The sequence below is a fragment of the Dipodomys spectabilis genome, unplaced genomic scaffold (genome assembly GCF_019054845.1).
Source record: "Dipodomys spectabilis isolate Male_0828 unplaced genomic scaffold, ASM1905484v1 ptg000586l, whole genome shotgun sequence".
NCBI lineage: Eukaryota > Metazoa > Chordata > Mammalia > Rodentia > Heteromyidae > Dipodomys > Dipodomys spectabilis.
Window position 1 is genome coordinate 148,890 of NW_024871263.1, and position 72,089 is coordinate 220,978.

At 38.9% G+C, this 72,089-nt stretch overlaps 1 protein-coding gene, 1 long non-coding RNA gene and 1 other non-coding gene across 4 annotated transcripts; 1 reads left to right on the forward strand and 2 right to left on the reverse strand.

Annotated features, from left to right (window-relative positions):
* The first annotated feature begins 17,140 nt into the window (after positions 1-17,140).
* LOC122100583 lies at positions 17,141-22,508 on the forward strand. Its single transcript, XR_006146206.1, has 3 exons — positions 17,141-17,262; positions 17,651-17,892; positions 20,493-22,508. It is a non-coding gene; the product is annotated as an uncharacterized LOC122100583 (long non-coding RNA).
* Positions 22,509-23,692: 1,184 nt separating this feature from the next.
* On the reverse strand, positions 23,693-49,370 carry Vsig4 (V-set and immunoglobulin domain containing 4). Of its 2 annotated transcripts, XM_042670907.1 has the most exons (8): positions 49,214-49,370; positions 41,555-41,911; positions 40,057-40,338; positions 30,178-30,240; positions 29,588-29,680; positions 26,701-26,805; positions 24,755-24,776; positions 23,693-24,401 (listed from the first exon to the last, which is right to left on the reverse strand). In XM_042670907.1, the coding sequence occupies exons 1-8, from the start codon at positions 49,266-49,268 to the stop codon at positions 24,164-24,166; spliced, it is 1,215 nt and encodes a 404-aa protein (XP_042526841.1). In that variant the 5' UTR covers positions 49,269-49,370; the 3' UTR covers positions 23,693-24,163. The 2 variants fall into 2 exon arrangements, with proteins under 2 accessions (XP_042526841.1, XP_042526842.1); XM_042670908.1 differs by lacking the exon at positions 40,057-40,338.
* LOC122100587 lies at positions 25,730-25,836 on the reverse strand. The gene has a single exon (XR_006146207.1). It is a non-coding gene; the product is annotated as a U6 spliceosomal RNA (small nuclear RNA).
* Positions 49,371-72,089: the final 22,719 nt, after the last annotated feature.

The following is a 72,089-nucleotide window of genomic DNA, read 5'->3' on the forward strand; positions in this document are numbered from 1 at the left end:
TGACATGACATTTTGTACTTCTCATTGTTGCAACAGGTCCACCTGAATCCTTAAACGACTTGTTTGTCCCCATCTCCTCCACATGTTATACTGACAATTTGACACCTTTTCTAGATTTGAACTAGAACGGTAAAAGCTGACTGCATGGCTCAAGTTCTCCTGCTCCTGAAGTTACTTGGTCACAGTGGTTAAAGAGGAGGCAAAACACCCCTGTAGAGAACAAAGAAGGCTTCACTTTGTCAAGGATTCATGCTGCACTGACAGAGGCATCATTAGATAATAAACAAAAATTGTCTCTGCCCATGTCAACTTGCTTGGGCAGCTATGACAAAATGCCACAGACAGAGTGTCTTAAATAACAGAAATTTATTTTCTCACAGTTCTGGAAGCTAGAGGCCCAAGAATAAAATATCAGCAGGTTTGCTTTTTCCTGAGGCCTCTCTCCTTCACCTGAAGATGGTCAACATCCCACTGGATCCTCACATCCTCTCCCCTGGTGTCTTTTTGTGTCTAAATTTCTTTTATTATAAAGACACTAGTCAGATTAGATTAGGACCCTCCTAACAGCTTTGTTTTAATTTAAGCACTCTAAAGGTTATGTTTCTAAATGTCTTTACTAGAACTCAAGGCTTCAACATGTGAACTGAGGGGAAGCAGTTAAACCTGTAATATTCCCCTTTGTTCCTCAGGGTAAAATGATTCCTCTTTTAAATAAATAGAAGCTGGATAAAGAGACATATGAATAATGTTGAGATAAACCTTGTGGGATGGAAAGGGTCAAGATATTAATTTCTGCTTAGTACCTACACCTGTTTATTTGCATATTCCAGTTCCTTCACCACAAGTAAGTCTAGAGTTTCTGGTCACTGTATATCTACTTGCTTACAGAACCTTGTTTGTTCTTTTATTTTTGTTATTATTATTTTTGGTCAATATCTGATCCATTGAGAAAATCTGGGGCACTTTCCTCTCTAGAGGCAAGTGAGGAAAATAAAAAAAATCTGTCTATATCTCCAGATCTTTGATCTAGAAACATAACTTTGCCTTTTAAGAAAAACAATTTTAAATATGGTGGAGATACTTCAGATTCACTATGGCATAGCTGTGCATCCAAGATTTTGGTCCTAGTGTTCCTGTGACTATATATGCATTTTCAGATGGGTTTGTCTAATGTACCTCCAGAAAATATACCTTGGGAATATGCTACATGGATTTTAGTATGCTCTGTATACATTCCATTGTTTGAGGGAAAATTCTAGATTCTATATAGGGTTGAAAGTCCTTTGTAATGCAGACCAATACATCTACTCATCTTCATCTTTTGCTGCATTTTATTTTAGTGTGTGTGTGTGTGTGTGTGTGTGTGTTTGCTGATGCTGGGCTTGAACTCAGGGCCATATGCTCTCACTTGGCTTTTTCTCTCAAGGCTGATCCTTTGCCACTTGAGCCATACCTCTATTTCTGTTCTTTTGTTCATTGGTTAATTGAAGATAAGAATTTCATGGACTTAATTGCTTGGACTGACTTTGAATCAAGGTCCTCAGATCTCAGCCTCTTGAGTAGCTAGAATTATAGGCATGAGCCACCAACACTCAGTTCTTGCCATTCTTATACTCCAATCATACAGGATCTTATCCACAAAAACTTGCCTGTATGTTCCATGTATCTATATCTTTTCAAGTGTTCTTTTACAACACCCATCTAGAATGCCAGTGATGCCCTACTTCCCATGCTGTAATCTGCCTGCTAAGATTATTTAACCTTCAAGTCTCAGTTCAATCCCATGATGAAACTTTCAACCCTCCCAAGAAAGATAATCACTCCTTTAGTTTTCTGTGGCTTATATATACTATCCTTTGTACTGTACTTGAACATATTTTGATGATCAACGTATTGGACTAATTGGAATATTTTGTTTATTTTGCTATCTTGCCCACTAGACAGGGATCTGGCTCGAAGTAAATACTCATGTGTTTCCTAAATGAACAAAAAGAAGAATGGGAAACAGACAATGTAAGGATTGCTGTCTGACTCTTCCCTTCTCTACAGTACTCACACAACTTTTGTGATGAAGATGGCTAGGTGGAAGAGAGATAGGGCAAGTATTTGGTTCGTATAGGTTGGCCTATGACATTTAGATTGTTTATTACTTGTGAGAACAAATCTAATCTTAGCCAAATTTCCAATTCTGGGTTCTTAAGAGGACTAATTTCAGTCATCAGATTACTATAAAAGCTCAAAATATAGGCAGTTTAGGAGAGGGTACAGTGGCCTGACAGACATGTTTCTGGATAGACTAGATGTTATGTTGAGGGGCCCATCACCACCTTTAGGTCCCCAAGGAGAGTCTAGGGGACCAGAACATTGCCACATTGATGAGGAAATTCCAGCCCAAAAATTGCTACATAAAGACTCTGGAGGGGTGATATAGAGGTGGGGTGGAAGGGCAGAATGGTACATAGGCACTGATGTAAAAACCAACTGTCATTCTTGAGCAACTGAGAGGTATGGGCTACAAGTCCAGACTGTTGGTGCTGGGACTTCCCTTCATCAATGACTCTGCAGTCTAGAGTCTGGGGTGGTGGTTACAGAGGCTACTTTGGGCCAAGCCTTAGCTAGGACTGGCTACAGATAAGCTACTCTCCATGAGTTCTCACTCCATACCACTCTCATCTATTCTTACATCAGATCTGACAGTAGGGGAAAACTAATAAGGAAAGCTAGTTTAGCTAGGATTCACAGTGAGACAATTCCTTGAAGATATTTTTAAAATAGTTATTGTAATGTGATGTACAGAGGGGTTACAGTTTCATCAGTGGACAGGATATTTTCAACTAAGATCTGGAGGATAAGAAGGAAGAAACTATGGGGTAAAAGAAACTTCAGTCTCTGAGGTTGAAAATAGTCAATGGTGTGCTTCATCTAGCTTACTAGACTTGACACCCATCTGTTGCGAGCTTAATATACATAAAAAGCTAGAGTAGGTGTAACTTTGTTTTTAGACCTACCCTGACTAGGGTTCTTTAAATGGGCCAAGAAGGAATTAGCATATACTAAGGCATCCTTTTTTCACACGTATTTTCTTTTAATTTTCCTGAGTCTCAGCAAGATCATCTACATAGCAGTGAGGTTAGACTATTTCATTCTTAAGGACTATTACTGCTAAAAGAAATTAGTCCACTGTATGATCCCAACCTCTATTTAGAAAGCTGAGAGATTCTAGGAGATAAAGTTCTTTTGCCTCAGGTTGTTTGATGGATGTGTACATTCTTCCTCAACTATAACTCAACCAACGAGAATAATAAAGATGGCACACTGTCATCTGAAATAAAAACTAAGTGAGCAAGCCTTATCTTTGGTACAACACAGGGAAAAATAGCGATGAAGGAGTTCAGTCTAGAATACAGGGGGAGGAGGTTATCTGGTGAGTCCTTTGACAATATGGTTGTTCCTTTGGATGCCAAAAAGGCTTTTCTTAGTAGCAGATATTTCCAGGAAGATTAGAAACTGTAGCACAGTGTTGTGGTGGATAAGGCTTATCTTGGTGCAGACAGAGACCTTGGAAAAGGGTTAGATGGAAAGTCCAAAAATTGTTGTGCCTTGTTGGGAGGAGACCTGATATTTCAAATGCATTTTCATTTGATTCCAGTAGCCATTTTTTGCTGCTACTTCTGCTTCTCCTGCTTCTGCTGCTTCTCCTCTTATGTCATCCCTTCACTGGTCCTAATATGTATACCAATCTGAAGGAGAGGATAGGAAATGGCAAAGGAGGGGGGAAAAGTAGAGAAGAATGACAAGAAGATGACAAGATAGGAGGATTAGTAGAAGAAAGAAAGAAAGAAAAAGAAAGAAAGAAAGAAAGAAAGAAAGAAAGAAAGAAAGAAAGAAAGAAAGAAAGAAAGAAAGAAAGAAAGAAAGAAAGAAAGAAAGAAAGCGAAAGAGGAGAAAAAGAGGAAGAAACAGGAAGGGAAGGGAAAGGAAGGGAAGAGAAAGGAAGGGAAGGGAAAGGAAAGCAAAGGAAAGGAAAGGAAAGGAAAGGAAAAGCTAATCTCTTTGACCAGTAAATGACCAATCTAGCTTTACTATGGGAGGAATTCCTCTAACTCTCAAGTATTCCCCATGAAATAGTGGCTGACCACCTTCATAAGAACCTAACACATTGGTTACCAAGCTCTTCAAATGAATCCCCTCAACATTTCTCTGACTGTTTATAATTCCCAAGCCTACTCCTGTTTTTCCCAGAGAAGAGGGCCCTAAGGTTAGGGGCAAAATGAGGTCCTCTTTACCCTCTCCACTCCCATCCAAAAAAAGGCTGCCTCTGAAAGCTCAACCAATAAAATCACCATAAAAGAGATTAGCCATCTGGAGAAGTATTAAGAGGACAGGAGCTCTTACTAATCAAAGAAAGAAAGAATATGGCCTTGCTGAAATCAGAAATCTAATTAAGGTAGAATCTCAAGAGTTCTGACTGAATGTTAACAAAAAGTTGTAGAAGCCCCATCAACAGGATTAACTCAGTTATACAAAAAATACAAAAACAAAACAAAACAAAACACACAGAAGAGCAGGTAGGGGTTCTTCATTAAGATAGGAGAAAAACATTTCCAACAGGTGAAAATGGCTATTGTGTCTATGGAGGAGTCTAAGAGACAGAGAAAAGAGAGCTGACCCTAATCTTTCCTTTTACCCATCTTAGCTGATGAAGTTTGGGGAAGAGAAGAATTTGTTAAACTCATCTAATCCCCTTCATCTTGTGCATGTTCTCATAAAGGAACATTCTGATTAATTTGGCTTTCAGAATAGATTTTTCCAAGCAAGAGAGAAATTGTTGTTCAGCCAACATGAGACTTTCCAGTTGTTTGGGGGAAATAAAAAAAACCCATCATCAAATACAGTGAAAACAGGGGTTATACTGTGGGGGAAGGACATAAAAAGCAACAAAAAATCACCTTATAAATACGTTAGAAACAATAGCAAGAAAGAAAAAAACCACTTGTGTCCTTATCTTGGGGTTCATTTCACCTAACGTCATCTTATCTGATCTTTTCTGCTTGTCTCAGACATATACTAGTAATTGCAAATAAGGGAAACCATGGGACCTATGTTTCTCTGGGCTTGGCTTACTTCACTTAATATAATTTTTTCCAAGTCTTTCCATTTCCTAACAAATGGGGAGGGGAAGGGAAAAAACAGGGATACAGGTGGATCCATTGCAGCAATGAGATGTACAAGATGCTATGTCAAAAAATGAACTTTACAACTTTGGCAGAGGAGTGGTGGGGAGGAGTATAGTTGTGGAGATGGGAGGGAAGGGATGGGAAGGGAAAATCAAAGGAAGAGGCAACAATGTTTGATAAGAAATTTACTCATTACCTTGCTCATGTAACTGTAACCCCTCTGTATGTTATTTTCACAATAAAAACTTATTAAAAAAACACACAAACCTCTCTGGATTATATCTGCTTCCTGTGAGTTTGCCTTACATGAGTCAGTTCATGGAGTACAGTCAGATCAACTCCAGGTATCTTCTTCAAATGGACTTTAGAGGTTGTGTGAAATGGAATCTTCTGATCTATGGTTAGGGATATCTGCTTGTGAAGTTCCAGGCTTGAGGAGTGGTATTTGTATCTCACTCTCTCTGTTACATCAAAGAAGAAAGCCTTTTACTTTACAGATGGGGATGCTGAAGTCCCAAGAGAGAAAGAAACAGGCTAACATTTCTGCAGTATATCAGTGTATGGGTCAAGATCTAGTCCGAGGCCATAGTCTTGTCCTACATAGACACATATCGTACAAACTTGTCTGGATTCTGTCTTGTCCCTAATTCAGAATCAGGGATTCTATGAACTCTGAAATGCAGTTCTTGAATGAATTGATTTTAATGTTTCTAGTAACTCTCCTAAACACTGAGGTCTATTTTCAGCTTTACTTTTGGTTTTCCATCCATCAACCTCTCTCCTTCAGCCCATCCAGCTTTGCCCTCTCTTTTTCATCCTCTTCCTAAGGTGAGAAGAATGTAACCCTAGCTGAAGTTTTATTTGTGTCTTCCCATTATGTCAATGGGAAGAAAGTAGTGGTCTCCTGTATTAGTACAACTTCATCTTCAGCCAGAACCTGACTCCAGATCTTTCACTAAACGCCTACTGTGTTTAAAGTATGGAGCTTAAGAAAATAGATAAACTGCCATATGAAGATATTGTGAACACAGTGAAATAGGAGTCAGAAATGAAAATGCATGAAAAGGATCTAGGAGCCAAGATGGAGCCAAACCATGGAGAAACACCTCAATCTTTCAATAGGTGTTATAGTTACAGAAAGCCTACCTCATATTAAAAGTTAGCTTAAGCTCTGAGAATCAAAACTTAATAAGTCAAGGTGGATACCCGATGGAACACATTTTCTAGTCATATAAACAGATAACCTAAATGCAATGTGATCAGGCTGTCCTTTTTCCATACAAAAAGTATAGGAGAAAGGAGCCAGAAGAGGTTTCCCAATAGGTAATGTTAATTGATGAGGAGATGATAATCTTGGCCTGAAGAACAAATATAAGGTCCCTGGACAGGACATGTGATGGAGCAAGGACTATTTCCAGGTTCACAGAGATATATGTTAAAATTAGAGGTATATTTGTATATAAAACATATTGTAATTGGAATATAGGATGGGTAGAGACAGAAGACATAACTTGTGGGACTGTTATGATAGGCTCTGATTGTCTGACTAACAATTATAGAATGACCACGGATACTTAAAAGCAGTGCAGCATTTACATTAACATCATATTGTTAAAAGACGCTTCTGGAAGTAAATGCTAAACCTTAAGGTCAAAGATATTACTGCCTGAAAATGAACATCATCCTCATATTTTTCTTCCATTTTCATCTTAATCATTAGGAACAATACCATCTTCTCCCTCAAAACAGGCATTCTGGGAACTGACCTCATCACCTTTCATTCAGCTAACATTTCATGAATAACCAGTCTGTACCAAACACTGGTGATGCAGAAATTATTTTAGAGATCTTTGTCCTTGAGTGAGTTTCAGGACACGAATGAAGAAAAGGCAAGAACATAAAATATCACATTATAAGCACAGAGTGTTATAATTAAAGCATTAATAAAATACATCATGATGGTCAAAGATAATTGATCATTCTAGCATGGAATACCTATATAAATTACCTTCATGGGCATAAGGAATATAAGATGATGACCTGATCTATGGGCATGTAAGGTCAAAGACATAAGGAATTAGACATTTGGAGCATATGTGCAATATTTATTTGAACCTACTGGTATGGAAGTGGGGCAGATAGAAAATGAGTAAACAAACATAATGAGCTATAAGAAACAAAAAGAGCTGGTATTAGTGGCTCAGGCGTTTAATAACAACTGATCAGGAGGCTGAATTCTGAGGGTTATGGTTTGAATCCAGAACAGAAAAGTCTATTATCTCTAATTAATTTCTGGCAAAAAGCCAGAAGTGGAAGTGTGGCTCAAGTTGTAGAACCCCAGCCTTGAGCGAAAAGAAAAAGAAAAAAGCCAAGCAAAAGCAGGAGACCCCGAGTTCAACCACCACCACCACCACCACCAACAACAACAACAAAAACCAAAGAGGAAAAAAGACAAAAGAATCCTCAGAAACACCAGAAAGTAGGGAAAGAGAGAAGCCATTAAGGAAACTAAAAAGAATGATCAGGAAGACAGGTGAATCTAAAAAGTATAGAGAAACAAATTCAGCAATTCTTACTGAGTACTACTATGTTAGGTACTAGGGATATAAATGAAAATGACAGTCCTTAAAATGACCTCAGGTCCTCTAGCATGAAGTTAATGCTTACATCTTCTCTAAACTATACTTGTTTGGCTTCTGCCAATGGATTTAAGTCTGAATAGGAAGACTATTCTCTCAACCTGTTGGTGATTTAATTGTTTAGTATTGTAAATGCATAGTAGGGTACTGTACTCCATAACCAAGTAGAAATACCATATGCCAAGTGAACAAAGTAATAAGTAATAATCGAGTCATCTGTTACAGTGACACTGAAGGCTGATATAAACATAATTGGTTTTTTGTTTATTTTGTGTTCATGATAAATTTGTTAACCTGGAAAGAAGGGTCAATACAGAAATGTGTATAGTGAAAAAATAGAAACCAAGTTATGATAGGTTAGGAGGTTGAGTGGGGAAATATATAAAACATGATTTTTTGAAAAGACTATACTGAGTGATCTCAGGAATGATGCATGACTAGAAAGAGATTTTTCAGTTGCTTGGGATGTGAATATGTTCATATGCTGAAAGATTAACAGAAGAGGGACAAAAGAACATGGTATCTGAGAAGAGGCCATTGTATTGATGGATTTTGTAAAAAGAGTCTGTGGGGTGGTACATTCTACTTCTAAGCCCCATTTTCTTGGATTAGGGGGTTCAAAGTGAGGGATTTACAAGAAGCACAAAACTCTAGAGTTTGCAATTTACAACTAAGGGAGGAGTATTTGGAGGAGAAGTAGGATTAAGAGAGAGGAAGTTGACAAACCACAGCAGGCATGGTTCAGATGAAATGTGAGGATCAACTTCCTGCCAGAGGAACATGGCCCATGACAAGAGAAGTAAGAGAATCTTATTATTTGTGATCTCCCAAAGTTTAGAAACAGTTCTGCTTTTGGGGAAGAAAAAAAATTGTAGTCGCCCATCTTGGAGGTAATAGAAGAGAATTAAATGCCATGTGGTATAGAAGACACTAAGCCTAGCTGATTACTGAATTACTCAAAATATGTCTTCATTTGGGCACTCTGAAGTTCAGCTTCCTCATTTGTGAAAAAGGCACAACACAAAGGCATTACATAAGAGAGTGTGCATCAAATATCCAGCCCAATGCCACAGAAATAGTGGTTATTCTTCTTCAAGTGTTGTCTCCCTTCCCTAACTTGATTTATTTCTCTAGTTTTATCAATACAATATCCTGAAGTCTCTAGCTATTCTTAGTCCCCCTAACACTGTTCATTTTCAGTTTTTCATCACTGATAGATAATAATTAAAAAAAACAGAAAGGCCTGTGAATGCTAAGAATCTATGCCACAGTGGTTAGAGCTTGCCATCTCTCAGGTGGAGTCATGCTTCCTAGAGATGCCTATAGAACCTCATTCTCTCCTACCGCTAATTTATTGCCAAGTCTTGCAGATGAGCCAGACAGCTTTCAAGAGATATAGTAACATCAGTGGGTCAGAGACATGGGCATAATACATGGTTAGATGTAGATTCCTTTATAAGTCTAATGGGGGTCAAATTTAGTTTCACATCTAGACACAAAGGATTGTTCATTGAGGGCCACTCATGGAGGCCCCAAATAGGTCCAGAGAAACTTTTAGCCATGTGAGAAAATTTATCCCTTTACAAAGTGTTGAAAATGTTTCATAAATTTCTTTTCACATAGTAAACAAAAAGTAAACTCCATAATGTTATAGTATGATTTTAATTTTTAACAAATAATATTCATTATTAATATGAATATAAACAAGTTATTAAATAATAGGAATGGATATATTAATTTTTATATGTATATCATGTTCCATATACAGTGCTCAGAAAGTTTTACTTAGTCTGTATCATCTTTCAAGTGGAGACCTGAAATATAATTTTATTATTATTCAGATGTTGTGCAGAGGGGTTGCCATTTCATAAGTCAGGTAATGGGTACATCTCTTTTTTGGGCAATATCACCCTTTCCTTTGCCTTCCTGCAGTTTTCTCCTTCAGTCCCTGACCACAAGTCACATAGGTCATTTTCCACATAGTATATACTGAATAGCATGACTGCCTTTGTTCACCCTTCCTCCTTACATCTTTGTACCACCCTTGCCCCCTGTAACGATACCAGATGTATCATTTAAGTATATTTTGGAGAAAGGCTTCCCTAAGTTCTCACAGTATTTTAGGTTTACTATTTTTTGTTCCCATAAACACCTAATTTATTGTACACCACACTTGCATTTTGATTGTAGGGTTGTTTGCTGACTGCCTGTTTCCCTCTTCAAAAATGAGTTCTGGGAAGATAAGATCTTGATAAGGAAGTGGTGCTATGGCTCAATGTGACAAAGCACTAGCCTTGAGCCGAAGAGCTCAGGGACAGCAGCCAAGCCCAGAGTTCAAGCCCCATGACTGACCCCCCCCCCCCAAAAGATCTTAATGACTCTTTTTAAATTGTACTATCTCTGTCACCCAAATTAATGGACAATCCATGGAAGAAGAGGGCACTTAAAGACCATTCAGAACACTCCAAACTAAATGAGGGGCTGATAACCAGAATGAAGAAGAAAATTTCCCAGTTTCATAACACGAGCCATGGCATGGTTGAGCGTGGAACTGGGGTCTCTTGATACTCTTGGCTCTGTTCTCCATGAACCTTCAAATTTGCTCCTGAGTCTCAAGTCATCAGGAACGAGGACCAAGGGAAGATCCAAGCTTTCAGTATTTGGTTATTGTTGCTTTTTCTGACCTACACAGAGGGAGGACTTCTTTCTCATAGACAAGTATTTACTGAGCACCTTGAGAAAGGAAGGACCTGGCACTAGAGATACAGTTGTGGATAAGATAAAATCACTCCCTCATGGTACTTAAATTCTGGTTGGGGACATACATAATAAACCTAAATTTAAAACTGTATAAGAGGCAAATAATAAACTGGTGAAAATATTTGTGCTTATTACATAGATAGGAATAATATTCTTCATAAAATCAACTAAGAAAAATAAATTAATAACTCAAAAACAAAACTGCATTTAATAAACATGGCTCCTGACTTCATGGAGCTTGCAAACTCCATGAATCTCAGAGATCTCCATCAATCTCCATCAATCTCATGGAAGAGCTCATTTTCTTCAAGACTAAGGCAAAAACTGCATATTCAAACTTATGTGTGGTTTCTAAAACAAACGCATGAGTTAGAGAGCAGATTCTACTAACGCTACAGAAGCTGGGGGTTGGGAAATGAGGAAATTATAATAAAAGGTTCCAAAGTCTCAGTTAGACAGAAGTAATAAGTATTCTGAATATACTGTGGTGTATTGTACATTTCAAGGTTAAAAGAGGAAATTTCAAATTACACATTCATAGAACAAAAATTTGAGGTAATAGATATGGTAATTATCTCAATTTAATTATTCTACAATGTATTCGTAAAGCATAGTATTACTTTTTGCCTTATAAATAGAGAACATTTAAATTTATTTTTTAAATCCCCAACTGAAAAAAATCCCCAGCTGATTTTATATATGTGTATGTATGTATGTATGTATGTATGTATGTATGTATATGTACACATATGTACAAAATGGATCTCTTAGTTAAGTCCAAGGTCTTTGCTTGGTTTCTCCCAGAGCATATTGGTGCATTGGATAGGCCTTAAACCATTTTTATTTTAGTACATCTCTAGGTATTAAAAAATACACTTAAAGATGACATGGCTCAAGTGATAGAGTGCCAGATATGAGCAAGAAAACCAAGAGGATTCATGAAGAGCACAAACGCCTGAGTTTAAGCTCAGTACTAGCACAAAAATTACACTTAATCCTATATTTCTTCTGTTGCATCAGTAGTCCATTTATTCACACAAGCTCACAATATTCTTTCTTTCTTCTGCTCTTTTTCCCCCTGGAGCTGAGGATTGAACCTTGTATATGCTAAACAAATGCTCTACCACTGAGCTATACTATTATTATCTTTCAAAGGTGATTTAACATGCTGTTTCTTCTGTAAAGTTTCTAATCCACCCCATTGGAATGAGCTTTTCTTTCCTCTTTTTCTCCATTACTTAAACTGCCCAAATCTTAGGGGTGGATATTAGTCTCCAAGTTCCCAGAGGCTTCCCATATATGACAAAGAAGTCCCAAATCCTTAACATAACATTAACATATCAGGTCTTCCTCAACTTGGTCCCCTGCATAAGTCTCAAATCTGCTGGCTTATTTATTTATTTATCTTGCTAGTCCTGAAGCTTGAACTCAGGGCCTGGGCAGTGTTTCTGAGGCTCTCTGTGCTCAAGACTAACACTCTACCACTTGATCCACAGCGCCACTTCTGGATTTTTCTGTGTATGTGGTACTAAGGAATTGAAGCCAGGGCTTAATGCATGCTAGGCAAGCACTCTACTGCTAAGCTATATTTCCAACACCTCCAATCTGCTGGGTTTTTTTTTTTTGTTCCCTCTTTCAGGCCATATTACCCTCCTTACTTTCTCGAAGTATGTCACATTATTTTCCATCTCAGCACCTTTACACTTTTTTTTCTTTTGCTTAGAACTGCTTTTTACCTACTATTCTCTTGGCATATTTTTCCTTATTTTGTTCTTCTTTCCTTTCTCTTTTTCTCTCTCTCCAGTCCTCTCTCTCTCTCTCTCTCTCTCTTTTTCTCTCTCTCTCTCTCTCTCTCTCTGTGCCAATACTGGAGCTTGAATTCAGGGCCTGGGTGCTGTTCCTTAGCCTTTTCGCTTAAAACTGGCACTTTAGAACTTGAACCACACCTTCACTTTTGCCTTTTTACTGGTTGAGAGCTGAGTCTCAGATTTTTCTTTGTGGGCTGTCTTCAAATTGTAATTCTCAGATCTCAGCTTCTAGAGTAGCTAGGATTACCAGTGCTAAGCACTAGCACTTAGCTTCCTTTTTAATTTTTCAACCTTGCCTGAAAAGCTACTTATTCTAGAGGAGTTTCCTTCTCTATGCAAGCCTGCTTAGTAGACTTCTTTGTTATGTTCTTCCAACTGTCTCTGAAGCCTCTTTCTTGTCACAATCATTTGTATTAATAGCTGTTTTCTACAATATTAGATTCAGGAAGGCAGATATTTTATCCATCAGGCTCAGTTCTGTAGTGTAAGTTTTTCACAACATGAGTAAAATTTAGAGCAATACTCAACATATACTTCTCAGCAAATGAATCAAATTCAGGCTTTCTTTCGAGATGGAAATATGGAGGGCCCAGAGAGGGGAGGATTTGTGCAAAGCCACACAGAGAATCAGTGCCAGAGAAAAGACTGCAATTCAAGTCTTCTGACTTTTGGTGCATTTTTTTTTCATACCTGTACTTCCACAGTGGTACTCATTCCCTACATGTGTTTGTGTGGCAGTCTGAATCCTTGAGGGCACAGCCTTATTTTATACTTACTCTGTCCAGTGTAGCAGCCAATAGCCACATATGGCAACTGAACACTAGAGACTTGGCCAGTCCAAGCTGAGATGTACTATGAATTATATTAGCCAACACTTATCTCATTTACAGGTTGAAATTACATTTTGACTCCATTGAAATAAATAAAACATTATTGAAATTAGTTTCACATACTTTTAAAACAATGTGCCTATTCAAGTATTTGTAGTTCATGTTGTATTTCTGTTAAATTATTGTATATTTCTACTCTTTGGTATATTTATTTTTCCCCTTGTGCCAAATATAAAGCTTTACAACCAATAGACACTCAACACACCTTGGTTGAATATAGTAGACCTATAGTTAAGGGGTAATATCTACCACCTAGGTTTCATGCCAATTATCACTGGTTTTCTATGGAACCTCACAGTGAAACCTCTATCCTCAGAGTCAGGTGTACAAGGAGTGCTTTAGCCCTGGTATGAGGGTGCCCTGCACATTGCATCAGCTTTGGGGTTTCCTCTCAGAGGAAGCCCGGTGCAATCCTATACACAGCAATCACCAGGGTTGAGTGGAGTATGTGGACACTGGCCTCTTGCACAGGAAGTGGTCATAGCTTTGTAACTGTCCCTGGGCTTCTTGAAAGGCTTCTGAAAGGAAGTGGTACTGAGTGAGAAGGGAGATGAACACAAAGTAAAGGGGGGCATCTTCAGCTCTTTCATGGAGATAAGATAAACTAAAGAATGTGGGCACTTTCAGCCCTGAAGTCTCTTTCCTTTGCTTATGCATGGAGTCATTCATTTGATGAATTTACAAGTCTAGGGAAATTATTGTGTTCCTTGTCTTGAGATCATAAGGGATCATAAAAATGTCTTTACTTTGAGCAGTCTTTCACCTCCTGGGAGGAACAAACACACACCCAGACACAGTGTGGAAAGTTTTTTGAGAATATAGGACAAAATAGGGTGCAAGTAATTTTGTTGATGATGTTCAGAGATTTTTCTAGAAAGTATCATTTTCCTGTACTTTATGATTTATTCTTATTCTTCTAAGAATGGTCTCATATCCATCACCTTTTCCCTCATCCTGAAAGAGAGTCTTATCTTTCTCATCTGTTCTGATGGTACCATACCTCTATCAATTCAGCTTTCCTTTGGTAAAAGTTTGTCTCTCCTTCCTCCCTAGCCTGAGAATTCTTCAATCTGATGTGATGATTCTCTCAGGCAGATGGTGCATAATTATTCAAGGTCACATAATAAATGAATTACATAGCTGGTTTTGTATCCCAGGAGCTATAACTTAGGGTCTAAGACACAAGGACTCTATGTCAGTCTTATTTCCACTCCAGTACTAAGTATGGGTTTCCAGTAGTACTAAGTACACTACCTGTCCACTCTATTTTTGCTCATCTTCCTTCCTTCTCAAGAGTGGCTGTGGCCTACAGAATCAAAAAATAGGAGGCCTCTGACTTCTAGACAACAAACTTAAAAGAAGAAACCCATGTAGCAAGGCACGTTAGGCAAAGGCAGGAAGAGCTCAAGTTTCAGCCAGGAATATAAAGCAAATCTCTATCTCAAAACTATTTTTTTTTAAAACAGGACACTTTGTGTTAATTATTGCAAATTTGGTCCTTCCCAGCATACTTTGTGTTCGTAAAGAGGAACTCAAAGGAGCCCAGTGCTCTTCACTGTAATTCAGTCACTCTTCATAGAAAACATTTGTGGATCTTTCTGACTCATGGGCCTAGCCTACTATGGGGCACACAATCAACATTACTAATTTCTCCTCTAGGTGAAGACATTGTCTGCAGAAGATTTTTGTTTATAAGCCAGTAGAAAGGAGGTGAGATATTATTCAGTAGTTGAGCTCTTGCCTAGCATGTGTGAAGCCTTACATTCAATCTTCAGTGTTGAAAGAAAAAGTCAAAAATAGCTGGTAGAGTAGCTTTAGTGATAGATAAGACAGGAATAAAGGAATGGTGGCTGAACTTAATGTCTATGGTGTAAGTAGGGAGGAGGGGGGCCCCTTCTTAGCAAAGTGCCCACAGGACCATCCTGCTTCCCCTGAAGCTTTAGTCAGAAACGAAAAAGGAACAGGAACTGAATCTTTGTAGATGCCAGATCTGGAGAAACTAGTCTCAAGGCCTAAGTAAATAACTTATTGTAGAAAGGAAGGGTTTTTTTTGTTTTTTTTTTTTTTTCAGAGTAGTGTGAAGGCAAATGAATCCCTATCTCAGGCTATCTATCCCCAAAACCTTGGCCATGAAACTACAGGTAGACCCACAGTGGTAAATAGGAGAATGGACGGACAAATTCATTAAAAAAAAACCTGGGGGAATGTTTGAATTAGAGAGGCCAATGTCATCTAGTCTAAATTGTAGTGATTAAAATGGGAAATCAAGGCTCTGGGAACGAAAAGGGTTTGAACTAGGGCCCTGGGATCCTGGCTTCTAGGATGTGATCATTTTTGTTGAGTCTAATTTTATATGATCATACATAGATTAGATAAGATTGTTCACCAGGGGTTGAGTACTCCCTAGGGCCCTGCTTCTACTGGTGTGGGCTCTAGACTGTGACATGGGCATTGTAATCATTGAATGCTTTCCCATGTATATCCTGAAAGTATAATAAGAATTGGTCCTTTCATTCTCTAAGTTATTACAATATATGATGGAGGACTCTATAGGATGGAAACCCATCATCTTTCTGGGGGACTTCTTAGGGACTGTATATATGAGGCTCTATGTCTCTTATTCAAACTGAAGGTCACAGTTCTCCTTAGGGGGTCCATTAACTATTTTTTAATTTTTTTGGGGGGTCTGGTCGTGGGGCCTGAACTCTGGCCTGGGCGCTGTCCCTCAGCTCTTCAGCTCAAGGCTAGCGCTCTACCACTTGAGCCACAGTGCCACTTCCGGCTTTTTTTTTCTTATGTGATGCTGAGGAATCGAACACAGGGCCTCAAGCATGCAAGGCAAGCGCTCTACCACTGAGCCACTTTCCCAGCCCTATTTTTTTAATTTTATAAGATCGACTACTTTTCTTTCCTGTGGCCAGTGTGGAAGAATAGAAAAAGGCTAACATTTCGAGCCAAAACTAAGTAGGAATTGTGCTTATCTATTATTTCCTAGTTCTGTTTCTTTACTTAGACAAGTCACTTTATTTCTGTGCCTCAGTCCCCTCACCTACAAGTTAAAATAGTGTTATTATATCAAAGGGTTCTTGGAAAAAATGAAATTATATAGGCAAAACACATAATAAATACTGTAGTAAGACAAGAGTGTCTTCATTTCTATAAGTCTCCTGGAGACGATAATGTGACTCATGGTCATAGCTGTGACAGCAGGGTCAGCTCCATAACCATGTGATGGGTGCAATTTCACAAAACCCCACACTTCCATGGACCCCACATTTGGTTTAAAATCCTACATTCATCATCTTGAAATTGTTAATTTTTTAAACAAAAGATGTATCATTTTCATTTTGTCCTGGGACCTGTAAATTATGCCAGTTGTATGTGCCAGGAGACAAGTCAGAGGGTCATTCCAGGACCAGAAAGCATTTGGCTAGAGTGAGAGAACACATGATTGCAATAGAAATACAATCCAATTTTAGTTTTGCCATAAACATGTTTCATGATATTGGACACCTCCTTTCATCCCTCATTGACTCCATTTATCAATTTTGACAACAGGATTTTCATTAGATAAGGAAAAGCTGACATTCCAGGATTCCCTTAGTTACAATGGGCAAAACTCCCTGCCCTACAGACAGCGTGGAGGGACAGCCAGGAGCATTCTGCTCTTCTTCTCAGCACCATGGGAGAGCTTTTGGAGGTTGGCTGGGAATGGGTGGGGGCACAGCAGTGGGGACTATTGCTGCTTTAGCAGTCCCTTTCACAACAGCCCTGTTTTGTCATTTTGCACGCAGATTTCCGTTGGCTAACCTCAACTTTATCTTCCTCATTTCTCTTTCCTCTTCAAGACACCAAGAGCCCTTCAAAACACATGACCTTCCTGCTCACAGCATAAAGACCAGCTCTCTTTCTCTCTGGACTCTACAGTTTGGCTCAGCACCAGTGAACCTGTGCTCCCTCCAAAGCTAAGGCAGCATTCGAGTTAAAGGTATAGTATCCATTTGCTCTCTTCTTGGATTGCCAAGCTGGGACAGTGTCCATAATAGTCAAGGGTGGACATTATCCTACAAAAACCTATGTTTAGGAGATAGTCATATGGAAGTAGGACTGGGTCCAGGAGTCAGCAAATCTGACTAGCAGTCCTGTTTGTTGTTTACCGGATGTATTATCTTTGGGTGTTTGAATCTCTTTTGCAAAAAAGAAGAAAAGAAGGATTAGTTGAATGCCATCTAAAGTCTTTGTTTTTCTATCTCTTATTTTGATACTTGTCACCCCTCTGTTGAGAAAAGATGGGAGTGATATTTGAATTCATATCTTTAGACAGCTCTCCTGGGGTGATCCATGCAGGCTCTCTAAGAATGCTCTTTCTTCTCTAGTTTCTTATTTGACAGGTAAAATTTGAGAATTAAAAGGATCCTTGGAGATCAAGTACATGTGGGAAAAACAGAGATTCAGAAAGAGGAAAGAAAGTACTTGCCAAAGGTCATGCAAAGAATCTGTGACTCAATGGGTCTGGATTCCAGGCCATTGTTCTTTCTGTTCTACCCAAGGAGGACCAAGACACCAAGAAGCAGGAGCTAACTTGTGACTGATCCAGTTGAGTTTTGTCATATTGGAGGTAGTGTAGATTTTTTTAAGCATGGTCTTGAGAACTTATTTTTCTCCTATCTTCTCAAACCTTTCATTCAGTCTCAATGTTTGGATATCCCCAGATACTTACTCGCATCTCCTTTTCCAGGTTTATCCCCTCTAATTCCCTTAACCAAGGCTGATCTATTATTTGTTTCAATCACAGCAGCTTTGGGGAACTCTCCAATGAAGAATTTTGTAGTTCAGATGTGTACAAATGATATTACACATAGTATAATCAAGTAACATAAGAGCTTTCTGCGTTCCTCAAGAGCCCCTCCCTGCCACACCCATTGTAGGTATCCATCACCTGGTTCTTTCTATGGGTCTGGCCAATCTTTCTCAAAAAAACTAGCTTTGCTTATATGTACTGTATTGCAGAGCACTAAAACAGCAAGGATTGACATGACACTACTCTGCTTTGAGCTTAGCTACTCATTCTTTCAGTAATGCTAAGAATGGACTGTCTTCTATGATCTTCAAAATGCAGCATACTTGAGCCAGGCGCCCGTGGCTCAAGTCTGTAATCCTAGCTACTGAGGAGGCTGAGATCTGAGGATCACGGTTCAAAGCCAGCCTGGGCAGGAAAGTCCCTGAAACTCTGATCTCCAATAAACCACTAGAAAATCGGAAATGGCGCTGTAGCTCAAGTGGTAGAGGGCTAGCCTTTAGCTGAAGAGCTGAGGGACAGCACTCAGGCCCAGAGTTCACAGCCCACAACCAACAAAAAAAATGCAGCATACTCAGAATCTTAAGGCTCTTTCATAGTTCTCTTTTGGCTTTCTGCGGTCAATGAAGTCAGAAAAGGCATTTGGGAGACTGGGAATACCTTCAGATGATCTAGGTCTTCTTCTTTAGCTGGAAGGCAATGGAGATGATGATGGAAGAAAGGCACCAGTCCATTTCTCTCTCCTCTGTCAAACCTAACCCCAACTCTTTTAATCAACTTCTTTGGCTAGCTTTCATTTACAGCTCCAGGGGCTGAGCCAAGGTCTCTTTAAGCTCCTCTAAAAGAAGCTCTGGAAAGCTTACCATTTTCCAACAACCCTGCCAGGTAAATATTCTTGTCCTCATTTCTAGAAAAGACAACTGAAGTTGAAAGACTTGCCTAAGTTATGTTGGCTAGTTGGTTGCTAAGACATAATTAGAACCCAAATTTCTCTAATTTTTTTCTACTATACTGTATATGGTCATCATAATTGCCACTTTGAGAACTACACTTCTAGGAGGCTGAGGCTGAAATAGGTGTATAGAGAGGGAAATAAAGGAGTGGCAAAGATAGTTTTGATCATTAGATTTGAAGTCATTCAAGATATTAAATTAAAGGGGCATGTTACCCCTTTATAGTCAACTCAAAGAATTGAGAAAAATACTCTTGCTGAAAGACCACATAAGAAGTTTTCTACTCCTAGTCATTTTGGGTTGTTTGCCACTTTTCATGGTAGAATTGAATATAGACCAGTTACTTTACTTTCTTATAGAACAACTGCCACAGCTGGGAAGGGTAGTCTGGAAATTTTAGTAATGGCTCCTGGCTCTTCCTAAGGGAATTCTCCAAGAAGTTGTAGGCCTAACTCTGATCCTGACAAGCTTCCTTATTGCCCTATTGGCTGTGGGTTCATGTATGCAGTATCATACTGCAAAATCCACTGCCAAGTTTTTCTCTTCATTAATGCATCTTTTCCTTTCCCCAGATGCAGATAAAAAAATAAATCTGGAGGCACAATAGTGTAATATATTGCATAACCCCTAACTATAAATGATGTATTGTATAAGCATAACAAGTTTCTTCCCTAATATGGACCTTCATTTCCTAATTTATAACCTTCAGTGGGTGGGATCAGATGATCAATAATAACATTTTTATTGTGGCCACTATTTAGTTCTTATGGGTAAGGTATTCAGGTTATATAAGAATTAGGCCTAAAATAACTCAATGTTATCATTACACTTACTCTGTTAAATCAATTATCAGTCAATCTTGCTTTATTTCTGGCAGCCTCTACTTCTGAAGTTGTTGGGATTGCAGGCATGTGCCATAATGCCCAGATACAGCCACCATTTTGAACATTCGTTATATGGAAAATACAAAAGAATTGACACTTGTTATCTCACATTATTCTCCCAATAATTTTATAAAATAGGTACTGTATATAATTACACATACTTTATGTGTAATTAAATGTAATTAGAGTTCATGAAGGTGAAATAATTTATCCAAGTCATTCAACTAGTTTAATGGCAGAGTAAGGGTTCAAGCCTGTGTTAGAATGCAGTCTAACCTTGACATTTGTAAGAAAACAACTTGAGAAAATTGGAAGATAAGAAAGTAGAGCAAGAGCTATGGGGTTGGTCCTTTCTTCAAGACAGGAAGGCAGGGTGATCACCAAATTGTCCTATTACAGGGCCCCATTGAAGATGGAGACTCATGAGATGCTATGGGTACTTATAATCTTTCCTCTGGCTGAGCTGTATGCCTTATTTTGCTTATTTGTCTATGCTGCTCTTTAGGTGGGTCCCTTCAGCCTCCAAAGGTTCTGGAGAATCTGAGTGTAATTTCATCACTACTCTCTCTCTCTCTTTTTCCAGGGCCACATCTTCCAAGACGATCTCACTGTCCCAAGGAAGCCCCTGGTCTGGCTTCCAGCAGTGCCACGCTCCGTGTATTTGACAAGCTGAGTTGGACACTCCATGTGGTAGAGTGTCAGTTTGTCAAATACCCCAAGTGCGGCACCTGCCTAGCAGCTCCAGGCCAGGGCAGATGGACACAATGAATAAATTGTCGACTACATAAAAGAATGCTTTCCAAACACCGAGCTCTCCTGTTATTTTCTATGACTTTGAGGGAACTAAAGCATTGTATCTTAGAATACGGGGGAAAAGTGACACAGCTCTGGGGGCAACTACTATGAGATATGTCTGCAAACATCATGAGAATGCTAAAGAGTACACAAGCTCTTCATGGCATAGGAGATAAAGGGAGGGAAGTGCTTGTTTACTCATTCTTTTCTTTCTTCATATCCCCCTTCTCATAGCCAGGACCCCAGGATTCTCATACAAGTATTATGACTTATGTGAGAAAGCAAGGCATACTTTCATTATTGCCTTCCTCCTTTTCCTCTTGTTTTTCTCCCTGGGTCACATTCTCTATTTTTTTGCCTGTCCAATTTGTCCCTATATGTCTAGGCCTTGTCAGTGTCCAGTCCCTCTGGGCACATTCCCAAATAAACCTATACTTTTTCCTTTATCATGTACAAAATACTATTTATCTGGGTCTTAGTATGTGCCCATATGTCTCCTACCAGTCAAAATAACCTTTTGGATTGCTAGTGAGTTTTCTCAGGGAATATTCTTGAGATCTTAACTGCATTGTGAGCTTCTAGAACACATGACTATTTCCTTGATGAATACTTCCACTACAGTTGCCTAGCATTTTAACTATGATACTCAATAAATGTTTTACTGATTGACTTCATTAGTCAATTAGTCCATTAGCATTGAGTTTAGGTACCAAATGTCACCTGGGATTTTGTGGGAGAAAAGAAATCACTCTGTGAACCTCATATAGAGTGGACAGAACATCAGCAAACATGGAGGGTTTTTGCTTCCTGAGAAATAAACCCAAGGGTTAAAAGAGGAGGCCAAAAATGAGCTCAGAGAGCAAATAAATTTTGGGATCACTTGGTCAAAGTTACACAGGTACTTTATTGCAGAATTCTTCAGAGACTTTAACATTCTAATATTATATTCCTTATCTCTAGGATGGAAGTAGAGTGAAGTAGTTTGTATACTTCTCTGACTATGGAGATTTTTCCATTGGCTATCTCAAATATTACATGGAACAAAATTTCAAAAATTGCCCTGGACCTAAAAAAATAAGTGAAGTAAGTCAGGCTAAGGGAGAAAAAGGCATGTTTTCTTTCTGTGGAAGTTGGATCTAAATTATAAGAATATATGAAAACATATACAGGGTTATATGTATGTATATATACACAAACATTTGGTATATGTACAGGAGAATTCCAATGATGTAACTCCTTTGAATAACTAATTTACAGTTTAAAAAATGAATAGCAGGAGCCTGAAACTTGTTTTGTTGAGGAGAGATCAAGGGGACCAGGGACAGAAATGGAAAGAGGAATGGTGGGTGAATATCATAATAATATTCAATATATATATATATATATGAAAATTGAACCAAGTAACTTGAGAGGATGGGTGAGGTTTGGAAAGATGGAGGAGAACAATGGATGGGTGACATTGATCAAGATGCATTGTACTCATACGCTGACATGTTGAATTGAAACCCCTTTGTACAACTAAAAGATAATAAAATTTAAAAAAAATTCCCTAGAGAAATTTCTAACTGTCCCTGTCTTCTGGAAATCCTCCCCTCTTTTCACTCCTCTACATTCCCCTGGTCAGCTAGCATCCAAAGACAGGTCCTATGGCAATATTCTCATTGATTTTATACTATCCTGGAAACTAGGTCTACTTCTGTACTCAGGAATCACTTTCTGATTTATTCTATATTGAAAACAAGTTTGGAAGCAAAGAAAATCTCCAGAAAGTTCTTGTTGTGATGAATAAATATGCCTAAAAGTTCCTAAGCCTTGTTTTTGATCTCCATTCTACCAATGACTTGAAATGTTCAGTTTTGTAAACAAGCCACTGTTTCCTCATCCATAATATGAAAGGGTTAGGATCATAAGATGAAAGATTTTGAGAAATCCCTGGGGACTCATAGTTCCTATGGATGAGGTTCTCTCAATTTTTGACTCATTTCACTAAGATTCACTGTTCAACCATAGGGATTCTTTCTTTTTTTAGGATTCTAGTAGAGAAAGATGATGAAGGTTTTCAAAGGCTGTGGGATCTAGTCACAGAGCTGTTTTATGAAGGAAGCTGAAGTTCCCACTGAGTGGGGTCCTATTTCAGAGGCTTGTAAGAACAGTGAGAAAGAAGTTGTGAATGTAGCATTCATGGATGAGGGAAAGGATGAGGTTGAGTGGTGGTAAAGTAGAGGCTACTCTGTTTACATTTGTATCCCAATAGGGATACGATAGGGAAGCATCTCCTTCCAACCTGTCACTGTACTGGGACTCAAAGTGGCAACATGACAATTCCCATGAAAAGAAAAGAAATAGATTACATGAGAGAAAGGAAGTGTGTATAAACTCATATATGAACAGATCTATTCTGGTAGCTTGTTTTAAAGGTGTATAATTGTGTACACACACACACACACACACACACACACACACACACACACACACACATTCCTAACCCTCATCTTGGCTCATCAAGGAAAAGACTGTTGCTTTTGCCCCATTCCACATTGTAAGAAGAGTCAGGGGATAAATTTACAAAGAATACAACTATCCCAAAGATTGTATGATGCAAAGAAATAGAATCCTTAGAAATGGTGCATACATACATATTGTCAAAATGGAGGAATCTCTTCTCTACATCTGAGTCCCTGAATATGGGTAGGAGGGATCCTTCTTTGTCAGACTACAAATTGTCTTGGGAAGCCATCCAGATGGAGACGACAGGATAATAGGGAAGGGAATGGAAGCTAATAAACATTTAAGCAAATATTTATTGGGTGGTATGAATTATGGGTGTCATAGGGTTTGGGAAGGAGAAAAAAACAAAACAAGACAAAACAAAAAAATGCCCCAAAGGTGCGATCCATACCTCCAGGAATCCCATCAATCTTAACTAGTCCTATTTTCAGCACTCTTGGTAGGTGCTACCAAACCCTGAGAAAAGACTAACAACTGAGGTTGCCATCATGATTAGATATTTATTGAGCACCAAAAGAATACCAGAGCAAAAGACTCATTATGTGGCAGCAAATCTGAACCCCAGCCTGTGACAACATGACATCACTTAAAAGTTGCCAGGCCCTGGAAAATGGGAAATGATGTTGATCCTTTGAGCTGGTAGAACTGAACCTTCTCTGGTCTTCTAATAGCACTGGAGGCATTCTGACCAAGCTCTAGTACCATGGGCCATTCTCTGGTGTTTGAAAAGGAGCAGTAATACATCAGGAAGTGACACAAGAAGAGTCCAGTTGGCTTGCTTGCCGTGCATACCAAAATTTCATAGGCAGAGCCAGTCCCATTCAAGGACTACAGCATCAGCAGGATAGACACTGAATGATCCAGGAAAAGAGGTAGCAGAGAGGCTATATACAGAAGGAAAGACCTGAACAGGGCAATTATGCCAGCAAATCTTGACCTTGTGGGAAATTTTTAGCAGACGTTCTTGCCTTGAGTGGCCAGCACTTCATAATCTGGTGGTACTGTGTGCAGTAGGCGGGCATAGTCACCGTTGATCTGGGCAATGATCCGGCAGTCATGGCCCAGGCAGGGATCATCAGAATACTCATTACTCAGAGCCTGGGAATATGGCTCGTTGCTGGAGCAGCCAGTTGTGTAGACGGACACTCTCATGGTTTCTTCAGGGTCACTGGCCTCCCTGGGATGCATCCTATAACCCAGAGCCCGTCATGAGAAGAGATTTGAGCCTTAGACTGTGTTTTCCCACACTTCTGCTTAAGTAAGTCCTTACCAACTAACTTTGTTGTCAGATATTCAGGGAGTAGAGGGCTGGTACCTCTAAATAATCTATTGTGCTCATTGAGCCAGGATAGAACCTCAGGAATCTCAGAGAGAGTAGAAAGCTGTACTGATCCTGAGGGTCTCTGGATTTTTAGGACTACTTTAGTTCTATGCTCTATGCTTATCCCTCCTCCCCAGTTTTTTCATGTTTCCTACCAATGATCAAGAGAATTGAGGTCAGGAAAAGGATCATAACATGGGAAAGGAGAGAGATTATCTTACCTGGTCACTTCATAGACGTGCTCTAGAAAAGAAGAAGGATTCAAGTCAGAAATTTCTATGGGCAATGAATCCTGGATACCAGTCAAAAGGGCACAGAGAGTGATGCTGAATGTTTTAGCTTTCCAATACTGGGAGATACTTGGATTTTTACAATACTTATGCGATAAGTTGGAACACTGCATATTTATCAGAGAAATGAAGAGGATCCATGCATGGTTACTCTCCTCTTTGTCATCAATGACTCAAGATATTGGATTGGAGTTGTTGATTGGTGTGGGTGAGCAGAGAACATTGGAACTGGACCTACTTTCCACCCAGGAATCTCACCCATGATCCTCAGAGAATCCCTGTAGGAAACTTGACTGTCAGGCCAATATCCAGGAAGAAAGGGCTGGATTCATCTAATGTCAAGGACCTTGGCCCATGCCACCCCCAAGTACATTCACTTCTACCCCTGAGCCAAGGAAGGTTCTGAAATAGATCATCATTGCCCCCTCGTGTCTGTGTAGGAGAAGTGTCCCAAGCTTAGGCTCAAAGATGGATATTGCTTGGTACTTTTCTCTAAGTGTTTATAATCCTTCAAAGGAGCAACTCAGAAATGTGTATATTAGTCACAAAATAAGTAAACAAGGGAAGCCACAAGACTGACAGTAGTTTCATCACCCCTACTAAAATTGGGGTAACTTTTAGTGCCTTTGCAAGGTCTACTAAAGAAAGTCTAAGTTCTTCTGGCTGTCATTAAAAGTCTTCCATAATTAGAAATGAATTTTTGTAGAGTAATAGAGGGGGTGATAGATAAAAGTAAATTATATACATATATAGAAATATCACTATGAAGTCCCTTTGAACAATAATACCTGCCAATAAGAATGTTAATCTAAAAAGGCAATAGATAATCTATTGATTATCTATATATTTTAATTGATTACTTGATACGCAATTACCTTTTATAATTTTTTTTTGCAGTGTACACTGAAAAATACAGAATGCTTCACGAATTTGCGTGTCATCCTTGCGCAGGGGCCATGCTAATCCTCTCTGTATTATTCCAATTTTAGTATATGTGCTGCTGAAGCGAGCACTACCTTTTATATTTTTATACTTTTGTTTGTCTAGTTACCCTATCTTTGAAGGCTGGCCCATCATAAATTGTTTTCATCTTTTATGGCCTGGTACCAATTTTCTATCCTGAAAGATCTTTTAATTGTGTAGTCTAATTCTCTTCTCCTTGGGCTCCCTTTAATATTGCTTGGCTCCTTCAGGTTTTGATTTTGTGGGGTTTTTGTTGTGTTTGAGATAGTAGTTTTTTACATCATAGCCCAAGCTGTCCTGAGACTCTCAATCCTCCTGAATCAGCCTTCAGAATGCTAGGATTACAGGTCTTTATCATCACTCTTAGATGAGTCCATAATATTTACTGCTTTACCCTGTTATTTATCAACTCCATGCTTTAACCTTGAACCCTCTTTATAAATGTTAAGCAACTTAAAAGGAACGTGTCGTATATCCTTTTAAGGCATTTAATTACAAGAATAGCTGTACTTAACTGGGCACCAAGGATTTTTCCATCAACTTCTTCAATTGTTTTTTTTCCTGCCAGTGCTGGGGCTTGAAATCAGAGCCTGGGCACTGTCCTTAAGATTCTTTTGTTCAAGGCTAGTACTCTATCACTTGGGCCACAGCGCCACTTCTGGCCTTTTCTGTTAATGTGGTACTAAGGAGTTGAGCCTAGAGCTTCATCCATGATAGGCAAGCATTCTACCACTAAGCTATGTTCCAAGCCCCCACTTCTCTAATTTTTTGGTAAGAATTTCTGCCTGCCTGAGCTTTAAAACTTGGCTTTGAACTTACTGATGCACGTTACACAGTGCTTCATACAGAGAGTAGGCAAATAAGCCACCAGAAAGAATATGATCAAAAGCCAACCAGCCATAGTCCTCACTCACCTTGTTGGGATGTCTTCCGGCAGAGTAAGATATAAGCCATAGTGAAAACAACCATGCAGCACAAGAGGATGATGAGGATGATGGAAAACATAGGTAGACCCCTTCCTAGGAGGCAAAGCAAGACTAAATCATATGGGTTAAAATTTGATTCTGGTGCCCTGCATCTTGTATGTACATTTTTCTAATTTGGGGAGGGGAAGGGAAATAACAAAATGCTTAAATAAGGATACAAGTTGAACCATTGTAGCAATGAGATGTACAAGACACTATGTTGAAAACGAACTTTACAACTTGGGGGGGGGAGTTGGGGAGATGGGGAGGAAAGAGATAGTAGGGGAAAAACAAAGGAGGAGGTAACAATGCTGGATAGAAAATGTACTCATTACCTTACTCGTGTAACTGTAACCTCTCTGTACAGTATTTTTCCAATAAAAAAACATAAAAAATTGAAATACAAAAAAAGATAAAGCCAGAGGAGGCATAGCTGAGTAGTGGTGCTCATGCCTGGCAAACAAGAGCCCCTGAATTCCAACTCCAGTACCAAACAAACAATCAAACAACAAATAAGCACCAGAAACTGAAGATCAGCTCACATTCGCCCAGATTTTTTTATTTTCCATTTACATTTTCTAATCTTTTCTTTAGCTATTCATAGAAACAAACAAAATGAGAGTCTTAAGAAAGGCCAGAGATTGAAAACCTTAATAAGGTCTTTTGGATCCACAGTTTGGTGATTCTTGGAATTTGCACCAGATCTCCATGGTTTTTTGGGGGGGGAGGGGACAGGAGATTTTCGTGGTTCCTTCACTTCTCAGCTTTATTGAAATGCAACCTCGTTGAATCTTTCTATTAAAATGCTCATTGACTAAATTTCAACTTGCTGATTTCTCAAAACATATTAAATAATATACATTTGGCTGAAAGAACCCACTGTCTTGAGTTTCCAGTTCTGGACTGGTTATTTTTTGTATAACTATAATAGAATAATAGAATATCTTTTAAAGATATTTCCATCCAAATTCCTAGAACCTGTGTGTCAGTTTGTATTACAAAAAGAAATTAAAGTTAATAATTAGCTCATGTTGAGATAGGGAGATTATCTTCAATTATCTGAATGAGTTCAATATACTAATAAGGATCATTTAAACGTGGAGGGAATAGATAGAAGAGAAGGTTAGAGTAGAAGATTTGAGTATTCTTACATTGTTAGTTTTAAAAATGGAAGAGAGGAGCTATGAGAAAAGGAATGTAGGTAGCATCTAGAAATTGGAAAAGATAAGAAGAGTGTTTTTGTTTTTTTGCCAGAGCATCTAGAAGGATGGTAGTCCTACTGAAAAGTTGATAATAAGTTAGTAATAACTATCAAATCTGACTTGTAATAAGTTTTTATAATAGTCATAGAAAAATTAATACAGTAAGTAGTCAAATCAATGACTGTCACTGGGTCTTAGTTCCTCATAAATTTCATGAAACATATGGATTATATCTAATGCAATTCTAGCTATAATACTCTCAATCTAAGAACTAATATCAGAGGATAGAGAATGGTAAAGCAAAAAAATTCCAGTGTCCTTTAGATTTAATGCTGCAACTTTTTATTAAAAAATAGATTTCATGATTTTCGATTCCAAAAAATTGGCTATTTGTGGTTCTCTGAACTTCTATCTGGAACTGAGAGAGCAGATAAAACAAGATTTTCCATTGACAGGAGTCAAATCATAAAACATCTGATAGAAGAAATAGGACACATATTGGGGGCGGGAGGGGAGGATGGGATGGGAAGGGGAAACAAAGGAGGAGGCTACAATGCTTGATAAGAAATGTACTCATTATCTTGCCCATGTAATTGTAACCCCTCTGTACAATATTTTCACAATAAAAAAAGAAATAGGACACATATCTAACATTTAAGAATTTATACTCTTTCCAAGGTTATCTTTTAATTTTCCCAAACTGATTTTCCTAGAGGTACATTCTAACTTCTATTCTCCCAGTGGCTATTTCCTTGAGAAAAACATGAAACTATAGAAGCCTTCAAGCAAAAAGCGACAAGGCAAAGGTTGCACAGGAAGTGGTTTGAGAACTGCTCAGAGATAGCTAAGACGCTGTACAATCAGAATGAGACAAAGGACATTAAGAAGTATCTTCAATGATACAAAGACATCATATGACCCAAAGAATGATAATCCTCTAAGTGTTTCATATCAACTAATTCAAACAGGAACTTGATGGATGTACACTTGAACTCTTAGAAGTCCCTAAAGGGACACTACAGTATTGAGAATTGATACTTTTATTATGAGACCATGAGGTAGTCTACAGAGTTCAGGCAGATGGGTTATGGTAGCCCAGGTGATAATGGAGAACTCAGAGTTTAAGAGAAGCAGGAAATTATCAACTGGTATAAAAGTAATTCATTATTTTAATAATTAATGCAGTCACGTCAGTACATACCAGTTTACTACCATTCAAGGTCTTAATTCCTGACACTCTGACTTGGAAATTCTTGAGATTTTATAGGAATCCAAAAAGTTAGTTGCAAGCTGCTGAGACTATGTTTATGTAATAAGTACTATTATTATACTTATCTGTTCCAATATCCTTTTTCCTACAACAGTTTCCTGAAGTTATGTCTTTATTTCTATTCTTATTCACAGTGCTTGGGAGCTATGTTAGTATAACAACAGAGACTATGCTAAGAACATATTTACGAAATCCTTTAACAGCACTGTAACCTTATTCATCCCTCTTCCTCTCCATTTCGACACCATCTCTACCCTAGGGCACTTGATGGTTAAGAGTCATACAATACACAGAACAGTGGGGAGTCATTGTCACAAGACTCAGATTTTAAAAGGAAGGTTAGAAATCTTGACATTAGACTTACCTAGTTCAGCAACAGTCTCCCCAAAGTGTCTATTCACTTCAGTGGTCCTGTCCAAGGATGGAGTCACTTCAGTGGCCACTTCCCAGGTTGTTGCTATGGTGACAGAGGGTTGGAGTTAGAAGCTGTTCTTCCAGCAAGGATCTGTGAGATGTTGGATGGCAACGAAGTTGGGAATCTTCTCTGGGAATATGTGCTAAGCTAAGAGTACCTCTCTATATCACTGATCATTATGCTATGATGTGGAGCATCTTACTTTCTAATTGTTAGAGATGGTCAGTGAGAAGAATGTGCATAAAGGAGAAACAATATACCCAATCACACTGCAAGGAAGACTAGGAGCAAAAGCTAAGTCACAGTGTTCTTTGGGGCTACAATTATCACAAAAAAGAGTATATATTCACTAATCTACTTCTTAACTATCCTTTATTCCTTGCTGTTTTTCTCTTGTTCTCATTCTTTTATTATTATGCTCTCTCTGAGCAATCCAATGACCTTTTATGCCTTGGGGAATAGCATTGAAATTCTTGTCTGGGTTCCTATGATGCCATTTTATACCTCTAATACTCCCACAGAACCATAGTAAAACTCACCTTCCATGGAGGATTGCGTGGTTGTAGATGTCTCAGTCTTGGTCTCGGGTAGATTTGAAGAGTCTGCAAGGAAAAGGGAGCTCAGTCAAGGGCCCTGGTACCCCTGGGTGAACAGCTGAATGCTCTAGGAAAATTAGGAAGTATGTAAAGGCCAGTCAAGTCCACAATTAAACTTCTCCACACTTCCCTTATACTGTCAAGTTCCATTGCTTGTTCACCCCTCACACACAAGTCTAGGGCAGGGCTGTTAAGTCAAGGCTCATAGATATTCAAGGAATCTGTAGCTAAAGTTCACAGGGTATGTAAACGTGGATGAGAAAGTATAGTTTAACTGAAATTTAGTGATTTATTCTCTTGAGAGGGAAGTCTTTGGAAGTCTGACAGAGAAAGTGGCAATGTGTGACATCAGTCAAAGTGGTTGAGTAATGATTTCCAAAAATTCATTCCTCCACAAAAACAATAAAGTAACTGGAAAATTTTGACATAATCAACTTCTGCCCAAATTTTAGAAAGTATCTAAAGGTTTGTAGCAACTCAGGGAAGATTTATGGAAGTAAAACATCCCAGCTTTAGTAAGAATAGCAAGTGTGGCATTTAAATTTATATCCATTATTAACCCTTCCCAGCTCAGAGGTAGTCAGAAAAGAAAATGTCATTTTAGGTGTTGGATGAGCAGAATAGACTTCATTCCAAAACAGCTATGACTATTTGAGGTGTCTGGTGTTTCTCTGAGAGATTTGATTCCAAAGGCTTGTTTTAGTTGTTACTTAATATTATTAGCCTCATTAGATTGGGACAATGTTTGTCACAGAAATGATTTAGACAATGAATAAAAGTCTATGGAAGCAAGAAACTAACCAAAACCTAAAAGGAAAAACTGGGATTTAAGATGTGCATAGGGACTGTGAGAAATTTGCATACATTCTGGGAATCTAGAAAGCTACCTGCATGCATAAGTGCTGTGCCTGCTCAGGAAGGACATGAGAAGGCCCTAAGTTCCTATCTGTGGTTATCTTTGAGTCTCTATATTAGCAGTAGGTGATCATTATGGCACAATGTAAACTATCTAGGAAAATGTTGAAGACATACCCTAACATGCAACATACTTCTCTGGTAAAGACTGGAAGATTTATTACTCCAGGAATATTTTAAGAATATCTCCATCTAATCATTAAGAATATATCGTAAGTAGACTCTTCATTGAAAAGGACTACCTAAGCCTATATTCTCTCAGGAATTTGTAGCAATCTGTGTGAACAAGTCCTAGGGGAAAGAGAATCAAAGTCACCACATTGCATTATTCTAAAACATGACACTTGCAAAGAAAATGGAGAGTATATAACATAAGTCAGGAACAATAGCAATTGTCCATGCTGAAATTGTCCATGAGGAAGCATTGAAAATTTAGACAAAACAGTTTAGGTATGTTAAAATGAAAGGAAAATAAATAAACAAATGACAATGGTCCAAACTAAATACAGAATGCTAGGAGGAGACTGATACTATTAAAAGTAATCAAATAAAATAAAAAAATAAAAAAGTAATCAAATAGAAATACAAAAGTTGAAAAGCACAATAACTGAAAGAAAAACTCAAAAGGGAGAAAAATCAACTACAGCAGATTTGAGCAGGTAGAACAAAGCACCAGTTAACTTGAAGGTATGATCATTGAACTTATCTAGTAAGCAAACAAAGAAATATGAGTGAAAAAATTGAACAAAATACCAAGGACCTGCAGGACTTTATTACCAATAATGACCAAAGAGTTGTGCTGGAGGCATGGCTCAAGTGATAGAACACCATCTATGAGCAAGAAAATAAGCTACTGTGATACCCTGAGTTCTAATCCAGATATGAGTAAGATAGCTAGCTAGCTAGATAAAAAAGAAAAATAATTAAAGTCTTTTGTGTCTAACAAGGTACAAAAAGACATTACAAAAGAAAAAGAAACAAAGTTAGCATATAGAATAGGATTTGCAAATCTTGTATTTGATAAGGCTCTTGTATTCTAAAAATATAAATAACTCTTAAGGCTCTTGTATTCTAAATATATAAATAACTCATGATTCAACTACACAAGGTCAAATAACTCAATTTAAAAATGACTAGTAAGGGGCTGGGAAGGTGGCTCAGTGGTAGAGCGCTTGCCTTGCATGCATGAGGCCCTGGGTTCGATTCCTCAGCACCACATAAGCAAAATGAAAAAAGCCGGAAGTGGCGCTATGGCTCAAGTGGTAGAGCGCTAGCCTTGAGCTGAAGAGCTGAGGGACAGTGCCCAGGCCCAGAGTTCAGGCCCTACAACCGGAACCCCCCCCCCCCAAAAATGGCTAATCAGTCACTGGTGCTCATACCTGTAATCCTAGATACTCAGGAGGCTGAGATCCAAGGGTCTCAGTTTTGCGCCAGTCTGGGCAGGAAAGTCCATGAGACTCTTATCTTCAATTAACCACCAGAAAATTGGGAATGGTGCTGTGGCTTAAACTAGTACAGTGCTAGCCCTGGACAAAGACGTTCAGGGACAGTGCCCAGGCTTTGAGTTCAAACCCTATGACTGATAAAAAATGACTAAAGAATTTGGATGGGCAGTTCTGAAAGAAGGTTGGAGCCAGCACAAAACCTAAACTAATGATATACCATATAGGCACAGTTTCCAAAACAGCATGGTACACGTATCAGAATAGTCAAACATAAGCAATTTCATGGCAGGGATGGCAGGGGAAACTGGGGAAAACAAAGTAAGGGATGACATTGTCCAAAAAGAAATGTACTCATTACCTGACTTATGATATGCTAACCCCTCTGTACAACATGTTAATAATAACAATAAAATTATATTAAAAATAGGCAAACAGTCAAATGGAACAAAATAAAGGTCCTAGAAATAAATTCACACGATGGATTCTTGACAAAAGTGTCAAAAGTGTTAGAGAAAGGAGAGCCTCTTCAACAAATGTTTCTGGGAAAATTTAATGCTTCTAAGATTGAAATCGGACCCCTATTTCTCATCCTGTACAAAAAAAAAAATCAAAATGAATCAAAGACTTAAATAGAGGACATGAAAAAACTAGAAGCAAACATAGGGAAACACTTTAAGATATTTGTATAGAAAGTGATTTTTTAGTATATGACCTCAAAGCACAGGAAACAAAGGCAAAATAAACAATTGAGATTATATCAAATTCAAAAGTTCCTATACAGAGTTGAAAGACAACTTACAGAGGTTTAAAAATTTTTAAATAAAAAAAATCTTAAAATAAAACCAAGCAATCTCATTTAGAAAAATGGAAAATGACATTTCTCAAAAGAAAAAACAAATGGTTAAATATCATTAGATGTGAAAATATGAGTAAAAATACAATGAAATACCATTTCACTACAGTTAAGAATTACTATTGTAAAATCTAACAATTGCTGCTGGGTTTTGGTGGCCTACTCATGCCTGTAATCCTACCATCTCAGGAATCTGAGATCTGAGAATCCTGGTTCAAAGCCAGCAGAGGCAGAAAAGTCCATGAGACTCCTATCTCCAGTTAACAACCAGTAAACAACCAGAAGTGGAGCTGTGGCTCAAGTAGTAGAGTGCTAGCCTTGAGCAAAGAAGCTCAGGGATAGCATCTAGGCCCTGAGTTCAAGCCCTAGGACTCACACTAAAAAAGAAATGCTAGTATGAGTGTGGAAAAAAAGAAAATATTATCCTCTATTGGTGAGAGCACATATTTATATGACCTTTATGAACAGTATAGAAAAATCTATCCTATGATCCTGCTATCCCACCTCTGGGTATACATCTACAGGAAATGAACTCAGCATAGTGTATTTACTCTGGCAGTATTTGAAGAAGCAAAGATACGTAAACAGTGTAGGTATATATCATCAGATTAATGGATAATGAAAATGAGATTTATATACACACAGAATAATGTCAGTCATAACAAAGAAGAAATCCTGTTTTTGGAGGTAAAACTAATGAAACTGCAAGCCTTTGTTTTAAGTGAAATAAGCCAACAGAGACAAGTACCATATATGTTTACTCTTGTATATAGAAGGCATAAAAGGTGGATCATGTTTTGAAGCCTAGTGGGACAGGAAAGTGCATGGGACTTTTTTTTTTTATCTCCAATTAACCATCAGAAAGACAAAAATGGAACTGTGGCTCAAAGCGATAGAGTGCTAGCCTTGAGTGAAAAAGCTCAGGGACAGCACCCAGGCCCTCAGTTCAAGCTCCAAGACCCACAGAAAAATGGTGGATCTGGATGCAAAGTAGAGATGAATGGATGTTGGGGAGAGTATACGTTAGTGCACAAAAGGAAATCAAATTTGATTAGTGCATTCTATATGCCCATGTGGAAATATTATATTGAATTTCATTAATGTGTACTATATATACATTTTTAAAAGACATATAAATGATCAATAAGTACCTAAACAGATGATGAACAACACGATCACTAGGGACATGTAAATCATATCCACAGTGAAATTCCACTTCACACCTAGTAGGAGGTCAGCAATTAAATTTTTTTGGAAGTACTAGGGCTTGAACTCAAGCTTGGTTTTTACTCTCATGAGGATGTTCTACCACTTGAGCCACAACTTCACTTCTGGCATTTTGTTGGTTAATTGGAGATAAGATTTCCAGGCTAGCTTCAAGCGTTAGTCATCAGATCTCATCCTCCTGACTAGGATTCGAGACATGGGCCATCAGTACCTGGAAAATTTTTTAAAATTAAAAACTTAACTAAAAAAGGTGACTACAATTGAAAAAGATTGTAATCATAAAAACAGAACAATGAAATCTGTTGAAATTGTTATAGACAGGGGATAAATGAGCCAGGGGTAGTGAAATTGGGTGTGAGATTGACTGGAATAAAGTATAAGCCTATAGGGAAATGTCACAATGAAATCTGCCCTGTATAACTAATGTAAGCTAAGAAAACCAAAAGGAAACATAAAATAAATGTTAGTGAGGATGTGGAGAATCTGCAGGCTTCCTATCCTCCAATACTACTTGTGGGAAATGGAAATTGTACTGTCACTTGAAGCCTTTGTCACCTTCTCAAAAAGTTACTATGTGACTTTGCCATTGCATTCTTAGTCATGTACCTAAAGGAAATGAAAAAATGTCTGTAGAACAATTTTTTTTCACAATTCTTCATTGCAATTGTTGATTCATAAAGGCCACAATGTAGAGACAATCCAAATGCTAATTACAAGAATGGATAGCTAGGTATATATGCATGTAATGTTACATTTTTAGGTACTAAAAAGAATGAAGTAGTGATACATGCTTCAGCATTAATGAGCTTTGAAAAGACTGTGCTAAGTGAAAAATAATGGGCAGAAAGTCACATTCTGACTCACTTTTATTTTTTATGTTTTTTATTTTCTGTGGTTTGAATTCAGGGTTCACACTTTCTTACATATGAAAATCATTAGTGAAAGATCAGTAGAATTTCTGTTCTCTGAGAACGTGGAATAACATTGCAAGTAGAGGGGACAGCATGCTGTTCTGGATGTGGGGAAATATATGAGAAGACAAGGCTCGGGGCAGACTAACGGGTTTGGGTTTTGTTCTTTGGATGGAAGAGGCCATGGAAAGTAACTGAAGGTTTCTGAAGAAGTGAGTGAAAGTTTCTCAATTGAATTTGGGACACAGTTCTGAGACTAGCTTTTGTTGGACTCTGGAGATCAGCTATGAATAGAAAGGCAGAATGCTTGGATTTTACAGTCTAGTCACATAAAACAGAAATCCAGTACCAGATATCAATAAGTTGATATCTTGAAGAAGGATAAGCTGGGGAAGACCATTTAGAAGCCTAAAATTTCAAGACTAAAAGCCTTTGAGATCGCTGGGCTATTGAGGAGGCTGAAACATGAGGATCCTGGCTCAAAGCCAGTCTGGGCAGAAAATTGCATGAGATTCTTATCTCCAATTAAGCAGCACAAAACTAGAAGTGGAGTAGTAGCTCAGATGGTATAGTACCAGCCTTGAATAGAAAAAAAAAGGTCAAGGATAGTGCCTTGGCCCTGTGTGTGTATGTACCAACACACACACACACACACACACACACACACACCATGAGACTATTTGGCTATGGGGAAAAGGAGCGACTTAAGAAGTGATCTTTTTCATGGATCAGGGTCTGGGGAAGAACAACAGGTGCCATATTAAGCTACAAAGGTGTCAAGAAGCCTCTAAAACATCACAAGCATCAGGATGAAGAGGATGAAGTTTTGAGAGGAAACAAAAATAGCAGCAGAAGAACAAAGGGAAGGGCCTCATGGACATAGATGGAATTAGGAAATTTGTCAGAAAGTAAGCTGATAGAGCCAGGTGCCAGTGACCCATACCTATGATCAAAGTTACTCAGGACACTGAGATGTGGAGGATTGCCATTTACAACTAGCTTGGGTAGAAAACTCTGAGATACTCCATCTCCAAAACAAATAGCAAAAAGCCAGACTGAAGTGGTTGAAGTAATGGGGTACCAACTGAGCAAGTAAACCAGCAACCACGAGACCCTGACTTCAAATTCTAGTACTAGGAAAGCAAGAGGAAGGGAGGGAAGGGAAAAAGAAAGGAAGGAAGAAGGAAAGAACGAAAGGAAGAAGGAAGGAAGGAAGGAAGGAAGAAGGAAGGAAGGAAGGAAGGAGGGAGGGAGGGAGGGAGGGAGGGAGGGAGGGAGGGAGAAAAGAAAAGGAAGGAAGGAAAGAAGGAAGGAGAAAAGAAAAGGAAGGAAGGAAAGAAGGAAGGAAGGAAGGAAGCAAAGAAGGGAGTGAGGAAGGAAGGAAGGAAAGAAAGAAAAGAGAAAAAGCCAGCCACCCGGATTTTGGTTATGTGGCTCAAGTGGTACAGTGTTAGCCTTGAGCAAAAACAAAATAAAACAAAACAAAAACAAACAAAAAAAAGCTAAAGGGACAGTGCCCAGGCCCTGAGTTTAAGCCCTAGCACTAAAACAAACAACCAACAAACAAAATATAATTCAATAGTTGAATTTATATTATTTAGTGATTATTAAGATTATTTGACTGTAAGAAGTAAATTAGGAATACTTAATGACATCCTTAATTGTTTGGGAAATTAGTGAACAAAGGTACGATTCAACAAAGATGAGATAATAGAAATGAAGCTGTCCAAAAGGCAATTAGACACTGGATATAGTACTAAGGGGACAAATTAAGGGTAAGATGGGCACTGGTGGCTCATGCTAGCTATTCAGGAGATTGAGATCTGAGGATCAAGGTTCAAAGCCAGCCTGGACAGAAAAGTCTATGACACTCTTATCTCCAATCCAGCACAAAACAATCTGGAGTTGGAGCTGTGGCTCAAATGGTAGAGTGGTATCTTTGAGCAAAAATGCTCCAAGTCCAAATTCCAGTATTGACACAAAAATACCAAACGAAATTAAGGATAAGATTATGGTTTGAGACCCATTCATATAGCGTGATACTTGAAGGTCCAGAAGTCAATAACAATCCTCTGATATTACAGATACATGAAGAGAAGAAGACATTTGAAGCTTTTGAGAACACTTATAATTAAAGGGTGAATGAAAGAAAAGCCATCAACATGTTCTAAAAAGGACCTGTCTTACAGATTGTAGGAGACCGAAGGGAAAGGAGTGTTCTTGATAAGTGTTTTAAAGAACACTGGAAAAACCTGGGGCCTTGGCTTTTTTGAGGTCAATGATAATTTCAGTTTGCAAAGTTTGTGGTAAATTGAGAGGCACAGCTGATGGAAGATACCTTCTTCATAAGTGTGTGAGATGTGGTGACAGGTAGAGAGAAAGAGTTTTAAATAACAAATATATGTTATTTATATATACATATTAGGCTTGGATACATAAATACTAAGTATCCATCTCTGTCTCTCTGTCTCTGTCTATGTCTGTCTCTGTCTCTCTCTCTCTCACTCACTCTCTGACATAGAACAACAGCCTTGAGTGAATAAAAGCTAAGTGAGAGCATAAGACCTGGAGTTCAAGTCCCACTACTGGTACATGTGTGAGCATGCACATGTGCTCATGGGAAGAGAGAGACAGAGAGAGAGACAGAGACAGAGACAGACAGAGACAAAGACAGACAGAGACAGAGAGAGACAGACAGACAGACAGACAGATAGACAGACAGACAGAGACAGAGACAGAGAGCATGCACACACACAAAATTCTAGAGGAGGGCTTGCTGTTAAGAGGAGAAAAGCAGAAAAGCATATCTTATTCTTAGTCCAGAGGAAACAAGTAAGGAAATACCAAGACAAAACAGAGGGTAGTGGAAAGAAATCACATCTGAAGGGGGTCTGGATCTTTCCCCTCATCTTCTTGAAGTAAGACTGGCTGCCTGAAAAGAAGTGGAAATGCTCTGAGCTACTGATATAAGGAATGAGACAAAAATGTGTAAATGAGCAGCATGGGGACAGAGGGTGCATGTGGCAGAGAATAAACCCTAAATCAGTTAAAGTGCATATTTGTATTTTGTTTGGTCAGCAGAGCTCAGCTATCTATGAGCAAAGGCATGGCATACAGGACTATTGCAAAACAGAACTATTGTAGAGGTAAAGTAGAGCGGTGAAGGTTTGAGAGCTCCCTACAAAATATAAATAGGTAGTAAAACTTAAGGACTAGGTTGGAGTGGAGAGAAATACAGGCCAGGGGAAGCCAAGAGACTTGGTTCAGACAACAAAGCAGGGTGGAAAATTGAGAGTAAGTTTTCTGAGCCTCAATTTCCTAATGTGACAGTATGGGGCAGTGCTTGAACGCTGAGTATTCATAAATAAAAGGCCTTGATTAACTGTACTCTCATCTTCATGATGACTTCAACCTTTGATTTTGCCTTAAGAAGGAGAGATTAAAAGAAAATAGGCAGAGATCTAGGCTTATTTCATAAATTAAGACAAACCCAAATTAACAAAGCCAACAAATGAAAGAATTAGTTTAAAAATAGAAACAGCTTTCAACCATGAGAAACAATCAGCCATAGTAGAAAGGGCACGAAATACAATAGTTTGGTTAAGCACAGAGAACATGTCCAGAAACCCCAAAGTACGAACTTCCTAAGGGCCAATAGAATACTTTTGCTTTTCTGTAGGTTAGTTCCTAGACCATTGCAGTAAGATTTTGCTTATTGTTAACCAACCTTGTCTCCTCATTTAAGAAGATCTCTTGGCAGACAAGAAAATACAATGGTTATATCACTTCTGAGCCTTTCATTTAATGCTAGCCTGCAGACTTCAAGGCATACTTTGTGATACTCTTGAGACAGTGCTATAAAAATAGTCACTCTTGCACTTTCTTGCTCTCACTCTGATTTCCTCCTTTTGACTCAATTTCCTGTTCAGTAAAATGATGTAATTATAGACATCTCATTAGATATTAGCAAAATTACACAAGATGATGTATGTCAAGGTATTGAACTTTTTTTTTTTTTTTTGGTCCAGTCGTGGGGCCTGAACTCTGGGCCTGGGCGCTGTCCCTCAGCTCTTCAGCTCAAGGCTAGCGCTCTACCACTTGAGCCATAGCGCCACTTCCGGCTTTTTTCTTTTTGCTTATGTGGTGCTGAGGAATCGAACCCAGGGCTTCAGGCATGCAAGGAAGCGCTCTACCACTGAGCCACCTTCCCAGCCCAAGGTATTGAACTTTTGTATCTGACAAATATGAGATACCTACTAAATGTCACTTTGCCTTTTGCCGTCTTTAGAGACAGGGATTATCTCTGACCCTGCTATTTCCAGTTTCGAATTGTGTTTGTGTTGTATGTGTATAATCATTGCCTATTCATGATCCAATCCCCCCCTTTCTCTGCCACAAGGGTTCTATCTATTCTGAGGTATGACTACTTCCAGGTAGTTTTGTGCAGATACTAGGATAGAGAGGTCCTTACCTTTAACCACAAACTTTACAATGTCACTGCGCTGCTCAGAACCAACTCTGCCCTTGGCAGTACAAAAATAAGATCCCGAGTCAGCCACCACTGCAGGCTTGAAGAGCAAGGTTCCCAAAGTTGCTACTTTGACGGGTTCCTGGTTATTAGTCTCTTCCTTGTACCAAGAATAAGTGATTGGGGGAGAACCTTGGGCCTGGCATTGAAGGCTGATCCTCATTCCTTGGGGCACTGTGAAGCCATAACCACTGCCAGTTGTCACTGTGGGCTTGGAGACAGAGACTGTAAAAGGAAAGACAAAAGAAGACATCTGGGAAATCATTCAAACATGGGGATACAAGGCCAAGTCATCTCCACTGGGCATAAAGATTTGTGTATATCTGCCACTGGAACTAAAGGAGCTCATAAATTGGAATGGCAGAAGAGAAATTGCAATGGAAATGAAAAGGGTTTTCTTTGGAGGATCAGGTGACTGATTATCTGGAGTTAAAAATCAACTGCCTTAAGAAAATAATGGTTGTTTTAGGCTCAAATTGTTTTTTTACAGGTGAGAAAGACCCTTAATGTTTACAACACATTTTAATATTTTAGAGTCACTATATAATCAAAAAGAGAGAAATTATTGATAAATTGGAAGCAATATTATATAATTTTACACATCAATAAAAATATAAAAAGAACCTAGGCACTAAAATACTAATATAAATACACATATTATTTGTGCTCAAAATAATATATTTTAGTCAAGTAACAGTGCCCATAAGGCAAATGAAACCTTTGTGTGTTGAAAACTACAGAGTTGGACTATCAGCAAATTGTTTTTGAATTATCTAAACCCTGGTATGTGTGTGTGTGTGTGTGTGTGTGTGTGTGTGTGTGTGTGGTGTATGTGCTGGTATTAGGGCTTGAACCAGGGTCTTGCACTTTCACCAGGCTTTTTCACTCAAGACTAGCTTTCTGCAACTTGAGACACAGCTCCACTTCTGGCTTTTTGTTGTTTAATTGGAGATAAAGTCTTACTAACTTTTTTCCCCAGGTTGGCTTCAAACCATGATCCTCAGATTTCAGCCTCCTGAGTAGTTAGGATTATAGGATTGAATAACCAATGCCTAGCTATTTGCATTCTTGGATTACCAGGTACAGATCTTTGTATAATTCTTAAGATAGAGCTTTTCTATCAGAATCTATCTACTCTCCAATACCTCCTGATGAGGTATACTCATTTTTATGAATTTTAAGGAAAACAAATGCCAAGATTTCTGAGACACTGGAAGAGGTAGAGGTTTGAAAGCTACAAGCCTATTCCAACACTTAAGTTTTAGTATGGGAGTAAGACTTCAAAGATCCTCTATCTGTCCACTCCTTGTGATTAGCACATAGAACTGATGAGAGTTTATATACAGGCCCATCGATCTCTCTCATTTTGTCAGAAGTTTCTAGGACAGTACTCTATTGAGTTTTTGTCTCTAAGCACCTTTCTACTTGCACAGTGACTTACGTTTCTGGACTTGAAGCTCAATGATCTTATCTCTCACCACCTTATTGCCATCAGGGGTCTGCCAGGTTACTTCACACATGTAGTGGCTTCGATCATCCATCTCGACAGTATCCAGTTGGAGGGACACATCCCCTGGAATCCCATGGCGAATATGCAGGCGGCCTCGGTATTTCGCCTGCTGGATATGGTCACCAGTGGAGTCTCTTAGGAAGATGGTGACTGTATCTAAGTGCCGTTGTACCAGCCACTTCACCAAGACTTGAGTGTAGCCTTCTAGAGGACCATAGGTACAGGGAATACTCACATCCCCTTTCCAAGGCCCAGTCACCCTCTCTGGTGCTTCCAGGATAGGGTGACCTAAAGAGAAGAAACAAAGAATGAAAACATAGATGGCATGCTCATCTAGAAACTAGGGTAGCAGAGACAGGCCTCAAGTTTTATCTGAGAAGCACTTTTCAACTTTTCTTCTATCATACTTTCATATTCCTTGTGCTCTTTTGTTCTATGCCAGTGTTCACACCAATCAAAACCAGTACTCAGAAGGCAATTCCTTTACACTGTTTACCTCTACAAGTCTCAGGTCCTTTTTACATCACTGCCATGCTAGGAAGTGACCTGGAGAAAGTCCCACCCTAAATGACCAATGTGCTTCATTGATCATGTGGTAGAAATTCTACCAACTATTGACATTCTACACTCCTATGAAAAAAATTCTCTTAACAATTTCCAAAAGAGATGTAGGAGCAAAATGAACAGTTGCGTCTGGACTATTTCACTTTGTGTAAATATGAGCCTAGAGATCTGGGGTTTCAAGTGTTGGTTAGAAAAGGCTCTGTGCCATTTCCCCTCTTGCTCTCTTAAGAGAAGAGCTCAATGATTAGGGTCCCAGATCTAACTCTTTTCAGGAAGGGAGGATGAAGCAGGCAACAGACAATTTTGAAGGGTGAGGAAAGGGCCTGATTGTAAATTCTTGTCCAACAAAATCTTTAGCTAGAAACCTGCACTTTGTTAGCCTGATTTTTTTGTTCTGATTTCTTTTTTCTGTTTATTTCCCTTTTGGTTTCTGTTAGTACTCATCAAAGATACATTGGAAAATTCAATCCTGAGGAGGAAAAGATTTTGTCCATGCTTGGTTTGGAGAAGAAAAGAGTCTGAGTAATTACCTTGGAGTTGGCTATGCTAGTGATGGTGGTTCAAGAAAAGGGACATTTCTCCTTGGTAGAAAATGAATTTTCCCTCCTTGGGAGGGAAATCTAGAGGAAAAAGATGGGAACATCAGAATAGCTAGTGTCTGCTATCATAATTCTGTATCGGTAAGCTCATACTTTGAGGATTTTGTTCTATTCAGTGGAACCAGGAATGGGGAATTGTACCCAGGCCATGTCTTTATATTGCCCCTAGGAAAGGTGGTTTCAACCTTAAGCTATTTTCTTTGTATTTATCCCAGGATCCCCAAGTTTTAGTTTAGCAGATGGAAGATGACATCTTCTGGTGAAGATATGCTTTCTTACTCCTAAAATATGTTGTTAAGCACTAAGGCTTTTCTCAATGAGGATACTGAAGTTAAGCTTTTGGCTTGGGTTCTCACCAGAGACTCTTGGAATATGAACAGCATTTTTTAGACATGATAAAGGCCTTGAGGAGGAAAGAATAAATAAACACCACTTCATGTTGCTAAATCCACCCCATATTCTCTGTAGAGTTTCAGACTTGGCAGGCAGCAGAATTCAGACCCAGGAATGGGAAACAAGGAGGGGAAGATTTTAGTTTGTCCTCACAAAATGAACTTTATAACTGAAGTTTTCTATGTATAGGTTAAGCCATCTGGGGAATTTCTGAGCTCTGTTTGGCTCTTAGAAAACATTTCTTCCCAAAGTCCCTTCCAACCTGAGATGGTCCAGTGCAAATAACTGTAATAGACACAGGTTAAATAATTCCATATTCTAGCTAATGGTAACCTTTCACTGGGTGGTAGTTTTCACTGCGGTATTGATAGCAGTTCATGCTTATATATGCATGCAGATACAGTTGATAATCATCATAGACACATGGACACATATGTCTATATATATTTTGGGTCACATGCAAGCATAAACATAGACTCATTAGGCCTCAAGAAAACCATCTGAACCTTTTGGTTTAATGGACTCTTTCCCACTTATCTTCTGACCCTCCCCAATCTCCCTTATGTCCACTGAAAAACACTCTCACATTTTCCTTCTGGGCACCAGAGAAGCATTCTGCTGTGAGGACATCTGGAGCTGCTTTGTCTATGTGTATGCATGTCTGCCCTCTGAACTTAGGGTAGCTGCAAGGCCAGGATTACATTTCTTTCAGGGAATTTGCTGGAAATTCTCACAGAGTCTACTCTGGTCTATTAGGAACATGGCCACACAGTCCCAATTTCACAATTTTGAAGTTCACTTCTAGAAGTCTGACTTGACTCTTCTACCTTTGAATGGAGATATTGGTAACCAGACTTTTCAGAAAGGCATGATTTTATTCTGTTTACATTTTCTTCCACTCTCATTGATTCTACTTCCTACCCATCATTTAATCATCTTCTTATTTTTTCTATTGCTTCATTAGTAGTATACAAAAAGTAAATGGAACACACAGAGGAAAACATTGCACTATTCTTTGTGTTCCCTGACCTCCAAAGTGAAAGCACATTAACATTGACTTATATCTTCTAACTACCTCTTTTGTGCCCATAGAATTTAGGAAAATACCTGGTAAGAGAACCTAGTGAGATAAAAAAGGTAGTAGTCAAAGGCTGCATAAGATAGTAGAACATAACTATCATGATCCAAAGTCTACCTTATCCTAATTCTTTCTGTATGGCCTTGGACAAATTATGAAATATATATATATATATATAAACTTTAAATTTGGCCACTATCAATGAAAGGAAAGAAATGGTAAATATTCCATGAAGGATTCTTATTAGAATTAAATGAAAGTACTTAACAGAACGGGACTGAATAAATGTCAGTCTTGTCTTATCACTCAAGTAAAACTTGTATTAGTATTGATACTTTCTGTCCTATAGAAGGCTTTAATATGTCTTCCCCCAATTAAACAGATTTTAATTTGATTTGATCAATGTTAGTTCTAATAGAGACCCAAAGGAGAAGTTACTAAAGTAATAATAATAGCCACTTTCACCAGGCTGATAGACTCTCTTAACCTATGGGCATTTGTAGATGATAAGGCAGCCAGAGAGGACACAGCATTCAGTTATAGGGAGGACCCGGCAGCCACTGTAAAATGTTGGTCAAATAAAGCAATACATCTGATTTTCTTGGAAGAGTGAGAAAGAAAGTTCCACTTCTTGGGGAAGTGCTCTGCCCATTATAGATGCCTCAAAAACACTAAACAACAAACTACTTGGTACAACATGGGTTGAGGGACAAAGCAGGTTGGAATTTGGAGATTTCTGAAATGGAATAACTGGGAAGGCTTTTACAAACCACTTAGCATTTTCTCATGAGTACACATAGACAAAGACAAGCTGGAGAGAGACAGAGTGGGACACATGGAGAGTAGAACAGAGAAAGGCGGGGGGGGGGGGGAAGAGAAAGAGAGAGAGAGAGAGAGGGGCTTACCTAAAGTCTCACAGACAGTTGGGCTCTGGAGGCTTAAAACAAGATTTTCACATGTTATTCTCTTTTATTTATCTGTTAATAAACCATGAAGCACAATAGAAATCAGCAATAGTTATGTATACTTATATGACGTGGCTGGAGGGATATTATCCTGCAGCTAGATATTGTCCTTCTTACTACTTGGAAAAAAATGCCCCCATCTGCCAACTGGAAAGCCTTTATAAAATGTCATTTTCCCCCTTCCAGTAAAAGCTGGGTTTCCTTTAAATAATAGGAAAAAAACCAGGACTGAACACTTTGTTGAAGGAGGGTTTGGCTTGAGAAAGAAGGGACAATAACTAAGACATGGACTTAGAAAAGCAAAAGTCTGAGGCCTGCCTACCCAATGATCCTGAAGAAAAGAAGAGAAAAGCTCTTTCTAGGACCCATTCTGAGTCCCTTTTGCAGCTTTCTTCTTCATCCTCACAGAAAGAGTGAGCTTTCCCACATCCTGTGCTCCCAGTCCCCATGACTGGCTTATCCTCAGTTATCTCTTGGATAGAGAACTAGCTTCAATAAAGTTTAGAAAATGCTTAAAATGTTTGTAAAATGTTTAAAATGTTTATAAAATGTAGATGTGAAGACTTATTATTATTATTATTATTTACATGTGTTTTAGCACACAGGAAGAGACTTGCACAGCTGATTCTGAACCCAAGAGCCTTTTTTTTTGTTGGTTATGGGGCTTGAACTCTGGACCTGGGTGCTGTCCCTCAGCTCTTCAGTTCAAGGCTAGCACTCTACTACTTGAGCCACAGTGCTACTTCTGCTTTTTCTGATGGTTTATTGGAGATTAGAGGCTCATGGACTTTCCTGCCTGGGCTGGCTTTGAACCGTGATCCTCAGATCTCAGCCTCCTGAGAAGCTAGGATTACAGGTGTGAGCCACCATTGCCCAGCTCCCAGAGTCTTTTTCAGTGAAGTCATATTCTCACAGTACATTGTAGCTGGTGGTATCTTTGAGGCCAGCCAAGCTAATTTCAATGTACAGATGAGATAGGGACACTGAGCTCCAGGGAGGGTGAAGGCACTATTGGCCATTCAATGTAGCTTAAGCCTCAGGTCTATAGAGTAAGACTTTATACACAAATGCAAGACCTCTTTTCAGGGCTAGAGGAGATCACTGAATGTAAGACTGAGACACACAGGAATACTGATATGATCTCTTTCTCTCTTGTCTCTTTCCTCTATACCGCACCTCTCTTCCTGTCCTGCATAAACACATCCATACATAGGATTTAAAGTTAACATTCATATAATGTTCTTCCAAAGCCTAGTCCTACCTTAAGAAATCCCAGACAGGCAGGGAGAAGATTGTGAGGTGGTATACTATAAAGCCAGCTAGAGCCAGGTGTTGGTGGCTTACACCTATAATCCTAGCTGCCCAAGAGACTGAGACTTTAGTTTGAATCAAAGCCTGGTACACAAGTCCAGGAGACATTTATCTCCAACACAAATCCAGAAGTGGGGGTGTAGCTTAAGTGGCAGAGTGCCACTCTTCAACAAAAACGCAGAAAAAAAGCTGGGTGCTGGTAGCTTACACCTTTAATCCTAGCTATGCAGGAGACTGAGATCTGAGGATCATGGTTAGAAGCCAGCACGAGCAGGAAAGTCTGTGAGAGTCTTATCTCCAATTAACTGCCAGAAGACTGGAAGTGGTACTGTGGCTCAAGTGGTACTGTGGCTCAAGTGTTAAAGCACCAGTCTTGAACAAAAAGAGGCTCAGGGACAGTGCTTAGATTCTGAATTCAAGCCCCACAACTGATTAAAAAAAGGCAGAACAAAGCTCCAGGCTCTGAGTTCAAACCTCAGTGCCAAGAAAAAAGAACCTGCTAGATAATAAAAATATTGTAGAAATAAGTTGATTTTTCAGGCACCTTAAGTTTTCCACTAGTGCTGTAGCCCAAGGGTCAAATTCTTTTTCCTCTCAGTTGACTTCATTCAGGGTCTTTTTATTTTTATTTTTTATCTTTAAGTAGTTGTACCAAAGAGATGTCATTTAACAAAGCAGTCTACTAATACAGTTCATCTTGATCAATGTCACCCCTTTCAACATTCTCACCCATCCATCTCCTATATATACTTTCCCTCACTCTTGTTAATTTGATAGAATATACACTGAATTCTTTCAAACTCAAAGTTCTAGGAGTTGATGTGTCACAGAGCCAGATAAGGGTAAACTAGTCTGAGTCATCTATGGAAACTAGATTTCTTATCCTAAAGTGCCATCAAACTAAAACCCATCTAGACTCTCTGTATAGGAATATGAAAAACAAGTAGAGGATCTGCAAGAGTCCCCTTACCCAATCTTGAGTTTCCCTATACTATTACTCAGGCTTAGTGTGCTGAAGAGGCATCTACTTCTTAGGGATGTTAATGAACAGGGAGGAAGACCCACAGAAATAAGACTACTATAAGAGAGTCTAGCCTCTATTGGGACAAAAATCTAGCATTAGGTTCCCACAAACAGCCTGGAGAAACAGGGCATATCTACAGTGAAGTAGCCCAGGATGGGGTAAGAGATGAAGTACTATAGAGACTAATTGAAGGAGTTAGGGCTGTTTATCTTGGAGAAGAGAGGAATTAAGAGGTCAAGAGGTCATAGCTTTCTTGCTTCAAACATTTGAAGGACTGTTACAGAGAAAGGGAGCAGATATATGCTTCGTTGACTACAATAAGCAGAGCGTATTAGGCACCAGTGGCTCATGCCTATAATCTTAACTACTCCAAAAAGGCTGAGATCTGAGGATCATATATTGAAAGTCAGTTAGGGCAGGAAAGTCCTTGACACTTCCAGTTAAATGGGGGAAAAACCCACCAGAAATGGGGCTGTGATTCAAATGATAGAGCACTGGCCTTGAATGAAAAAGTTTAGGAAAAGCACTCAGGGCTGGAATTCAAGTTCAAGAAAGAAGAGAAGAAAAAGAAAGAACAAAAGAAAGAAGAAAGGAGAAGGAGAAGGAGGAGAAGAAGCAGGAAGAGGAGGAGAAGGAGAGGAGGAGGGGGAGGCGGAGAAGGAGGAAGAGGAGGAGGAGGAGAAGAAGAAGAAGAAAGAGGAGGAGGAGGAGGAGGAGGAGGAGGAGGAGGAGGAGGAGGAGGAGGAGGAGGAGGACAGCTGGAGTCTTCAGATAGAAGCCACAGGGATGTGGATTTACTTTAAATACCTAAAGTACCATCTGGATATACTAGACAGTCTGGGAAGGTAATAAACTACCATATAAACTGAAAATATGTCTATATTATAAGGCATTTTTGTAAGGTCTCATCTATTAGGCCACATGTGTTCTTTGTAGACTATATATCTTAGCAAAGCCTGGTACAAGTAGCACATGTCTATAATCCTAGCTACTCAGGAGGCTGAGAGCTGAGGATTGTAACTCAAAGCCAGCCTGGGCAAGAAAATCTGGAATACTCATATACAATTAACCACCAAAAATGAAAACCAAAAAAAAAAACACAAAAGAAAACAACAAAACCAATTAGAAAGTGAAGCTGTTGTTCAAGTGGTAGAAAACTACTAGACTTGAACAAAAAAAGCTCAGGGACAGTGCCCAAGCCCTAAGTTCAAATCCCAGGACCAGTACACACACACATACACACACACACACACACACACACACACACACACACACACACTCACACACACACACATATCTTAACAGAAAACAAAGCTTGGAAACACAGAGATACATTTTGTCTCATGGTAGAACTTCAAATAGGGGATGGGCTTTGGGTGGCATTTGCTGTCCCTGACATACATTAGAAATTTTCCAAGAAGGAAATTTCTTGTCACTTTTTATAAAGCTTGCCTCCCAGATTGGTCATCAGCTTTAACCCACTCCCTCTCTTCTGCCCAAAACTCACCAAGGCAATCACATTAACAGAGACATTCACCTGCCTAGTACAAATAGTTATTTTTTTTCTCAGTAAGCATTCCATCAACATCAGTCCCCAATATTTTTGCCTGGACCAGCTGCCAGTCATAGCCAGCTGGCCCTAACTTGCTTCCTTACCATAGGTAACCACAGTTAGGTGCCCCAGTAGCAGCATGCCCAGTAAGATCCCCATCACAGCCAGAGTTACTTCTGTCCTTTCTTTTAGCCTCCTGCTGCCAAGGAGACTTGAGCTCCTGGTGGTTGCCCGTGTCTGTGCCTGCTCACTTCCCTTCTCTATATCACTCACTTGAACTTTAGTCCCATTGCATGCATTCCCTTTCCTTCCCTATTTCAGTACAGTCATGTGGGGTGGAGTGCTCCCTTTTCTCCCTCACTGCCTGGGGTTAGAGATTTGAGGATGAGTGAAGCAATTAACCTCCTTACCCCCACTAGGGTATTGACTTCACTTTCCCTGGAGCTAATGGAGCTCTCTGCTTTTTGATTTCCCAGACTGTGTTTATTTGGGGCCCCCTCTACAATACTCAGAGGTTTGGCGACAACCTTTAGGATGAACATGCTTACTCCAGTATGGGGGTATTTTCCTTTCTGGTGGACCCAGGGGAGAAGAAACCCACTTTGTTTGTATACGCAATTTTTCCATATTTACATATTTAACCCTTGCCTGCTTGAGTCTATTGAAAATGGAAGTGTTGGGAGTGGAGGCATCTGTGTGCTTGTGAGTACAAGAGCTTAGGGTGCGAAAGGACTTTCTGCACATAAATGCTTAAATCATTGGCAAGCCCAATGGATATGACTGTGTGTGTGTGGGGGGGGGGGTGTCCTATGTTTCATAATGGGAAAGCTCTTTCAATCACTTTGTCTGATACTGTCACCTTCCTGGTGGTAAGCAATAATTCATTTTCATTAATACTCTCAAGCTTTTTCATAAGACACCTATTACTTTCTTCTTTTAAGGTAAAGAAAAGCTTCACTTCAAGTGCACTAGACCATTGAATTGATAGTGGTATATTTTATAAGGCTGAACTTTTTGATTTGGAATTGACACAGACCCTAGCCTACAAGTGAATGAGATGAAACCTAGCAAAACTCAATTACTCTTCATAGCCCCTGAAGTGAATGTTATTTCATCAGTAGTCTAATGTTACTATCTACAATCAGCAACATTTCAAAAATAAAAGAAATTCCCCAACGACAGAGAGATCCCCACAAACAATACTGCACTGTAACATCCAAGATTTTTTTTCTTTGTTTTCTGATTCTGAGATTGAGCTCAGGGTGTCCCAGTTAGTACAAAACCATGCCACTACTTTAGTCATATCCCCAATTCTTTTGCTTTTTACCTTTTCAGATATGGTTTCATGCTAACTTTGTCTAGATTGGCTTTGAACTGAGATATTCCTACTTCTGCCTCCAAACTAGCTCAAATTATAGGTATGCATCACCCAGCCTGTTTAGTTCTTTTTTTTTTTCTGTTGGTTGTGGGGCTTGAACTCTGGGCCTGGGTGCTGTCCATGAACTCTTCAGCTCAAGGTAAGCTCTTCACTAATTGGTTTATTGGAGATAAGAGTCTCACAGACTTTCCTGCCTAGCTGGCTTTGAACCATGATCCTCAGATCTCAGCTTCCTGAGTAGCTAGGATTACAGGCATGAGCCACTGGCACCTGGTACCTGTTTAGTTTTTAAGATATATCTTGCTCACTTTTGCTCAGTCTGGCCTTGAATCTTGATTTGCCTGTCTTAGTTTCCCAAAGATGTGGCCTCACGGGCATATGCCACCATTCCCTGTTCTAAAGTGTATTTTTTTTTCATGATTTTGAGAATAATTTAATTCATTAACTTCAAGACCAAAATAACCCACAGGCCATGAGGTTGGTTTATCCCTTTTCCTTTTTATTTAAACAAATGTGCACCACAATTCTTCAACAAGAAAGGCAATGCCATTGTGTATACATACCACATTTTCTTAATCCATTCATCTACTGAAGGGCATCTGGGTTGGTTCCATATCTTAGCTATGGTAAATAATGCTGCAATAAACATAGTCATGCTGGTAGCTTTAGTGTGGTCTTGTTTGTGATCATTTGGGTAAATGCCCAAAAGTAGAATTGCTGGGTCAAAGGGGAGCTCTATGTGGAGTCTTTTATTTTTAATTGTGAAAATACTGTACAGAGGGGTTACAATTACATTGGCAAGATGATGAGTCCATTTCTTATCAAGCATTGTAGCCTCCTTCTTTGTTTCCCCTTCCCATCCCTTCCCATTCTCCCCAACCCCGCCCCCCGCCCTGCACCAAAGTTGTAAAGTTTGTTTTCAACATAAAGACTTGTACATCTCACTGTTGCAATGGGTCCACCTGTATCCCTATTTGAACGAGTTGTTTTTCCCCTTCCCCTCCACAAATTATATCGACATCAAATCCAGTGAAAGCAGGGGTTATACCATGGGGGAGGGAACATACAAAGCAACAAAGAAATAATCTTATAAATGTGTTAGAAACAATCGCATGAAAGAAAAAAACATTTGAATACATATCTTAGGGTTCATTTCCCTAACATCAACTTATCTGAACTTTTCTATATGGAGTCTTTTGAGGAACCTCCATACTGCTTTCCAAAGTGGTTGAACAAGTTTACACTCCCACCAGCAATGCAGTAAGATTCCCTTCTGGCCACATCCCCTCCAGCATCTGTTGCTATTAGAGTTCTTGATTATAGCCATTCTAACTGGGGTGAGGTGGTATCTCAATATTGTTTTGATTTGCATTTCTTTTCTGGCTAGAGAAGTTGAGCATTTCTTCATGTGTCTATTGCCCATCCTTCTTTCCTCTTCAGAGAAGTTTCTCTTTAAGTCTTTAGCCCAGTTATTTATTGGGCAGTTGTTTGAAGATTTTTGTTGGGGGATTTAATTTTTTGAGTTCCAGGTATATTTTAGATATGAGACCCTTGTCCATTGTTTGGCTAGTGAAGATCTTCTCCCAATCCATGGGCTTTCTATTGATCTTGCTAGCTATGTCCTTTGCCATGCAGAAGCTCTGCAATTTCATGCAATCCCATATGTCCAACCTTTTTTTGATTGGTTGTGTTTCTGGGTCTCTATTAAGAAAATTTCGGCCTGTGCCAAGGAGACCTAGGGTTTCTCCTATTCCATCCTGTAATGTTTTCAGAGTGTCTGCTTTGATCCATTTGGAGTTGATTCTGATGCAGGCTGATATATAAGGATCTAGCTTTAGTTTTCAACAAGTAGTTAACCAATTTTGCCAGCACCATTTACTGAAGAGGCTGTCTTTCTTCCATTCTATTTTTTTAGCTCTGTTATCAAAGATTAGATGGCTATAGGTCTTTAGGTTCATTTTTGGGTTTTCAATTCTATTCCATTGGTCCTGGGGTCTGTTCTTGTGCCAGTACCAAGCTGTTTTGATTACTATGGCTTTGTAGTAGAGTTTGAAATTTGGTATTGATATTCCTCCAGCACTTTTCTTTCTGTTAAAGATCGTTTTTGCTATTCGGGGTATTTTACTGTTCCATATGAATTTTTGGATTGCCTCTTCTATTTCCTTGAAGAATGAGGTTGGAATATTGATGGGTATTGCATTGAATTTGTAGATAGCCTTGGGAAGTATTGCCATTTTCACGATGTTGATCTTTCCAATCCAGGAGCATGGGAGTTTTTGCCACTTTCTAAGTTCTGTTTTGATTTCCTTTTTCAGGTTTTAAAAGTTTTCATCATAGAAGTCTTTTACTTCTTTGGTTAATTCCTAGGTATTTTATTTATTCCGAATGGAGTTGCTTTCCTGATTTCAGCCACACTTTTCGCATTGTTGGTATACAGAAAAGCCATTGATTTTTGAGGGTTAATTTTATACCCTGCTACTTTGCCAAAGTTTTGAATCAGCTTGAGTAATTTGGGAGTGGAGTCTATGGGATTCTTTAAATACAAGATCATGTCATCTGCAAAGAGGGAGAGTTTTACTTCTTCTTTCCCTATTTGGATCCCCTTTATGTCTGCATCTTGTCTTATTGCTGTAGCTAGGCATCCTAATACTACGTTGAAGAGCAGTGGGGAGAGTGGACATCCTTGTCTCATTCCTGAGTTTAGAGGAAATGGCTTTAGTTTTTCACTATTGAGTATAATGCTGGCTGTAGGTTTGTCATATACAGCGTTTACTGTATTGAGGAAGGTTCCATGGATTCCTAATTTTTCATAAAGAGGTGTTGGATCTTGTCAAATGCTTTTTCTGCATCTATTGAACCATGTGGTTCTTATCCTTGCTTTTATTGATGTGATGAATTATGTTAATTGATTTGCATATACTGAACCAGCTTTGCATCCCTGAAATGAATCCTGTTTGATCGTGGTGTATGATTTTTTGGATGAATTGTTGAAGTCGAGTGGCCAAAATTTTGTTGAGAAGTTTTGCATCAATGTTCATCAAAGATATGGGTCTATAGTTCTCTTTCTTTGATGAGTCCCTGCCTTGTTTTGGGATGAGGGTTATTATAGCTTCATAGAATGAATTCGGTAGTGAACTATGCCTCCATCAGAAAGAATGACATTGCCCCATTTGTTAGGAAATGGAAAGACTTGGAAAAAATTATATTAAGAGAAGTAAACCAGGCCCAAAGAAACATAGGTCCCATGGTTTCCCTTATTTGCAATAACTAGTATATGTCTGAGTCAACCAGAAAAGGTCAGTTAAGTTGATATTAGAGGAATGAACCCCAAGGTAAGTATTCAAATGTTTTTTTTGTTTTTCTTTCCTTTCATGCAATTGTTTCTAACATATTTATAAGATGATTTCTTTGTTGCTTTGTGTGTCTCTCCCCCACGGTATAACCCACGCTTTCACTGTATTTGATGTTGGTATAATTTGTGGAGGGGAAGGGAAAAAACAATTCGTTTAACTAGGGATACAGGTGGACCCATTGCAACAATGAGATATACAAGTTGTCATGTCCAAAAAGGAACTTTACAACTTTGATGGGGGGTAGGGGGAGGGGAGGAGTAGGGGAAGGGATGGGAAGGGGAAACAAAGAGGAGGCAACAATGCTTGATAAGAAATGTGCTCGTTATCTTGCCCGTGTAATTGTAACCCCTCTATACGATATTCTCACAATAAAAAAAAAGAAAGGCAATGCCATGAATGTGAAAGCTGAGGTTGGCAATATTCCACATCTAGAATGATGAGAGGTGACATATAAGTGGTAATCAGTAATCATTCTAGTTAAACAATCAGGTAGCATCATGACAGGTTGGTCTACAGCTTCAAAATTGTCCATTAAGTTTCTTTATTCTTGATCATCACAGGTCCTAGGTTGACTCCAGACTCTTCGTTGTGATTTGTGTGAGCTCCATCACAGAATAGGAACTTTTTGGATCTCCAACAAAAGCAGTACACAGCTTTATCTCCCAAATCTTCCATGTCAAAAGCATGTACTATCTTGGAGTTGTGTTTCTGGATGTGAAGGTGTACCATGGCTTTACTGCGGTGATCTTTAACATAGAATCTTTTGTAAGCTAGGTAACCAAGGGCTGCTGTCTCGGCAGCAATGGTACCTGTTGTAATCTATTCCACTAGCAGGCCAGAATCAGAAATCAGACCCATGGCCCCAGGGCTTGCAAGGCTAAGGACAGGACCGGGCACACTAGCAGACTCGTGAGGACCGCGGGAGTCAAGGTACCAGCCACATCCACCGGGCGCCAAGTCCGGGGGCCACCGCCAAGTGTACTCTTTTTTTTATTAGATGGCAGATGTTGGTCAGGGGAAGGGAGAGAGAGGGAATAGGGTCTCTACAGAAAGACATGCTTGCCAAAAGTGGGTTGAATACAGATGATTTGGGGATATACAAAAGATAAGAGGAGATCCTAGGATTTCAGGCCCCACTATCACATGGAATTTTGTCAAGCCTCTTTGCTTCCTGAACCCAATTCACTCCACTCTACTCCATTCCTGTTCTGGTTGTTCCTTGCTTTTTGGCTACTTCAATCTGTCTAAGACTTTCATACAATTCCCCATTGGGATCTCACTCAGGGAAAGCTGAACTTAAGGGGATCTTCTTTTTGTGTATTCCAACCAAGACCCTACCACCAGTACCAACCATCACTGCCAGAACACACAAGCACATGCATGTACTCACATGTGATCACTCATACATACACACTCACACACACTATTCCCCCATTTATGGGTTTTGTGCTAAGTAGATGTTAATCCATTGGACTAGTGTCAATTTTTCCCTGGCCTAGAACTCAAAATCCTCCTACAGCACCCTCCTGAATTACAGACATAGATCACAATACTTTGCTATGATTATGTATCTTTTAAGATGCCTTTTGCACCTGGTTAAGAGATGGGGATCTGAAGATAAAGAAATGTCCTTATCATCTCTGTTGATAGTAAGAAAATCAAGTGGGAAACCAATCTTCCTGAATTTCACATTCCCTAACTGTAATATGAACATAATTAGGCTGATATATACAAGTAAGATTTTAAAAAATCCAACAATTCCATGCATATAATAAGAACTATAGCAAAGCAAGTTTATTAATGTTTGCTCTTCCAGGTCCTGTAGTAAGCACTTTTTATAGATTTATTGGATTCTTAAAATCCCTCAGGTATTATTGTACTAACTCTTGCATCTTCTTTAGTTAGGCTGTGTGTGTGTGTGTGTGTGTGTGTGTGTGTGTGTGTGTGTGTGTGTGTGTGCCCATACTGGGTCTTGATTTCAGGGCCCAGGCACTATCTCTTACTTTTTTTGTTCAATGCTGGCACACTACCACATAAGCCACAGCTCACTTCTGGCTTTTTGGTTGTTAATTGGAGATAAGAGTCTTTCAGCCTTTCCTTCCTGAGCTGGCTTTGAATCATCATCTTCAGATTTCAGTCCCCTAAGTTCTTTTATACATTTAATGACCATTTTCATAATATTTCTAGACCTTCTCAGTATCCTGTGACATCGAGAGAAGAAATGACATTAGCCATGGACCCTTGGTCAGTCAGATTTTAGTTTAGACAAAGTCAAGACACACTAATGGACACAAACATACACATGAATACAGGGTGAATTAAGTATTGAGATTTAAAACTTATGGTTTAGATACTATATAATGAACATATAGCAATGTGAAAAGTTTTCTCAGAGAAAATGGTACCAATGCTGCTATTTATAGAAGTCTTGTTTTGGGATCAGAATGTTACTTCTAGGCTTTATCTTGTGAAAAAGACATTATATATCTATTTTTTTCATGATGCATGATGATTGAAATAAAGGACTTGCCTGTGCTAAACACATGTTGTATCACTGAACCACACTTCTGGCCCCACAAATACCATATTCTAGTTGAGGAAGTAAAGTTCAGAGGTACCACAGAACCTACTGACAGCCACACAATGCCTTAAGTTACAGAAGAATTACTATCAAAATTGACCTGCTTCTGAAGACTGTATCCTTTTTCCTTAGTACCCCAAAGATGCTCTCTGAGCTAAACCAGAAAAAATGAAGTAGAGGAAGAGAAGGGAAGAAAGGCTGATAGGTATTTAATCTAGGGAGCTGCTCTTTTCCTGTTTATGCTCAGGCCTGCCTGCCTGGGATAATGGCATGTATGTGGTGACAGTTCATTGACTGTGGAGGAGTAGCATAGAAAACTACCCAAACCCTTTAAGGTCAGGATCCAGAGGTCCTTGAAGCTCCATGCTCTCTCTTTCCTCTACAGCTCACCTTCCTAGAAAGAAGTTGAAAAGAAGTTGGAGCCTCATTACCTTGCCCATGTAATTGTAATCCCTCTGTGCAGTATTTTCACAATAAAAAAAAAAAAAGAAGTTGGAGCAATGTATCAGTGTGCAAATATTTACTGAGTGCCTTGGGTTTGGCTGTGCTTGAAGGAAGCAATGGTACACAGATATGTATTATAGGCTCTGCTTGAGAACGTTTGCATGCATACAAGTGTTAAAGTACCACATTCAAATTTAGATGCACATACAGGCAACCATACATAATAGGGATATAGATATGTATATAATATGAGCCCACTGAACGTTAATATACAAAATATACTTAGGACACAGACACATGAAACAGGCACACAGACCTAACAACCTATTAGATACAAACCAATATAACTCAAATAGAGCACAATACCACATGCATTATGATCACTAATCTAGACATAATTACAACATACACAAAAATAGACATATGAATAGGAACTCACAGATAATATTAAATAAGCACTAGCCGCTGGTGGCTCACACCTGTAATCTTAGCTACTCAGGAGGCTGAGAGATAAGGATCATGGTTCAAAGCCAGGAAAGGCCATGAGACTGTTTTTTTTTTCCAAATTTAATTTTATTGTCAAGGTAAGGTACAGAGGAGTTATAGTTACATCTCCAGTTAACCACTAGAAAAAAATGGAGCTGTTTCTCAAAGTAGTAGAGCACTAGCCTTGAACACAAAACTCAGGGACAGTGCCCAGGCCCTGAGTTCAAGCCCCTAGATGAACAAAATAATAAAAGCATATGGTTTAAAAGCAAACTAACAAGCCTGGTGTCGGTGGACCATATTTATAATGCTAGCTACTCCACTACTCTGAAAGATGAGACATGGAGGATTAAGATTCAAAGCTGGCCAAGGCAGAAAAGTCCAGGAAATTTTATCTACAAAATAATCAACAAAAAGCCTGACTGGAGATATGGCTCAAGTAGTAGAGAACAAGTGAAGTATGCAAGCTAAGCAAGTAAAAGATCTTGAGTTCAAATCACAATACTATTACACATACACAAAATAAAGAAAAATAACAATAAGACACCTTATTTATCAGGGGCAAAAGAGTACCAAAAATACATTTGTGTGGTGGGAATGTAGAACTGGTAGCAAAGTTTCATAGACCTTGCTGGTTAGAAAGTTTTCATAGAAGTGAAAATGAATTTGAGGCTTGGTTAATACTGGATAGGCAAAGAGGATGGAGAAGAAACTACAGGTAAGTGACAAGACACCTCATAGATGCATGCACAGTCAGTAATTTTGGTAAAGAGAAAATTACTTGGACTTTAACTTGGCACATAGAAAGAGCAATAAAAATTAGAGAAAGTCTTGAAAACCAGGTCAAGATACTTACACCTGAGCTTACAATCTTCTGTGGTATACATAGAAGGTTTTATGGTGAATCAGAGGCCTGCTGCTGTGGAAAGCAGTAGAATTAAGTGCATATCCTACAAAATTAAATGAGGGAAGGTCTGGGTTGGGTGGGATGAATGAGAATGTTGAAGGGGATGAAGTTGATCAAGATATATTGTAGCTGGGAACCAGTGGCTCACACCTGTATTCCTAGCTACTCAGGATCCTGAAATCTGAGGATCCCTGAAATCCGCCCAGGCATAAAGTCCATTTGACTTATCTCCAATTAATCACGGAAAAAAAGCCAGAAGTGGTTCAAGAGATAGAGTGCTAGCCTTGAGCAAAAAGGAGCTGAGGGACAGTACCCAAGCCCCAGGATGCCCTCCCCGCAAAAAAAGAGGTATATTGTATTCATAAATTGCTTTGCTAAATGGAAACTCTTTTGTACAACTACTGAAACATAATAACAAAAAGAAAAAAAGAAGTAAAACTAGAAGGAATAAAAAGAAAAATTAAACAGGGAGAGAACATTGAAAGTATGGAAATGGGAGGTTAATTAAACTCCTGGCAGTATAATACGTTTCAAGAGTTATTAGAAAGAATGGGTTCATCCTCCTCTCTGTGCCTTAAAGGTGTGATTGTCGTCCATGGATTTTTCAAGCTTTCATTGTGAGATTTCTAGGTGGGATCAAAATGGGCCAAGAAGAGGAAGGTTTGGGTAAAATGTGTACTGGAGCTAATTTGAATTCTAAGAGATGATTATGAGTATTCTTCCCAACTCCATGTTCATAATATCATCCTACAATGCCAAAATCCAAGGTTTCATTTTCTGTGGTATTGGGCTTTATCAGTCACTTTTTTGTTTTTTAAAAATAAATTTATTTTGTGTTGAAGTTCTTGAGATTAAAATGTTTAGAAGCAAACTCTGGCTCCACTTTACAGGATGCTTTGTGCTGGTCTTGGGAACTGAACTCAGGGGTTTGAGCTATCGCTTTTTTTTTTTTCACTCGTCTGGTACTCTATTATTTCAGCCACACTTCACTTCCATTATTGGTTGTTTTGGAGATGAGAGTTGCATAGACTTTTATGTCTAGGCTGACCTCAAACCTTGATCCCCAGATCTTAGTCACCTGAGTAGATAGGATTACAGATGTGAGCCACCACTCTCCCACTAATGCTTCCTTTTCTCATCAGAGTTGACTCAAACTTTAGCACAAAACTAGTTTCAGTTCTCCAAACTCACTTAAATCAAAGTAGATTATTATTTTTAATAAGTTTTTTATTGTGAAAATAGTGTATAGAAGGGTTAGAGTTACATGAGCAGGGTAATGAGTACATTTCTTTTTTTTATTGTGAAAATACTGTACAGAGGGGTTACAATTACATGGGCAAGATAGTGAGTACATTTCTTACCAAGCATTGTAACCTCCTCCATGAGTACATTTCTTATCAAGCATTGTTGCCTCCTCCTTTGTTTTTCCCCTACCATCCCTTCCCTCCCACCGCCTCAACTACACTCCACCATCTACCCCCCCTCACCTAAATTGTAAAGTTCATTTTTCGACATAGCATCTTGTATATCTCATTGTTGCAATGGGTCCACCTGCATCCCTATTTAAACAATTTGTTTTTTCCCTTCCCCTTCCCAAGTTATACCAATATCAAATACAGTGAAAACAGGGGTTATACCACAAGGGATGGACATACAAAGCAACAAAAAAAATCACATGGTACCTTATAAATATGTTAGAAACAATAGCAAGCAAGAAAAAAAACACTTGAAATAGATTATTTTAAGAGCTAGAACTACTGAGATTCTCACGTCATTTTTTCTGAAAGAAGTCTATGAAAAGTGGAGCCAACATAAGATCCTGAGTTCAAACCCCATTACTGGTAAAAATAAAAAATAAAATGCTTCTATGATTTAAATGATTTGAAATCAAGTCAGGAGCTGGTGGCTCACATCTGTAATCCCAGCTACTGCAGAGGCTGAAATCTGAGGATTGCAGTTCAAAGCCAGCCCAGGCAAGAAAGTCTGCATGACTCTTACCTCCAATTAACCACTGAAAAGCCAGAAGTACAGCTGTGGCTCAAATGATAAGAGCACTAGCCTTGAGCATAAAAGCTCAGGCCAGTGTCAGTCCCAGGACTGGCATAAAAATGATTTGAAATCACATACTATCTTACCTTTAAAGACCCTGTTATGTAGATCTGGGTTTAAATGGTTCTGATATAAGAGCCCAGGCATGAGAGGGGGCACATAAGTATTGAACAAATGTATGTATCTTTATTGTTTCTGACACCATTCTAGGCATTGGGCTAAAGTAGTAAATAGAACAAACCTGGAACTTCTGTTCTACTCAAAGGAAATACTAAATAACCAAATATAGAAGTAAAGTAATTTTAATGATTATATACTACATGACTCATTTATAAAAGTACCAGTAATTTAAGCACTGTATATTTCTATCACCACCAAAATTATGTGTGAATAATTTGTTTATGGAAGTAAATTGGAAGAATGAGACAATAGGAGCGATATCTGAACTTCTAAGAGAGGTGGTGGAGTAAATGAGAGCTCAGTGTATAAAAAATGTTATTTACAGATATATACTCAACAAATTTTCAAAAAAATGGCTGAAAGCATTGAAAGTTTTTATCTCTAGAAAAAAGGAAATGTTTTTTTTTTGTTGTTGTTGTTTTTTTTTGTTTTTTTTTTTGGGTCCGGTCGTGGGGCCTGAACTCTGGGCCTGGGCACTGTCCCTCAGCTCTTCAGCTCAAGGCTAGCGCTCTACCACTTGAGCCACAGCACCACTTCTGGCTTTTTTCTTTTTGCTTATGTGGTGCTGAGGAATCAAACCCAGGGCCTCATGCATGCAAGGCAAGCGCTCTACCACTGAGCCACCTCCCCAGCCCAGGAAATGTTTTTAATACATTTCATAGAATGACTTCATTTTCTTGATTGCATGCATGCTTAATTAGAAGATGTGTGCATTGTGTGTAATGAAACAGGGTCATGGGATAGAATGTGACAGAAAGAATAACAGACTCTCAAAGATGGCTACACATTATTCTGTACCCTTGACAGCTAGGTTACAAAGCAAATAAAACTAAAGTTTGTAGGTAGAATTACACTTGCTAATCAACTGAGTACAGGGAGAGTATCTTGAATTGTCCAGATGAACCCAAGGTAATTATGAGGGTTCTTAAAAGTGAGGAGCATGGCAGAAAAGTGAGAGCTAGAAGTGGCCATAGAAGGAAGGCAAGGTTGCTGACATTGAAAAGAGCATGCACCAAGGAATGTGAATAGCACTTGGAAGCTGAGAGGGGAAAGAGAACTGAACCTCCCTGAAAGCTTCCAGAAAGCAATAGTCTTTGTTGGCATCTTAATTTAGCTCAATGAGAAATACAACAGACCTCTGACCTCCAGAGCTATAAGATGAGAAATTATTGAGTTTTTATGTCCTTCTATCTTCTTCCTTTTTTTGTTTTCTTTCGTGTCAAGGTCTCACTATGTTGTACAGTGTTATCTAACTCCTGAGCTCAGGGAAGTCTTCTCTTTCAACTTCCTGAGTAGCTGAAACTACAGGCATATGTCACTACACCTGGCTCAAATTTGTGTTTTATTTTATTTTGGTTTGGAACTTCTGTATTTTGAACTCAAGTCTTCAAGTTTGTACTAGTCAAGTGCTCTACTACTTGGTTCATGTCTCCAGCCCTTTTTACTTTAGATTAGTTTTCAAATGGAATCTTTTATTTCTGCCTAGGATAATGCTGGACCATAATCCTATTTGTACCTCCTGAATAGTTGTGATAACAAGTATGTGCCACTGTCCCCAGGTTATTGGCTGAGATTTTGTCTCATGAGCTTTTACCAAGTCTAGTCTAAAACTGTGTGATCCTCTCAACTTCAGCCTCCTCATAGCCAGGATTACAGACATGAACCATCACACCGGTCCTGTGTTAAGACTTTAAACTTGTACTAATATATTATGACAGCTAAATAAACCAATACAGAGAGTAATAAGGAATTATGTATTCTTTGAAGAGGTAGTAGTTGAAGACAGACCTGAAAGAAGGGAGCATGATTGACAGTTATCTGGTAAAAGGGAATTCTAGGCATTCGGATGGGGTACAACTACTTAAAGATAATGTAAGTATAATATTTTTAAAGAGTCTTATGGACTTTTATGCCCCCTCCAATTTTGAACTAAGTCCACAGATGTCAGTTACTTGAGTAGCTAGGATTATAGGTGTGAGCTACTGGTGCCCAGCTGTAAATGTAGTTTTGACTTGCATTTTGTCAACTTCCAATAAGCCAAGGAGCATTTGTAAATGTAAGTCAGTGGCAGAAATCATACCATAATTTGAGGAGAGTCTGTAAATGCAGGTCAGTAGCAAAAACCTGGAGGGAGTAAACAAGTTCCATGGAGTGCCCAAGCTCCTTCTTTGCCACCATTTCTAAAAAGTCAAAACCCAGAAGATGCTTTGATAACAAAGTGACTACTTTGCCTCAGTTGTACACAAAGGGAAACCAGAAGCCTAGTAAGTAAGTGACATTTGTTCAACAATGCTGAGTAATCGACAGTGGCAGAGGCAGGACTAGAACTCAGACTAGTTTTAAGTACATCACACTACTCCAGCTGCTACAGCACCTACTTTTGCAGCTCTTACATAATCAACTTTGGAAATGCACTAGAAGAGGCTGCTTGTAGAGTGGACAGAGTGGAACTCATTTGTTCTTATTGGGTCTCAGTTCTCACCCATGAAGTATTACTAATGAAAGCATTCAATTTACTGGAACATCTCAGAATATGCTTGAAAATCAAGACTGGATCCACTGAGACCAGAAGTGGTTCACATTTGTAATCCCAGCTACTCAAGAGGCAAAGGTCAGGGGCTGGGAAGGTGGCTCAGTGGTAGAGCGCTTGCCTTGCATGCCTGAGGCCCTGGGTTTGATTCCTCAGCACCATATAAGCAGAAAAAGACAGAAGTGTCACTGTGGCTCAAGTGGTAGAGTGCTTGCCTTGAGCTGAAAGCTGAGGGATAGCGCCCAGGCCCAGAGTTCAAGCCCCATGACCAACAAGAAAGAAAAAAAAAAGAGGCAAAGGTTAGGTGGATTGTGGTTCGGCCAACCTAGGAAAAAAATAGCAAGTCCCCATCTCAACCAAACCAGAGACACATGCCTGGCATTCCACCTGCAGGAGGCATAGGTAAAAGGATTCTACTGTAAGATAGGCCCCAGGCATGTTGAAAGGGCATGTTGAACAGGAAAACTTTATGGTCTGTAAATTATATTTCAATAAAAGTATTAAAAGTCATTATAGTTTTGGAAGCATTTTTAATGGCCTACAAAAAGTTTCTAATACGAAGTACTAAAGCGGAGTATGCATATAAGCCACAAAGCTAATTACATTATAAATATGATGGGCTTCTTTTGTTTTCTGTATTTTCCATTTTCCTATTGATCGTTTTCCTCTAATAACGTATTTTAAAACTTTCTCCATCTATATGATTGATTTTCTTTTAAGTTTAAGATATTTCTCTTAAGACTTGTTATTTTTCATCATTTTGTGGTTTTCTACAGTGAAAAGTATTATTAAATAGACAAACTAAAGTATTTGAAAATACCATCAGATATCCATTATATATTCTAGCATCTACAAGTAAGTAATTTAATTGAACTAATAAAAATGAACAATCATTAGGAGACAGCTTGTAGAAGAAATAACACATTTACATAAATACCACATGACAAAGGCTAAACTCCATTTCTAATAGAAGACAGATTAAAACAGTTGATACTGCCTATTGATGTAAAGGCCAAGATTAAAGATATTTTCCTCCTGAGAGAACCAGAGGGTAGACTACTGCACCATTTTAGAAAGAAAGTTGACAATATCAAGATATAAAAATATTATTTCCTAAATATAATAATAAAAAGAAAAAATGATTTTTAAAAACTATTTGAGCACCTGAAGTTTTAAAATATTTTACAACAGAAATCATGTGTGTGTGAGTGTTTGTGTGTGTGTGTGTGTGTGTGTGTGTGTGTATGTGTGTGTGTGTGCCAGTCCTAGGTCTTGATTTAGAGCCTAGGTCCTATCCCTGAGCTTTTGTGCTCAAACCTAGATGTCTACCACTTGACCGTCAGCTCTACTTCCAGCTATTTGGTAGTTAATTGGAAATGAACAACCTAGACTTTTCTTCTTGGACTGGCTCTGAACTCTGATCTTCAGATCTAAGCCTCCTGAATAGCAAAGCTTACAGGCATAAACCACTGGCTCCAGGTTTACAACAGAAATCTTCACACAAGCATAGAATGAAATAAAGATGTTTATTACATTAGTGATTATTTAGGATAAAGAAAAGAAAACATATGGCAAGAAAGGTTGTTTGAGAGCATAAAAAACAAAATAGAGTTTAGAGTAGCGGTCCATGCCTGCAGTCCCAGCACTTGGGAAGCTGAAGCAGGAGGACTTCAGGTTCAAGGCCAGTCTGGACATTATCTTGAAAAGGAAGGAAGGAAGGAAAGAAAGAATGATGTGTGAGAGAGAGAGAAAAGAAGAAACAAAAAAGGCAGGGAGGGAGAGAATAGGGGTGGGAAGAGAAAGATGATGGAAATAGTTTCACACAGAGAGCAATTTTAAAAGAGAATGTGTAATATGAGCCCATTTTTGTTTAAAATGTAGGTTGACATATGCAAAATAAAACTGTTTGGCACTTAAGTCAAATTTTTATCTACAGGGACTTCTACTTTGTACAAAGGAGGACTGAATTATAACCAAACGTCTACTTCATAAAGTCAGAGACATTATATACATTAATTTCAGTTTTCTCACTTGTAACACAAGGCTAAAATGATACATTTTCCCCTAAAGTTCTCCTGAAAATAAAATGGAAAAAATACACAAAGGTGCTCAATGTAAATTATCCTGCTGTATAGTTGCCTAAGTTTTAATACTTTGCATGCATTGTTTCTGAAATCAGAAAAAAAATGAGGAGAAAAGTTAACACTCCACTTTCCAATATTGGCTAAGCAATTTTGTCCAAAACTTCCCTATGGGGAGAACATCTGGACATCTGGTAAGGTTCCAAAGAGCTCTGTGGATGAGTAAAGCCTTACATATCTGCTCTCATGTTTTTGGAAACTGAAGCACTTGTACATGTATTATCTCAAACCTGACAAAATTATTACTCTACTTTGCAGATGAAAACAAGAGAGTCTGAAGCCAAATGATTTGTCCAAGGCCACCCAGAGCAGACCCTGGAATTTTATCTGGTTTATGTGTGTCTTCAACTTGGTGTTCTTTAGCATTGCACAACACTGTCCAGATTTATTTAAGTGGAGATAAAGTAAACCTTCCCTGGTGCATTCCCTGGGTCTCTTGCATACCCATTGCTTTTCACACACCCAGACTTGTTTGTTTGCTTTAGGAACTGGAAAGCGGAAGTGGAAATCTCATTTCCTGGCTGAAACCGGCATCCTGCTAGGTCGTGGGCTTTCATTGACCACAAAGGTTGGGAACTCTTGAGCAAACCAAATTCTTTTATTTCACTGGTTTGGGAGCAAAGGAGAAGTGGCAAAAGCTGACAAAGCCCAGATGGAGTAGAGATGTTGAAATGAACACAAATAACACATCCTTGTGAATGTGACCAATATAAATGTTCTAAATAGACTTCTTGCTGTTGCTATGCTTACATATTTCCTTCTACTCTCTCTTCTTGTCCCTGACAGGGAATCTTCTCACTGAAGTTCTGTGTAGCGCTCAGTGGTAAATTAAATTAAATTTATGTGCAAACTTATCCCATTCTACTTTGATCACCTTTTCTATTTCTCCAAAGCTCCTCACCAATTCCTTCTCATAATCTGGCTTTGATCATCCAGGCTGTTAAATCTGGACTTTATCTAAGTAGGGGTTACTTCCTTTTCATTTTTGGTGCTGGAGACTTGAATCTTAAGTCTGAGATATATTTATTTCTGAATTTTGCTGTCTGCTAGTCTATCAGCTCCATGACAAAATACATTTGACTATTTTGATACAATTTTGCCTAGAACAAAATGAGTGAATGAGTAAACAAACGAACAGTCTAACATAATATAGTTCATTTACTTCCTTTGGAGTGCTCTAATAAGAGTCCAAGAGGCCTTTGGAGCTGAGAGGTTATAGATTCTTAGGAATAACACATTACTTTTTTTTTCTGAGGTGAGATCCTGGTATTTGAACTCAGAAACTTGTACTAGTGAGGCAACTGCAGTAACCACTTTTTGTTTTATGCTGTTTTTCAGGTAAGATTTTGTGCTTTATGCCCAGGCTGGCCTTGGATCATGTTCTTCCTATATCTCCCACATAGCTAGACTTGCAGACATGAATTACCATATCTAGCTTGTTTGTTCAGGTGTTTAGGTGGGATATCATTCTTTTTTGCCTGGTATGGCCTTGAACTTGGATCCTTCTGATCTCCATCTCCTGAGTAACTGAATTACAGGCATGAACCACCATCCCCAGTGTAGTTTATCTTGAAAATATTTTCCAGTTTCTAAAAGTTTCACTGCTAGAAAGTGTGTTCTTGGGGCTGGGAAGGTGGCTCAGTAATAGAGTGATTGTCTTGCATGCATGAGGCACTGGGTTCGAATCCTCAGCACCACATAAGCAGAAAAAGCCATAAGTAGCACTGTGGCTCAAGTGGTAGATCACTAGCCTTGAGCTGAATAGCTGAGGGACAGCACCCAGGCCCAGAGTTCAAGCCTCATGACTGGCAAAAAAAAGTGTGTTCTTTTGTTATGCATCTCATTCATTCTCTGGCTGAGTGTCTATGTTATGTGCCTGATTGAGCTGGTACCAGAAATGAAAACATAAAAAGAAATATTCTTACTATCGGTAACCTCAGAATCCAGAGTAGAAACTATACTTCATGGCTACACATAGTAAGTGCTATGTAATACATATTAAATAGTCCAGAATATAAGGGGGAGATATCATCTTCAGTTCTATTTATAAGAAGAGACTCCAGTATAGAATATCTTTATATGGTACCTTAAGTCCATCTAAGCGTAGCAGAAAATTGTGTGCACTATTAAGCATAGCTTCCAAGCTTTATGAGCTGTAAACAAGATGACCCTTCAACACTCCAAATTTCTTCTTCTCTGTGACATATAATACTAGCTTCATCATTTTTACTTCACAGGGCCTTGAGTATTTACTAGGTTTCCTTCCTAATAGCTATATTCTAGTAAGTTGCCATAGTCAACCTCATGACAGAGGATTGGGAAATTCAAGCAATTTTGGATGGTGTGCTGACTGAGATGGAAAATGGCCTTGATGACTTATAATGAAATTAGAACTCCACTCCTATGAAACATGGAGTAACTAGGGTGATGTGGCAACTGAGTGGAATTGAGGGTCATGGAGGTCAGGTGGACAAAACCAAGAAGGAAGATTTAAAAGGAGTCACCAGAATGCTCAGAATTGGGACGATCAAATGACACTTTGTTACAGATTTGTTTGGTAACGTGTCACCTTAAGTAACCATTGATGATTTAAATTCTTCTTTCCTCCTCCTCCTCCCCCTCCCCTTCCCCCTCCCCCTCCCCCTCCCCCTCCCCCTCCTCCTCCTCCTCCTCCTCCTCCTCCTCCCCTGCTACTGCTGTTGCTGCTCTTGGACTTGAACTGAGGATCTTTTTCACTCAAGGTTGGCACTCTACTCTTGAGCCACATCTCCACTTTTGGATTTTTTTTGGCTGGCTAATTGGAAACAAGAGTCTCATGGAGTTTTTTGCCTGAACTGGCTGTGAATCACATTCCTCAGCTTTCAGCCTCCTGAGCAGCTAGGATAATAAGTAGAGCCATGAGTGCCTCAAGTGCTATTGTTCATTCTAAAGGTGTCCCTGGCTGGCACTACTAAGGAGGCATGATAAGGCATGAGACAGAACAGCCTACCAGTGCAGGGCAGGTGGGCACTCAGACTCACTGACCCCACAGGTACCCAAGGATGCCCACTCCCAAACCCGAGGTGCCAGAAACAACCTCAGACTTGCCTGTGGGCTCCCAGGAGTGGGGAGGGGGCAAAGTGTGGTAGAGCCCTGAACCAGCACAAAGTCCTGCCCCTTGAAAAAATTGTACAATGTGAAGGAAGCCAAACCCAAAGAAACACAGGCTGCATGGTTTTCCTCATTTATAGTAATTAGAATGTTCCTATAAATCTACAAGTAAACCCAATGGATAAGAAAAGTTACACTTGGACATGATTAATTAAACAGCAGTCTAAACATTCACAAAGTGAGAACAAAGGAGGATATTCTTAGATGATCACAAGGGCTCAATAGCTATGTACATACAATGATATAAAATGGTGCTTATCAAATGAACTCCAAGAAATGGAAGCAAGAGGTTTTATATTGTACTGTTTGTGGGTTTTTTTCTCTTCCATTTTTTCTTTGATTTATTCCCTTCTGTAGCCGTTTTTTAATTTCTGTACCTTTTGTTTTGTATATGTTTACTCATTTGGGGAAGCAAAGAAACAGCTGGAAGTTGGGAGGGGAAAAACTGGGAGAGAGTGAATGAGGGGGTGACACTGTTCAAAAGGAAATGTACTCATTAACTGACTTACATAACTATAACTGTTCTGTACATCACCTTCACAATAAAATGTTCTTTAAAAGGACGCATGAATGGACAGATCTACAGACACTGTGGCAACTTATTCAGTGGTGCTATACTGATGTTGAGCCATGTAGGGAAGTACCAACTGTAGCTGTAGATGCTGCTTTTGCTAACTACAGATTACATAACAATTTGAATGCCACTGTTGTCGATGTCTACTCTAGAAGCTACAGCCAAGGAAAATCTTATTAAAATATTATTTTTAAAGCTGATAACTAGCTCCCTCTAATTGTCAGAAATATCTCAAAATGAGTCTTTATTTTTGTTGATCATGGGGCTTGAACTCTGGGCCTGAGAGCTGTCCCTCATCTCTTCAGCTCAAGGTGAGTGCTCTAGCACTTGAGCCACAGCACCACTTCCTCAAAATGAGTCTTATACTGCTGAAATGTGAAAAAATGGCCTTTAAATTAGTATTTTCAGGCACCAGGAACACAGATTTCTCATGCTATCTAGGGGAACATGTTTATATTGTTTCTGGTTTAAAAGAACTTTAAAGGTTGATTTAGGTCCAACTACTTTAGGATTGTTTTTCAACTTTAGGGATCCAAATAATCAGGTTTTTGAACTCTGAATAATGTCAAATTAATCATGGTTATAAAGGCATGTCTCTCATACTGGCTACACTTAGAATTACCTGGAGAACTCTCTAAAAGTTCCAATATCCAGATATTGGTTAAACTGAAGTCATTACGAGTAGGTTCCAGATACAGTATTTTGTAAATTCTCCAGCTAATTTCAATGTGAAGCCAAGCTTGAGAAGCCCTATATTTATCATCTAAATGTCACTTTAAGCTTCTGTGAGCAAGAGTTCCAGAGATTACCATCTCTCTTGCCTTCCTCTTTTGGTATAGGCATATAGAAGAAACATTATCCAAGGAAGTCAAGCTAAGTTCTATGTTTGACAAACATACAATCAAAATGTAGTCAGGCTCACTTACCATGGGAAGAATTCTTATAATTTAGTAAAGTGCCTAAATGAAATGAAGAATAAAGGGAGAACTTTGAATTAGGCAACATAGACCAAGTGGCCTCCCACTCTTGCAGGCCCCACTCTAGCAGGCTCCAGTATTACTCATATAATATTATGCAAAAATCTAACACTACATTAACTGATTCAATGGCATTCATATCCTATTATTCCTTCTGCAATCTTTTTTGGGCCCATACTGGGGTTTGAACACAGTTCATGTCACTTTTGCTTAACGTTTTCTACTTAGGTTGATACTCTACCACTAGAGCCATACCTCCATTTTTGGCTTTTGCTGTTTAATTCCTGCCTGGGCTGGCTTTGAACTGTGGATCCTCAGATATCAGTTTACTGATATCCTAACTAGGATTACAGGGATAAGCCAACAGAGCCTGGCCCCTTCTGTGATTTATTTACTTTATGGAAATCAATGTTATTAAAAATTTAAAGCAATTTGTTTTCTAGACAACTTTGTTGGTATCTGTACATGTTATAAAACAAGTAATAATTGTGCTTATCAGGTTAATATATAAATCTTTTTGATTAGAAAACTTTGAACAAGAGTTTCCAGTTTTGCAGGTCAGCATAACAGAAAAAAACAATTATTTGAAGAAATGAGTAATAGAAGGCAAAAAAGAACATGAAATATTTAGTAAAAATTATTGGTTGTAAGTAGAATGACTCATACTGAGCATTCCCTTTACATATTGCATTGGAGGATGAGGTAATTATTCCAAGATGGTATAGTTTTTTTTTTTGTTTTTTTTTTTTTTTTTTTTTTTTTTTTTTTTATTGTAAAGCTACTATACAGAGGGTTACAGTTACATGAGTGAGGTTATGAGTACACTTCCTCTTGAACATTGTTACCCCCTCCATTGTTTTCCCCCTACCATCCCTTCCCTCCCTCCCTTCCCCGAGGTTCTTATTTTTTTTTTTTTTTTGATTGTGATTAAATGATTACATAATTTCAAAGTCACAAGTTCATTCTAACTTCCCTGGAGCAAATTGTCTACCATAGTCTGTAATATATAACAGTGTTCACATGTTATATACCATATTTGTGATCAGCAGCATGAGGATATTTAGTAGTGGTTCAACCAGATGAGCGGGAGTTCTTTGTTTCTTAAGTCCTGTTAGTTTTGTCGTATCACCTAACCTTTTGGATTTAGCATCCACTTATGAGGGAGACCATGTACCGTTTGTCTCTTCGTTCTTGGCTTACCTCGCTCAACATGATTCCTTCTAGCTCCATCCATTTCCCTGCAAATGCCATTATTTTGTCATTTCTAATGGCTGCATAATATTCCATTGTGTATAGATACCACAATTTTTGGATCCATTCATCTGTGGTGGGGCACCTAGGTTGTTTCCATATCCTAGCTATTGCGAACAGTGCTGCAATAAACATGGAGGTGCACGTGTCCTTGTATATTGGTTCCTGTTGTTCAGGGTAGATGCCTAGAAGTGGTATGACTGGGTCGTAAGGGAGGTCAATCTTTAGCTTTCTAAGGACCCTCCAGACTGCTTTCCAAAGTGGTTGTATAAGTGTACATTCCCACCAGCAGTGTAATAGGGTTCCTCTTTCTCCACATCCCCTCCAGCATTTGTCGTTGGCTGATTTGTGGATGTGGGACATTCTGACTGGGGTAAGGTGGTATCTCAGGGTTGTCTTTATTTGCATTTCCTTCACCACCAGGGATGATGAACATTTCCTCATGTGTTTCTTTGCCATTTTTATTTCTTCATTTGAGAAGTCCCTCTTTAGTTCCCTTGCCCATTTAGTAATTGGTTTGTTAGGTTTGGGAGGGATTAGTTTCTTGAGTTCCCTGTATATACAGGATGTTAACCCCTTGTCTGATATATTGCTGGTAAATATTTTTTCCCAATTAGTTGGTTGTCTTTCTAGCTTAGTTGCGATAGATTTAGCTGTGCAGAAGCTTTTTATTTTAAGGTAGTCCCATTTGTCGAGTCTCTCTCCAACTTGTTGTGACCCTGGGACTCTGTTCAGGAAGTTCCTTCCTGTGCCTATTAGTTCAAGTGTCTCTCCTACTCTGTCCTGCAGTAGTTTCAGAGATTCAGGTTTAATGTTAAGGTCTTTAATCCATTTTGAGTTGATGTTGGTGCATGGTGATAGGCTGGGGTCCACTTTTAGTTTTCTGCATGTGGCTGCCCAGTTTTCCCAGCACCAGCGGTTGAAGAGGCTGTGTTTCTTCCATTGTATGTCTTTGGCTCCTTTGTCGAATATCAGCTGG

What these genes read in the sequence shown, in the direction of transcription:
- Vsig4 (XM_042670907.1), bottom strand. Translation starts at nt 49,268, where the DNA reads ATGGGGATCTTACTGGGCATGCTGCTACTGGGGCACCTAACTGTGGTT. An exon ending in TGTAAAGTTTGTGGTTAAAG is followed by an intron (nt 30,241 to 40,056) that starts GTAAGGACCTCT and finishes TTTTCCTTGCAG; the next exon opens with ACTCTTCAAATCTACCCGAG. An exon ending in CACGCAATCCTCCATGGAAG is followed by an intron (nt 29,681 to 30,177) that starts GTGAGTTTTACT and finishes CTGTCACCATAG; the next exon opens with CAACAACCTGGGAAGTGGCC.